This window comes from Thalassophryne amazonica, chromosome 10 (assembly GCF_902500255.1).
Source record: "Thalassophryne amazonica chromosome 10, fThaAma1.1, whole genome shotgun sequence".
Classification (NCBI taxonomy): Eukaryota; Metazoa; Chordata; class Actinopteri; order Batrachoidiformes; family Batrachoididae; genus Thalassophryne; species Thalassophryne amazonica.
In genome coordinates, this window is record NC_047112.1 from 13,378,384 (window position 1) to 13,450,472 (window position 72,089).

At 40.0% G+C, this 72,089-nt stretch overlaps 2 protein-coding genes and 1 long non-coding RNA gene across 6 annotated transcripts; all 3 read left to right on the forward strand.

Annotated features, from left to right (window-relative positions):
• The first annotated feature begins 29,440 nt into the window (after positions 1–29,440).
• On the forward strand, positions 29,441–38,729 carry LOC117518331 (regulator of G-protein signaling 1-like). 3 transcript variants are annotated; one of them, XM_034179435.1, is made up of 5 exons: positions 29,441–29,691; positions 29,894–29,962; positions 30,036–30,091; positions 33,960–34,126; positions 38,063–38,729. In XM_034179435.1, the coding sequence occupies exons 1-5, from the start codon at positions 29,615–29,617 to the stop codon at positions 38,246–38,248; spliced, it is 555 nt and encodes a 184-aa protein (XP_034035326.1). In that variant the 5' UTR covers positions 29,441–29,614; the 3' UTR covers positions 38,249–38,729. The 3 variants fall into 3 exon arrangements, with proteins under 3 accessions (XP_034035326.1, XP_034035327.1, XP_034035325.1); XM_034179436.1 differs by having other exon boundaries at positions 29,453–29,691; positions 29,894–29,924; XM_034179434.1 differs by having other exon boundaries at positions 29,457–29,691; positions 29,873–29,962.
• On the forward strand, positions 30,466–32,084 carry LOC117518334. Its single transcript, XR_004562954.1, has 2 exons — positions 30,466–31,507; positions 31,658–32,084. It is a non-coding gene; the product is annotated as an uncharacterized LOC117518334 (long non-coding RNA).
• An 11,188-nt stretch (positions 38,730–49,917) lies between the features above and the next one.
• Positions 49,918–57,728, forward strand: LOC117518333 (regulator of G-protein signaling 13-like). 2 transcript variants are annotated; one of them, XM_034179438.1, is made up of 5 exons: positions 49,918–50,289; positions 50,471–50,530; positions 50,866–50,927; positions 51,066–51,232; positions 54,104–57,728. In XM_034179438.1, exons 1-5 carry the CDS (start codon positions 50,210–50,212, stop codon positions 54,290–54,292), a joined length of 558 nt encoding a protein of 185 aa, XP_034035329.1. In that variant the 5' UTR covers positions 49,918–50,209; the 3' UTR covers positions 54,293–57,728. The 2 variants fall into 2 exon arrangements, with proteins under 2 accessions (XP_034035329.1, XP_034035328.1); XM_034179437.1 differs by having other exon boundaries at positions 49,921–50,289; positions 50,863–50,927.
• Positions 57,729–72,089: the final 14,361 nt, after the last annotated feature.

A 72,089-nucleotide genomic window follows, 5' to 3' on the forward strand; every position in this document is an offset into this window, starting at 1 on the left:
CTGTTGCTCTGGGGGTTGTAAGGTTAGACCTTACCTGTGTGAAGCGCCTTGAGGCAACTCTGTTGTGATTTGGCGCTATATAAAGGAAAATAAATTGAAATTGAAGAACTACTACAGTAATCTATACTCATCGAGAATACACCTAATCCAGTATATATCCAGTCATTCCTCGACAATCTAAACCTACCTCAGCTATCTAAAGAGCACCATTAGACACGCCTGTAACTATCACAGAACTACATGCAGCTTTGAATACAAGGTCTAATGGCAAGGCTCCGGCTGCCCCCGGATGGCTTTCCTCCTGAATTCCTGAAGCAGTTTTGGCAGATACTGGCTCCACTATTCTTTAGGACTGTCAGAAATTTGGACCAAGGTCAGATCCCCCTTATATGAATACTGCAGCAATAAAACTTCTACTCAAACCAGAAAAGGCCGAATTCTGACCTATAATTTCCGCCTGCTATCATTAATAAATACTGATGTAAAAATCATTGCCAAGGCATTGGCATCCTGTTGGAAAAAATATTGCCACCAGTAATAAGGACAAACTAATTTTATTAAGGGTCGACATTCTTGGTGGTCCCTGCCCGGGCTTTGGGTTCGGTTTGTGCTGGCTCCTTGGCCCCTTGTCCCCGCCGTCACGCACTCCCTCCCTTTGGGGGCCTTGGCCTGGATGGTGTGGTTCTGGGGTACCCTCTTTTGTAGGCCTACGCCGGCGCCCTGTGTGCTTCCCCGTGTGTTGGGTTGCTTCCTGTGCCTCCATGTGGGGTGGGGGGGGGTGCATTCTTGCGTCGCCCTGGGCCATTCCCTTGGTGGTTTGTCGTGCTGCCCCGGTGGCCCTGGTTGGTACCCTTCCTGACCCCTGGGCCCTTTTACTGTCCTCCTTCTCATTGTTTCTCCTGGGGCCCTGCATCCTAGACCCATTTCCATCTGCTGCATGTAATTCCCGTATGGCTCTTGGCATGCCAGAGTCTTCCCACGTCATATGGTAAGGTTCTGTGCTTTTGCCTTGGTCCAACACACCAGCTACAGTAGTGATTGGATATTTAGCTGTGATCTGGGTCTCTGTGTGTGGATGGTTATGTGTTTGTGGCCGTCGCCAGAATTTGGTTTTGGGTGCTGTCAAGCGGATCAAGACTCTGGTGTCCTAGATTAGGGTATGGATGCTCACTAACTAGACAACAGACTGTTGCTGTCACTGCTTGTACATGTGTCGTTGTTTATCCTGGTATGTTTTATTGTTGGGGTTCTGCCTCTGTGGTGTCTCACATTTTTCCATCACTTCACAGTTATTACTGTCACCACTTGTCTTTCGTTCTTGTCTGTCTTCATGTTGTTTTGGTGGTCAGCCCTCTCTGATAGAAGTTATCTCTTAGCTTTAAATAAAATGTTATAGGCTAATCAGGAAGGGCAGGTGAAGGTCTCACACACACACATACACACACACACACACACCACGTTCACTTATGCATTACATTCTATCTGTCTTGCAAACAACACATTGCTTGTATGTGTATATATGTATATAAATGGTTCTGCCAGTTTGGCATTTACCATCGCTATATATGCAGACAGGGTGAGGAAAAAAGGTTTGTTGATGGAGAAATGCTAAAGCATCTTTTAGAAATGATGCAACTCCTCTTTGAATCATATTTCTGAGTAATTCAGGCCCAGACCAACTGTCTGTCTGAGTCCGACTGCTTTTGTTCTGCAACTGGGTATTTTTAATATATTTTATATGGTTTATATCAAACATGTTGGTATTTTGTTTATTAGTATAAATAAATTAGGATGATCTGATTCAATTTATTTAAGTTATATTGAATGAGGGAAATTGTACTGATAATTAGGTATGGCCATCTTATATCATGTACATTAATTTGACATTAATCAACTGAGATTATTTTATTTCTTAAATTTATGTGATGTTATTTTGCACGTTTTCTAAGTTTATATGGCTCTTGTTTTGTTTTTGTTTTTTTTCTTGTAACAGTGACTCAAACTTTCAGTAAATCATTGTGCAAGTCAGCTCATTAGTCAAACAACAAACAGGTGTGGGTGTGAATACTCAGCCATTAAATCTGACTTTTATAAGAGAGTGTGCTTTGTAATGACAGATTTGTGTGTGCACATGCAGCTCGACAGACATGCTTTGGGATGGACCTCTGTGGTGGTTTTCTCTTTCCACGCTGATGTGTGTCAACGTGCCTTCTGACTCAGGTGGTTAAACCTCAATTACGGTGCATCCGGAAAGTATTCACAGCGCTTCACTGTTTCTACATGTTGTTATGTTGCAGCCTTTTTCCAAAATGGATGAAATTCATTGTGTTCCTCAAAATTCTACACACAATACCCCATAATGACAATGTGAAAAAAGGTTTTGGAGATTTTTACAAATTTATTAAAAAAAAAAAAAAAAGAATCACATGTACATAAGTATTTAGTCTTTGCCATGAAGCTCAAAATTGAGCTCCGATACATCCTATTTCCGCTGATCATCCTTGAGATCTTTCTGCAGCTTAATTGGAGTCCACCTGGGGTCAGCTCAGTTGGTGGGACATGATTTGGAAAAGACACACACCTGTCTACATATAAGGTCCCACAGTTGACAGTGTATGTCAGAACACAAACCAAGCATGAAGTCAAAGGAATTGTCTGTAGACCTCTGAGACAGGATTGTCTGGATGCACAAATCTGGGGAAGGGGACAGAAATCGCAGGTACATTAAGTATTCACAGCCTTTGCTCAATACTTGATGCCACAAGCTTGGTACCCCTACCGTATCTTTCGGTGCACAGCCATTTTCAGATCTCTCCAGAGATGTTCAATCAGATTCAGGTCTGGGCTCTGGCTGGACCACTCAAGGACATTCACAGAGTTTCCTGAAGCCACTCCTTTGATATCTTGGCTGTGTGTATAGGGTCATTGTCCTGCTGAAAGATGAACCGTCGCCCCATTCTGAGGTCAAGAGCGCTCTGGAGCAGGTTTTCATCCAGGATTTCTCTGTACATTGCTGCATTCATCTTGCCCTAAATCCTGACTAGTCCCCCAGTTCCTGCCACTGAGACACATCCCCACAATATGTTGCCACCACCATGCTTCACTGCAGAGATGGTGCCTGGTTTCATCCAAACATAATGTTTGGTATTCACGCCAAAGAGGTCAATCTTTTCTGAAAGGCAGCTGAAGGAGTTTCAGACCATGAGAAACAAAATTCTCTGCTCTGAGACAAACTCCCTGTGGGCTGCCATGTGCCTTTTACTAAGAAGTGGCTTCCGTCTGGCCTCTCTACCATACAGACCTGATTGGTGGATTGATGCAGAAATGGCTGCCCTTCTGGAAGGTTCTCCTCTCTCCACAGAGGAATGCTGGAGCTCTGACAGAGTGACCATCGGGTTTTTGGTCACCTTCCTGGCTAAGGCCCTTCCTCCCCAATCGCTCAGTTTAGACGGGTGGCCACCTCTAGGAGTCCTGGCGGATCCAAACTCACTGTGCTCTTTGGGACCTTCAAAGAAGCAGAAATGTTTCTGTTCCCTTCCCCAGATTTGTGCCTTGCGACAATCTTGTCCCAGAGGTCAACAGACGATTCCTTTGACTTCATGCTTGGTTTGTGCTCTGATATGCACTGTCAGCTGTGGGACCTGATATGTAGAAAGTGTGTCTTCCCAAATCATGTCCAATCAATTGAATTTACCCCAGGTGGACTCCAATTAAGCCATGGAAACATGTCAACAATGATCAGTGGAAACAGGAGGCACCTGAGCTCAATTTTGAGCTTCATGGCAAAGGCTGTGAATACTTATGTACATGTGATTTCTTTGTTTTTTTTTTTTTTTCATAAGCTTGCAGAAAATCTCTAAACTTTTTTCACATTGTCATTATGGGGTATTGTGTATGGAATTTTGAGGAAAAAATGGATTCCATCCACTTTGGAATAACAAAATGTGGAAAAAGTGAAGCACTGTGAATACTTTACAGGTGCACTGTAATTTTTTAGTTTCCTACAGAGAAAAAAAATATTATTGATTTGAATAATGAGCCCCTGATTTTTATTTTTTATTTTTGGGGGGGGGTGTGGGGGGGGGATATGTTGTTTGTCATCTGACTTTTTTAGGAGGTCAAATTTTGAAGTTCTCTATTCCCAAGACTATGAGTAATTGGAAACTCATAATTTGCATGGCGGGTAGAAACATGTAGTTCTACAATTCTGAATTTTTTCCAGCCAAATCTGAGGAGCTGACCTCTGACATCTCCACTGCGGAAAGTTTGAAGTCAGCCAAATTCATGTTCCTCCCGACCAGCAAGAGCGATGGAGAACAATGCCTCTCTGTGTCTGATAAAACCTCTGCTACCATTTGATTGTGTCACAGGGTGCAGGATGAAAGCTTTGAGGTGAGAGGGCAGGTATGTGGTTATACACACGTGGTGTGTTCATGTGACACAGGACAGATTATCATTCAGATAATGTCTTGTCAGACTGTACAGGTCACATGACGTGTGGAAACTTCCCCAGTTTAAGAAGAATCTGTGAAACACAGATGGTGCACATGTTGCATTTTCATGCTGTACAGTTGTCATGTCCAGGTTTCATTTATCCAGCTCCTGTTTGGTGTCACTGTAATTATTAAAAAATAAGTACATCATTTAAAGATACAGTTTGCAGAATCTAGTGTCATCTAATGGTGAAAACCAGTTCTGTGTGTATATGAGTTAAGGCTGCAGTGTCAAACCTGTTCCGAAGAAACCTAACTCAGATCTGGGTTCATTAAAAATTACTTGCCAAAATCAAATATATTCTTTTGGTGTAAATTCTTGAAAATGTGTTTTTACAGCAGTTTTGGATCATAATCTCTCTGAGCGCCTGCAGTCAATGTTTAGAATGTGCCACTCCACGGAGGCAGCACTTACTATTACACACCTCTCTGCATGCTCTCTCCCCCTGCCATCCCTCATTACCCTCCCCGTAGAGACGGTGCCTGCTCCCAGACTACCAATAACCAGCAAAAATCTATTTAAGCATAAAATTCAAAAAGAAAAAATATATAGCACCTTCAACTGCACCACAGACTAAACAGTTAAATGTGGTCTATTAAACATTAGGTCTCTCTTCTAAGTCCCTGTTGGTAAATGATATAATAATTGATCAACATATTATTATATTCTGCCTAACAGAAACCTGGTTACAGCAGGATGAATATGTTAGTTTAAATGAGTCAACACCCCCGAGTCACACTAACTGTCAGAATGCTCGTAGCACGGGCCGGGGCGGAGGATTAGCAGCAATCTTCCATTCCAGCTTATTAATTAATCCAAAACCCAGACAGAGCTTTAATTCATTTGAAAGCTTGTCTCTAGTCTTGTCCATCCAAATTGGAAGTCCCAAAACCAGTTTTATTTGTTATTATCTATCGTCCACCTGGTCGTTACTGTGAGTTTCTCTGTGAATTTTCAGACCTTTTGTCTGACTTAGTGCTTAGCTCAGATAAGATAATTATAGTGGGCGATTTTAACATCCACACAGATGCTGAGATGCAGCCTCAACACTGCATTTAATCTATTATTAGACTCTATTGGCTTTGCTCAAAAAGTAAATGAGTCCACCCACCACTTTAATCATATCTTAGATCTTGTTCTGACTTATGGTATGGAAATAGAAGACTTAACAGTATTCCCTGAAAACTCCCTTCTGTCTGATCATTTCTTAATAACATTTACATTTACTCTGATGGACTACCCAGCAGTGGGGAATAAGTTTCATTACACTAGAAGTCTTTCAGAAAGTGCTGTAACTAGGTTTAAGGATATGATTCCTTCTTTAGTTCTCTAATGCCATATACCAACACAGTGCAGAGTAGCTACCTAAACTCTGTAAGGGAGATAGAGTATCTCGTCAATAGTTTTACATCCTCATTGAAGACAACTTTGGATGCTGTAGCTCCTCTGAAAAAGAGAGCTTTAAATCAGAAGTGTCTGACTCCGTGGTATAACTCACAAACTCGTAGCTTAAAGCAGATAACCCGTAAGTTGGAGAGGAAATGGCGTCTCACTAATTTAGAAGATCTTCACTTAGCCTGGAAAAAGAGTCTGTTGCTCTATAAAAAACCCTCCGTAAAGCTAGGACATCTTTCTACTCATCACTAATTGAAGAAAAATAAGAACAACCCCAGGTTTCTTTTCAGCACTGTAGCCAGGCTGACAAAGAGTCAGAGCTCTATTGAGCTTAGTATTCCATTAACTTTAACTAGTAATGACTTCATGACTTTCTTTGCTAACAAAATTTTAACTATTAGAGAAAAAATTACTCATAACCATCCCAAAGACGTATCGTTATCTTTGGCTGCTTTCAGTGATGCCGGTATTTGGTTAGACTCTTTCTCTCCGATTGTTCTGTCTGAGTTATTGTCATTAGTTACTTCATCCAAACCATCAACATGTTTATTAGACCCCATTCCTACCAGGCTGCTCAAGGAAGCCCTACCATTATTTAATGCTTCGATCTTAAATATGATCAATCTATCTTTGTTAGTTGGCTATGTACCACAGGCTTTTAAGGTGGCAGTAATTAAACCATTACTTAAAAAGCCATCACTTGACCCAGCTATCTTAGCTAATTATAGGCCAATCTCCAACCTTCCTTTTCTCTCAAAAATTCTTGAAAGGGTAGTTGTAAAACAGCTAACTGATCATCTGCAGAGGAATGGTCTATTTGAAGAGTTTCAGTCAGGTTTTAGAATTCATCATAGTACAGAAACAGCATTAGTGAAGGTTACAAATTATCTTCTTATGGCCTCGGACAGTGGACTCATCTCTGTGCTTGTTCTGTTAGACCTCAGTGCTGCTTTTGATACTGTGTCCATAAAATTTTATTACAGAGATTAGAGCATGCCATAGGTATTAAAGGCACTGCGCTGCAGTGGTTTGAATCATATTTGTCTAATAGATTACAATTTGTTCATGTAAATGGGGAATCTTCTTCACAGACTAAAGTTAATTATGGAGTTCCACAAGGTTCTGTGCTAGGACCAATTTTATTTACTTTATACATGCTTCCCTTAGGCAGTATTATTAGACGGTATTGCTTAAATTTTCATTGTTACGCAGATGATACCCAGCTTTATCTATCCATGAAGCCAGAGGACACACACCAATTAGCTAAACTGCAGGATTGTCTTACAGACGTAAAGACATGGATGACCTCTAATTTCCTGCTTTTAAACTCAGATAAAACTGAAGTTATTGTACTTGGCCCCACAAATCTTAGAAACATGGTGTCTAACCAGATCCTTACTCTGGATGGCATTACTCTGGATGGCATTACCCTGACCTCTAGTAATACTGTGAGAAATCTTGGAGTCATTTTTGATCAGGATATGTCATTCAAAGCGCATATTAAACAAATATGTAGGACTGCTTTTTTGCATTTACGCAATCTCTAAAATCAGAAAGGTCTTGTCTCAGAGTGATGCTGAAAAACTAATTCATGCATTTATTTCCTCTAGGCTGGACTATTGTAATTCATTATTATCAGGTTGTCCTAAAAGTTCCCTAAAAGCCTTCAGTTAATTCAAAATGCTGCAGCTAGAGTACTGACGGGGACTAGAAGGAGAGAGCATATCTCACCCATATTGGCCTCTCTTCATTGGCTTCCTGTTAATTCTAGAATAGAATTTAAAATTCTTCTTCTTACTTATAAGGTTTTGAATAATCAGGTCCCATCTTATCTTAGGGACCTCGTAGTACCATATCACCCCAATAGAGCGCTTCGCTCTCAGACTGCAGGCTTACTTGTAGTTCCTAGGGTTTGTAAGAGTAGAATGGGAGGCAGAGCCTTCAGCTTTCAGGCTCCTCTCCTGTGGAACCAGCTCCCACTTCAGATCAGGGAGACAGACACCCTCTCTACTTTTAAGATTAGGCTTAAAACTTTCCTTTTTGCTAAAGCTTATAGTTAGGGCTGGATCAGGTGACGCTGAACCATCCCTTAGTTATGCTGCTATAGACGTAGACTGCTGGGGGGTTCCCATGATGCACTGTTTCTTTCTCTTTTTGCTCTGTATGCACCACTCTGCATTTAATCATTAGTGATCGATCTCTGCTCCCCTCCACAGCATGTCTTTTTCTTGGTTCTCTCCCTCAGCCCCAACCAGTCCCAGCAGAAGACTGCCCCTCCCTGAGCCTGGTTCTGCTGGAGGTTTCTTCCTGTTAAAAGGGAGTTTTTCCTTCCCACTGTAGCCAAGTGCTTGCTCACAGGGGGTCGTTTTGACCGTTGGGGTTTTACATAATTATTGTATGGCCTTGCCTTACAATATAAAGCGCCTTGGGGCAACTGTTTGTTGTGATTTGGCGCTATATAAAAAAATTGATTGATTGATTGATTGTTGCTCCCGGGTCATAAGTATTTGGTACCTTCACTCTCCGCGGTTTCTCTGTGTTTTTGTTCATCTGCACTCCTGTTATCCTCTGTATGTTTCACATTGTCTCAGTCTCTTGGTTTCTGTGTCACTCTGGACCATTAAAGCACCTTGTTTTTATATTCCATCTGAGTCCTGGCTGACCTGCTTTTGGGGTTTACTTTGACTTGGTTCCTGGCATTCAATTGTAACACTTACTGCAGTTTATACTTACAGTATTGTAAGTACCTTAATGTAAACTTGTGTTGTCAATCATTTGGGTATATTTTTAAAACTGTTTCCTATTTTGACCCTTACATGTGTAGATCATGTTAAATGTGTCTAGAGCATGCTGGAACCAGGGTATTTGCACTCCAGATATGTGTGAATGTGGCTTAGACTGTGACAGAGTAAAGCCAAGATATCCGGTTAAACAGCCACAGGAAACTGACAGTGATTTTGATCTACATAAAACCTCCCTGAAAGCTCAGGAATTACAATTTCTCTCATTTACTGTTAGTGCAGGAGACTTTTTTGGAATAAAAAGGAATGCTTTGCTGCTTTGTTTTTTATTTAGAATTTCTTACTCCAGGGATATCTGTGATTTATAATGATGCACAACGAAGAATGAAGCTCAGCTGGATCAAGAATTAGTCTTTACATCTTCAAAGAAATGCAAAGATGAGACATTTTGTTGCTTGTATTTGTTTCCATTTACAGTTTTGGTGTTGACCTGATGCGGACTGTGCATGTTACTCATTTGTGCACAATTTTTGATGGACCCAACAGTGACTTGTGTGCATCTGCAGAGTGTTGTCAGTTTGTACAAGGTAGTGTTGCACAAAGCTAACTTTTGCTGAGCTGATTGGAAGTCCGGCATTATCTGATTCTATTTCTGGCCCCTGGAACTCGTGGTGTGCTTCAGGTTAGATACGAGAGAGCAGGCGGTTTGAAAGAGAAGGCCGATAAGCTGCAAAGATACAAAGACTGTGTTGTGTGTGTGGCAGGGAGGAGCAGTAAAGATAGTCGACTTCAGCAAATCAGTCCAGGAAGGAAAAGTCACTTTGTGTCTTCTTTTTGACAATCTGTATTCTGGGGTGGGACGAGAAACTTTGCCCTTTTGGAAAGACTCACAATGTATGAGCAAACTAACTGGCAAGTGTTTGTATTTTTCAGAGCATAAAGTTGCACCTGTTTAAAAAATGTCTTTTGAAGAGGAAAAACTTTTTTTTTTCTCTATCAGTTCTTTAATTTGTGATTTTTGTGCATTGTAAAGTACATTTATGATTATTGGAGATTATTTTTGTTTAATGCTTTGATTCTTCGAAGTCCTACAGAAATAGTAAGTAGTATTAGTAGTACCTGTAGTAATGATTACAGGATTTGTTTTTGGAATCTAAAGTCTGAGTTGCACTGCGACGAATTGGGGAAATGTATGAGTAACCGATAAGAAATGTTGATATCCATTCATGTCCGTTTTTGTCCCATACAACTGTTTTATTCATTCAGAGCGGGAGAGAAAGAGACTGAATAAGCTGGTCGGGAAGTCTAGCTCTGTCCTGGGCTGTCCTCTGGACTTTCTAGAGGAGGTGGCTGAGAGGAGGGTGTTAGCTAAGTTCAAATCCATCATGAACAACTCCTCTCACCCTCTGCACCGGAGTGTAGTGGAGCTGAGCAGCTCGTTCAGTGACAGACTGAGGCACCCCTCAGTGCAAGGAACGATACACGCGGCCTTCCTCCCTGCTGCTGGTCAGACGGTACAATAACACTGTGAAATAACCACATGCAATAACTATGTCCACAAATCACGTGCAATATTAATATGTCACAAATCATGTGCAATACCAACTCGTTTTACATATCCCTCCACTATGTCATCTTATCACATCTAAATTCCACTTCACATATTGTAAATAAGATGCTCCTATTTTTTTCAATTCCAATCAGTTATATATGCATATATATATATATATATAATATATATATATATATATATATATTATATATTATATATATATATTCTATTTCTACCTCATTCTCTTATTTTATTGTATTGTTACAAGTATTATTATTGTTTATCCTTGCACACGCTGTTTTGATGCACATTTTCCTCTATTCGCACCCATCTCGTGTGTTTTTTTAAGAGCTGACGTAACGTGAATTTCTCCACTGTGAGATCAATAAAGTCTTATCTTATCGAATACGTCTGAAAGTTCTGTGTGAGCTCAAATTGTTGAGATGACATCAGACGGAGAGCTTCCCCATGGTTGCAGGTTTGTTTATCGTTTTGTGCTGTACTGGTTCGTTAGCATGCCAGTGGACGTCCAGTAGACATTAGTTTTATCTGTGTATTATTCTCTTCTCATCTGGGAGCATTTGGTGGTTGTCCATTCATTCCATCAGAGCCCCAAATCCACCAGAAAATGACCGATTACGTGATTTTTTGTTTTTTTGGTTTTACCGTCTGTTACTAATCAGTAAATACTGTAAATAATTTCCTCAACCTCATGGTACATTTTTCTTTTTTTTTGCCCTATTTTATGCACTCAGGTCCATTCTTAGTGCCCGATGAATCTCCCTTGGGCCCCACAGAAAAGCACTCATCCAGCAGTCTATCCCCATCTCCCAAAACCAAAAGTAGCCAAAAGCTGTGGTATCTGCAGCAACTAGGTGATACGTAGGCATCGCTTGGTCTTTGCTTGCTGCAGGGTTCATCTGCACCGATGGACCTGTGTACAGGAAACGCACCACATGGCCATACTGTCATACTGAAGTTCCACCACTGTGTAAGTCCTCCATCTTCTCTGGGTCTCCTAAAGTCGCTGAATAGAGTCCAAATTGAATGATCTCATAGTAAAACAAGAAGCACCAGGTCTATGAAAACCATGCATGTAGAAAATAATATTGTAGTGGTTACATACTGTTACTGCGACAGAAACAAAGAGAAACAAACACCCTGGAAATCGTGGACTAATTAACAATTTTTCCTTGTTATGATACATTTTTTCCGATTTTGTCTCCATTTGTGGAAGTGAAGGCTCTCAGTTGTCCAGGTGGTTTCCATAGTAGAGCAAGCTTGAATCTTCGACTGGACTGGGTTACTTGACGCGAGGACATTTCTGCCATTTGAAGCAAAACGTCCTCGCGTCAAGCAACCCAGTCCAGTCGAAGATTCAAGCTTCTCTTCCATTTGTGGAAGAAAGACATACAGGTTAAAAATGAAACAAAAAATATATGCAGTGTAAAAGGCAACCTTCTTGAAACATCATGTCGGAGTTACACATTTTGTCATGTACAGCCCCGCCCCCTTCTCAATGCCAAAAGCAGAGGGTTTAGAAGGGATTTTGGCTCATTTTGATAGACAAGTCTAGTTTTTGTGGCAGAAATGGCCTTCAGAGCAAAGTGAAAGGAAGGAAAGGACAAATCAGTAATGAGGAAAAGGATTTGTGGAGAGGGATAAGATGAAGGGTGATGACAGGAAGGGTTTTTAGGGAAGGAGAGAGGGTTAAAAAGTCAAGCAGGAAATTAAACACTGGAGAAAAGGTTGGAAAGGAGGGAGGGAAACTGTGATTGAAGGAAGAGGTGACAGAAATCTGGCAGGGTGAGTGCAAATTCAGCACGGACCGGCGCGGAAGCAGCCAAAGCCCCAACGGGTTGACGGAATGTGCGCAGCAGAGGTAGAGATAATACCCCAAGACTTTGAGCCCGAGGGGGGAAAAGACGAGTGTTAGAGTTCACAGTGGGTGGGAGATAAGACGGCCGAATCTCTGCCGACTGCCACAAACTGTTCTTTCTGCTCAGCTGGGGAAGAGGAGACTTTACTCTGTCTCAGGGCAGAAACTCCCAGAGATCAACTCCTCCTGTGGAAGCCTTCCACTGTTCTGATACCAGGCTTTACAGATTGTGTTTGTGTTCCTGTCCGCCGTAATCAAGATCGCAGCAGGATTTCTCCCGCCGCCATCATCACCGCTGCTGTGTTTGTAGAGAAAACTTGAGGCTTTGCTGCAGGCTTCTGTAATAAATATTTCACAGTGTCTCATCCTTCAAGTTACAGACTTCCTCTGATAACATCGACCAGCTGGAGGAGCACTCGGAGCGGTAAAGTGTACCAACCATCTACAGGGTGGAGCTTCATGGCGTTACTTCACGAACAAAGATTATGAAGAATTACAATTTTGCAACAATCATCAGTTTCGGTCCACGTCAGTTACAGGAGTGCTTGTGCCAGGTCCAGTTGCCGACAAATGTCTGGTCAGGAATTGATGTATGTTGCAGTGTCTCTGTTCTTCCTCTTGCGTCATTTTCCTTAATGACCCGTTCACACAATGTTGTAAAGTGGCTGAAGTAGCAGATTCACAGAAAGCTCACTCCAGGGGTCCAAATTTCTTGTCTCCAATGCAGGTTGACATAGCTCAGCAGAAGGAGTTCTCAGCTTTGGTTTTAAAACATATGAGTCCCTCACAGTATGGCCGCCAACGTTGCATTCATTAGCCAAAACAGTCAACCCTGGACACGCTGCATTCAGTGCATCCTTAGACCATGAACATCCACTAAAAGACTCAAATCGACAATGTGACACTTCTCAAGCAAAGATTAAAAAAAACAAAAAAACTGTCAGACTTCCCTGAAGGAAATCATTTCAGCAGTTACATTTAGAATTCTAAATGTAAATCTATTTAAACTGCCACAAACTGATGAGGCACCTGTCATGACCCCTGACTAAAAGGGGGTCATGAGATCCTTGGGCATTCTGGGGTCCCATGATATTTATATCTTTTATAATGTAGTGTGCAAAAGCGTCCACTAGATGGAGACAAACGGCATCTTTTATTCAAAGGTACACCTGCACCTAAAGCTGACTGCGGATCAGTTTTGGCAAAGTTTATTTTGTTTGTTAGTTAATGAGCAGATGTTTACATTTTGATCAATTATAACATAAGACTTGATTCTTCTGCATTCTCTCCACCTTTATCCCATATATTTTTGCATGTCAAGTGGCAATAAGCACTAATCCCAAGCTCTTCCAGGCCTTGCTTAAGGGCACTTTGACCCTAGGCTGTACCCAAGGCTCACTGAAATCATTGATTGTTGGTGAACAACTTGGTGCTTATCCTCAGATTCCATAGGGTAAAGGAGATGAACATCTACAGCGCCTCCTAGACGCAACACCAGTTCAATGCAGGTTACTTCCAGAGCACTGGGCTTTTGCCCATTTCCAGCTGGATAGACTGGGAAAATGCAGATAAAGTGTCTTGTCCAAGGAGACCCAGAGGTAGTGTTACTGGGAATCAAACCTATTGGTAGCCCAACTCATTATCCCACTGAACTACCTGCACTATGACTCCCACCACTGGGCAAACAGTTCCCATGAAAATAAATAATATCACCAGCCATAAGCATTATAAAATACAACAATGCATTAATTAGAATACTGTGCAATTTTTGTGTTCTAAATAATGTGAATTTCAGTTCATTTTCAGCGGAAAAATCAGGTGGAAAAATCAGCTTCTCGTATAAGCTTTCAGTAGCTTGACTGCAAACAAAGTTTGACTATACTAAGCTAGTAAAAATAATTAATTTGCCCTTTAAAACTCCCCACCACCACAACCCGTTAATTCCTAATGTGTATCCCCTTTTGTGACCAAATCAGCAGTTTCATATTTGATTTCATCACTTTCTGCAGGGTGAAAAACAGGAAGAAGGGACCATGTTCCTGAGAGAATCCTGCTGACCAAAGTCAAACAAATCAGGACTCAAACTAAGACACTTCTTGAAGCAGAGGCCCGGTGTCTGGGGACAGCGGATGGCACAATCGGGAGGTGTCAGTCTGAGTGTTCCTCCGTCTGCTAGGCCACGAAATGCAGTTTCACTTCCACACAGACTTGTGGAGGAAACCACCACTAGTTCTCCACTCTGTCAGGTTGGTGTGCAAGCACACCAATATACAGAAATATGCCTAGGCTTCCCAAAAGCCTAGGCATGGACCCTGTAAAATGCAATAAGTGGATAGATGGATAAGTCCAGTAATCCGGTTGTTAAGTGTGATGTCAGTTTCAATTTTCAATTTATTTTCATTTATATAGTGCCAAATCAATCAATCAATCAACTTTTTTCTTATATAGCGCCAAATCACAACAAACAGTTGCCCCAAGGCGCTCCATATTGCAAGGCAAGGCCATACAATAACCATGAAAACCCCAACGGTCAAAACGACCCCCTATGAGCAAGCACTTGGCCACAGTGGGAAGGAAAAACTCCCTTTTAACAGGAAGAAACCTCCAGCAGAACCAGGCTCAGGGAGGGGCAGTCTTCTGCTGAGACTGGTTGGGGCTGAGGGAAAGAACCAGGAAAAAGACATGCCGAGAAGGGGGGCAGAGATCGATTACTAATGATTAAATGCAGAGTGATGCATACGGAGCAAAAAAAGAAAGAAACAGTGCATCATGGGAACCCCCCACAGTCTACGTCTAAAGCAACATAACCAAGGGATGGTCCAGGGTCACCCGATCCAGCCCTAACTATAAGCCTTAGCGAAAAGGAAAGTTTTAAGCCTAATCTTAAAAGTAGAGAGGGTATCTGTCTCCCTGATCTGAATTGGGAGCTGGTTCCACAGGAGAGGAGCCTGAAAGCTGAAGGCTCTGCCTCCCATTCTACTCTTACAAACCCTAGGAACCACAAGTAAGCCCGCAGTCTGAGAGCGAAGCGCTCTAATGGGGTAATATGGTACTACGAGGTCCCTAAGATAAGATGGGACCTGATTATTCAAAACCTTATAAGTAAGAAGAAGAATTTTAAATTCTATTCTAGAATTAACAGGAAGCCAATGAAGAGAGGCCAACATGGGTGAGATATGCTCTCTCCTGCTAGTCCCCGTCAGTACTCTTGCTGCAGCATTCTGAACCAACTGAAGGCTTTTTAGGGAACTTTTAGGACAACCTGATAATAATGAATTACAATAGTCCAGCCTAGAGGAAATAAATGCATGAATTAGTTTTTCAGCATCACTCTGAGACAAGACCTTTCTGATTTTAGAGATATTGCGTAAATGCAAAAAGGCAGTCCTACATATTTGTTTAATATGTGCTTTGAATGACATATCCTGATCAAAAATAACTCCAAGATTTCTCACAGTATTACTAGAGATCAGGGAAATGCCATCCAGAGTAACGATCTGGTTAGACACCATGCTTCTAAGATTTGTGGGGCCAAGTACAATAACTTCAGTTTTATCTGAGTTTAAAAGCAGGAAATTAGAGGTCATCTATGTCTTTATGTCTGTAAGACAATCCTGCAGTTTAGCTGATTGGTGTGTATCCTCTGGCTTCATGGATAGATAAAGCTGGGTATCATCTGCGTAACAATGAAAATTTAAGCAATACCGTCTAATAATACTGCCCAAGGGAAGCATGTATAAAGTGAATAAAATTGGTCCTAGCACAGAACCTTGTGGAACTCCATAATTAACTTTAGTCTGTGAAGAAGATTCCCCATTTACATGAACAAACTGTAATCTATTAGACAAATATCAAATCACAACAGAGTTGCCTCAAGGTGCTTCACACAAGTAAGGTCTAACCTTACTAACCCCCAGAGCAACAGTGGTAAGGAAAAACTCCCTCTGAGGAAGAAACCTCAAGCAGAGCAGACTCAAAGGGGTGACCCTCTGCTTGGGCCATGCTACAGACATAAATTACAGAACAATTCACAAACAATTCACAAAACGAATATACAGGAAATGCTGTTGGTGCACAGGACATGAGGGTCTAACGCATCATGTGATTTTCACCTTCTGGGTCCAAACAAAAAAGGTGCGCTGTCATTAACATTGAGAACTGCACTGAGACACTCTGATCAGGCTGCACTTAAACCGTTGCACACGGATAACAGCATTAACATCGCAACATATAACTCTTTGTATATTGTGCCTAAAAATCTCCTGGATATATTAACTGGGTTTTTAGATGTTATTGCATTTGTTTTATGTAAAAATGCCAGAAGCTCAGGTTGTTTCTCTGTTATTTTCACTGGGAGATGCTGTGAGATGTGATCACTTCCTGTTCAAGTTGTTTGGGGGAATATGAAGTTTGCACTTTAACGTCCTGTCTATTGTCCTTTACAACACTGTTTGTCCTCTTTGTTCCAGAGTAATATACGAGTATATAAGATGTCTGAAATTCGGTTTGCGTTTATTAAATTCCACGCAGGTTAAACGTAGCAGACAGGGATCATTGGGAATATTTGTTATAGCAAGTTTTCAGACAAAAATATGTTTCCAAACAAAAATATGGACCAGGTGACGGCTAGTATTTAAAAAAAAACTTGTATGTTGAGGTTCCACTACAGTTGTCGACATTGTTTGTTTGGACCCAGAAACAGATTTATCACGTGATGCGTTATGTGGATAACAGCTCAGGATGTCTAAGGCAATGATCTGGTCTCTGTTTCATGAGGCAGCACTCAGGCAGACAGACTGAGACTAAGGCTTAGACCTGTCTGTCCTTGACTAAAGTTTGAATACTAAGGTGATGAATCCAAAGGTTTACGATTTACATCACCCATTTGAGGTCCATGTCTAAGGCAATCCAATCCCACATCTGAAAAGACAAATCATTTGATACTACTTGGAGCCACGAGGCAACCAGGCAGTTACTTTAAAAGCTACATTTGAACAAATATTAACTAACTTGCTGTACATAAAATAAGAGGAATGACATAAATTTCAGAGAAAAACATGAAATTATGTGAAATACCCCCGAGTCACACTAACTGTCAGAATGCTCGTAGCACGGGCCGGGGCGGAGGATTAGCAGCAATCTTCCATTCCAGCTTATTAATTAATCAAAAACCCAGACAGAGCTTTAATTCATTTGAAAGCTTGACTCTTAGTCTTGTCCATCCAAATTGGAAGTCCCAAAAACCAGTTTATTTGTTATTATCTATCGTCCACCTGGTCGTTACTGTGAGTTTCTCTGTGAATTTTCAGACCTTTTGTCTGACTTAGTGCTTAGCTCAGATAAGATAATTATAGTGGGCGATTTTAACATCCACACAGATGCTGAGAATGACAGCCTCAACACTGCATTTAATCTATTATTAGACTCTATTGGCTTTGCTCAAAATGTAAATGAGTCCACCCACCACTTTAATCATATCTTAGATCTTGTTCTGACTTATGGTATGGAAATAGAAGACTTAACAGTGTTCCCTGAAAACTCCCTTCTGTCTGATCATTTCTTAATAACATTTACATTTAATCTGATGGACTACCCAGCAGTGGGGAATAAGTTTCATTACACTAGAAGTCTTTCAGAAAGCGCTGTAACTAGGTTTAAGGATATGATTCCTTCTTTATGTTCTCTAATGCCATATAACAACACAGTGCACAGTAGCTATCTAAACTCTGTAAGTGAGTATCTCGTCAGTAGTTTTACATCCTCATTGAAGACAACTTTGGATGCTGTAGCTCCTCTGAAAAAGAGAGCTTTAAATCAGAAGTGCCTGACTCCGTGGTATAACTCACAAACTCGTAGCTTAAAGCAGATAACCCGTAAGTTGGAGAGGAAATGGCGTCTCACTAATTTAGAAGATCTTCACTTAGCCTGGAAAAAGAGTCTGTTGCTCTATAAAAAAGCCCTTCGTGAAGCTAGGACATCTTTCTACTCATCACTAATTGAAGAAAATAAGAACAACCCCAGGTTTCTTTTCAGCACTGTAGCCAGGCTGACAAAGAGTCAGAGCTCTATTGAGCTGAGTATTCCATTAACTTTAACTAGTAATGACTTCATGACTTTCTTTGCTAACAAAATTTTAACTATTAGAGAAAAAATTACTCATAACCATCCCAAAGACGTATCGTTATCTTTGGCTGCTTTCAGTGATGCCGGTATTTGGTTAGACTCTTTCTCTCCGATTGTTCTGTCTGAGTTATTGTCATTAGTTACTTCATACAGAACCATCTTCTGTTGTGCCTTTTTGTTGTCAAGTTGTTCAACAACAGCATCTCTCGAGCCACATTTCCTCAATGAGAGTTTACATTTCATCGTTGGAAACATTTTCTGTTCTTTTCCTTGTCACATTATTTCTACTCCCAGAATATGAAAATGAAAACAACATCAAAAAGTAAAATGACTTTTCTGGTTATCATGCATGCAGAAAAGACAAGAAAATTGTGGTCATTTTCAATGAAAACTACTTCATACAAATCTTCAGGATTTTCCATAGTCAGACTCTTTAATAAGGAACCTTAAAACCACAGTTACTTTATTCTTTTATTCTGACACTACATTATAACCATTGATCCAATGAGTCTCAGTTTACGACTTGGCCCAAAACATTTTAGCACTTTTTAGGTATTCGATGTCTTCGGAGGATCCTTGGGTTACCGCTGGAATGACTTTGTTTTTTAACAAAAGTTAACTTGAGGAGACAAAGTGGAGGAGAAATCAGCTGCAATATTCTTGCCGTGTGCCGCAGTTCTCTGGGCATGATCTGGCACGTAGGTGCCTCAACACTGAAGCGCCTACGTGGCAGATCATTAAAGGTTTTTCAGCTTGTTATAACAGCAGACAAAGGAGTAAGTATTAGTTGAATGAATGAATGAATGAAAACTGTTTATTTCGAACATTTGATACAACAACAATTACAAGATAGATCAGTAAAGACAACAACAAAAAAGTTCCTACTGTGTACCCAACATGTCCGAAAAGGGGTAGGGTGAAGCATCAGCTTATTTATCCCTACCCCTTCTTCCCCACAACCAGTAATACCCTTTGCCACATATACACATAAATTCCTACACACCTAAACCGATATTAATATATATATATATATACATATATATACACATACACATACATATACACATCAACATACATACACATATACATATATACACATATATATACACAAACATAAATATACACCTACACATACCTACTTACATACAAAATACTATATATTTACAAGCCGAAGCAAAAAACAAAAACACCCTAACCCTCATTACCCTTCCTCCTCCCTATACCTAGAAAAAACCATATTTTTGTACCGCTGTTTGAACTGGTTCATGCTTGGACATTGCTTGAGCCCCACTCCCAATCTGTTCCACATCCTCACCCCACAGACAGAAATACAGAAACCTTTTAATGTTGTTCGTGCCCACTGATGCTTTAAATTAAATTTCCCCCTCAGACTGTAATCCCCTGATCTGTTAAAAAACATATTTTTAATATTTGCTGGAAGTAAATTGTTTATTGCTTTATACACAATTTGTACTGTTTGAAAATGAACCAAGTCTGTGAATTTTAAGAATTTGGATTGTAAAAATAGTGGATTTGTATGATCTCTATAGCCAGTATTATGAATAATTCTTATAGCTCTTTTCTGCATTACTGATAGTGATTGTGTTGTACCTTTATAAGTATTACCCCATACCTCTGCACAGTACTGTAAATATGGTAAAACCAGTGAGCAGTAAAGAATGCGGAGTGAGTTGTGGTCCAGAATATGTTTCGCTTTGTTTAGAACTGAAATGCTTCTTGACAGTTTACTTTGTATATGTTTTATATGAGTCTTCCAGTTTATCTTATCATCTATTATCACCCCCAGAAACTTATTTTCATGTACCCTTTCAATATCTACCCCCTCGACTTGTAACTGAACCTGTATGTCTGTATTACAATAGCCAAATAACATGTATTTTGTTTTACTTAAATTTAATGATAATTTATTTCTGTCAAACCATATTTTCAATTTTCCCATTTCTATACTGATCCTCCTCAGTAACTCCTGCAAATCCCCCCCTGAACAAAAAATGCTTGTGTCATCTGCAAATAATACTAATTTTAATATTTTGGAAACATTGACAATATCATTTATATAAATTAGAAACAGTTTTGGACCCAATACTGACCCCTGTGGGACGCCACAAGCATTGTCCAAGCATGATGATGTATATTCCCCCAACTTCACAAACTGTTTTCTGTTACTTAAGTAGCTTCTCACCCAGTGCAACACCAACCCCCTAATCCCATACTGTTCAAGTTTACTGATTAATATGTCATGATTGATTGTATCAAAAGCCTTTTTAAGGTCTATAAATATTCCAACTGAATGTAATTTGTGGTCTATGGCGTTTGTAATCTCCTCAACTGATTCTATTAATGCAAGTGATGTTGAACTATGTGCTCTGAATCCATATTGACTATCAGTAAGTAATTTATGTTTATTATGAATTTGTCTAATCTATTATTGAATAACTTTTCTAATAATTTGGAAAATTGTGGAAGCAAAGAAACAGGTCTATAATTTGTGAAGTGGTGTCTATCCCCAGTCTTATACAGCGGCACAACCTTAGCTATTTTCATTTGATTGGGAAATTTACCGGTTTGAAATGATAAGTTACAGATGTATGTTAATGGTTCTACAATCCATTCAATGACCTGTTTTACCACCACCATATCAATTTCATTTAAATCGGTAGATGTTTTATATTTACAATTATTCACAATGTCTATAATTTCATTTCCATCCACTGCTGTGAGGAACATTGAACAGGGATTTCTTTCTATGAGATTATTATCCCAATCCTCAGGTTGGGAATCAGGAATTTTTTCTGCCAAGCTTGGTCCAATATTTACAAAAAAATTATTAAAACCGTTGACTACCTCATCCTTATTTTCCTTCTTGACATTATTATCAATGAAATACTGAGGGTAACTCTGTTTTTTATTACCATTTTTGATAATGCTATTTAATATATCCCATATTCCTTTAATATTGTTTTTGTTATTATATAATATGTTACTATAATATTCCTTCCTACATACCCATATAATATTAGTTAATCTATTTTTGTATTTCTTATATCTATTTTCTGCCTCTTTAGTCTTTAGTTTTATGAATTCTCTATACAGTGTATTTTTCTTATTACATGCATTTCGTAACCCTTTCGTCATCCATGGTCGAGCTTGGATTTTTTGTTTTCTGTAGTCTTGTTTAATTGGACAATTTTTATCATATAATGATGTAAATATTTGTAAAAAAGTTTCATATGCACTATCAACATCACTTTCACTGTATACCTTTTCCCAGTTTTGCTCCTGTAAATCCTTCTTTAGTGTGTTCATGTTTTCCTCTGTCCGCACTCGCCTGTATTTTATTTTCTCCTCTGGCTGATTCCGCCGATGGTTTCTATTATAAACGATGAAAACTGGTAGATGATCACTAATGTCATTGATTAATAATCCACTCACAGTGTTATTCTCAATATCATTGCTGAATATATTATCAATTAAAGTAGCACTATGGGATGTAATTCTGCTTGGCCTGGTGATTTTTGGATATAAACTCATACTGTACATTATACTGATAAATTCATCTGTTATTTTATGCTTATTTGGATTGAGCAGATCAATATTTAATTCACCACAAATGAACACAGTTTTTCGATTTGTTTTTGAGAACATTTTTCCCATACAGTCAGTGAATGTTTCAATACAAGATCCTGGTGCTCTATATATACAGCTGACTAATACATTTTTGCTTTTTTCTTCACATATTTCAATAGTTATACATTCTAATAAGTTATCAATCACAGTTGTCATATTGTCTACTATTTTATAATCCATGTTCTTATCCACATACACAGCCACTCCTCCTCCACTCTTATTCTTTCTGTTTACACAATTAAATTCATATCCATCCAGTTCAAAATCCATTCCTTTATCTTCATTGATCCATGTTTCTGATATAGCAATTATGTTAAATATTTTTTTAAACTGACTTAAATATTCTTTAATGTTGTTAAAGTTTGCATATAGACTTCTGCTGTTGAAATGGATTATTGATAATTTGTTATCCGTTTTAATGATCCGATTAAACTGTTCATCTGTATAATAGCAACAACTGTCATTGATATTTGAGAAGAAATTATTGTCCGGGTCTATATCGTGCTCCAAGTCCAGTACATTGTGGTCTGTGTATTTAAATGTTCTCAGTTCTACTTTTCCATGATCAGCAATCCTTTGAGTTATATCCTTCTTGTCTCCAGATGTAGATGAATAGGTAGTAGATGAATAGGTTCCTCTGGTCTGTGTCATGGTGTTGTGATGTGTTTGTGTCCTCATACTTTATTGGTCATATCTGTCCAGATCCTCACTTTAAGAAACACTATTGTTCATATTTGTCCAGCTCCTCGATGTTCCTTATTGCCATGACTTTTGCTTGTTCAGGTGATCCGTTCAGTTTGATGAATATTTTACAGTTTGAAGTCCATGTGTGCTGGATTTTTCCCTGTTTCTTTAAGAAGCGTGCTTTCCTGGCGATGTCGGCATTCCGTTTGGTGAGATGTTCATTGATGAATACGTTTGTCCCTTTCAGTTTTCTTCCTTGTTTTAACAGTGCTGTTTTGTGTTTTCTGTTGATGAATCTCATGATGACGGTTCGTTTATCACCGTCATTTCTCCGGGGCAGAGGGTGGCACGCTTCAATGTTATTTAAATCCATTTCTATACCTTTAGATAGGAGGAAATCAGCAACCTGTTTTTCCACAGAGCTGACCTCCTGTTCAGATTTAGGTCTGGGCTCTGGCTGGACCACTCAAGGACATTCACAGAGTTGTCCTGAAGCCACTCCTTTGATATCTTGGCTGTGTGTATAGGGTCATTGTCCTGCTGAAAGATGAACCGTCGCCCCATTCTGAGGTCAAGAGCGCTCTGGAGCAGGTTTTCATCCAGGATTTCTCTGTACATTGCTGCATTCATCTTGCCCTAAATCCTGACTAGTCCCCCAGTTCCTGCCACTGAGACTTGTTCATCACTAGTAATTCTATAACTCCCAAAATTAATTCTAAAATTCATTCCATCACTTTCAGCAGTCATGCTCCTGTGTCACTTTCTGTACAAATAGAATCCACTCTTAAACCGTCTCACTCATGGTGCTTTAACACCTCGCTTTCAAAGGACTATGAATTTGATAAAATCATAAGGAGAGAGTGGGCGGACCTTATAGAAAGAAATGACTCTCTGAGTATTTCTCCTTCCTTATTTTGGGAAACAGGAAAAGCAGTAATTAGAGGAAAAATTATTTCATATTCTTCTTATAAAAAAAATGGAACAAAAACTAGAAAATGACCTTGAAGAAAAAATTCAACATTTAAAAAATAATCAAACTTTGACTCAATTAAATAATACTAAATTCCAACTTGACAATATTATATAGAAAAAAATGGAGTTCCTCATTCAACGACCTAGCTATAATAATTTCAAACATAATAATAAATCAGGTAAATTTCTGGCAAATCAATTACAACACAATAACGAAAAATCAAGAATAATATATATCAGGGATCCAGCTGGAAATTCTACACAGTTGTCACACAAAATTAATCAGATATTTAAGAATATTTGAGTTTCTGTAATTTATGTTCATAGCATGGCCCAAGCAGAGGGTCACCCCTTTGAGTCTGGTCTGCTTGAGGTTTCTTCCTCAGAGGGAGTTTTTCCTTACCACTGTTGCTCTGGGGGTTGGTAAGGTTAGACCTTACCTGTGTGAAGCGCCTTGAGGCAACTCTGTTGTGATTTGGCGCTATATAAAGGAAAATAAATTGAAATTGAAGAACTACTACAGTAATCTATACTCATCGGAGAATACACCTAATCCAGTATATATCCAGTCATTCCTCGACAATCTAAACCTACCTCAGCTATCTAAAGAGCACCATTAGACACGCCTGTAACTATCACAGAACTACATGCAGCTTTGAATAAAATGTCTAATGGCAAGGCTCCGGGCCCGGATGGCTTTCCTCCTGAATTCCTGAAGCATTTTTGGCAGATACTGGCTCCACTATTCTTTAGGACTGTCAGAAATTTGGACCAAAGGTCAGATTCCCCCTTATATGAATACTGCAGCAATAAAACTTCTACTGAAACCAGAAAAAGGCCGAATTCTGACCTATAATTTCCGCCTGCTATCATTAATAAATACTGATGTAAAAATCATTGCCAAGGCATTGGCATCCTGTTTGGAAAAAATATCGCCACCAGTAATAAGGACAAACTAATTTTATTAAGGGTCGACATTCTTGGTGGTCCCTGCCCGGGCTTTGGGTTCGGTTGTGCTGGCTCCTTGGCCCCTTGTCCCCGCCGTCACGCACTCCTCCCTTTGGGGGCCTTGGCCTGGATGGTGTGGTTCTGGGGTACCCTCTTTTGTAGGCCTACGCCGGCGCCCTGTGTGCTTCCCCGTGTGTTGGGTTGCTTCCTGTGCCTCCATGTGGGGTGGGGGGGGGTGCATTCTTGCGTCGCCTGGGCCATTCCCTTGGTGGTTTGTCGTGCTGCCCCGGTGGCCCTGGTTGGTACCCTTCCTGACCCCTGGGCCCTTTTACTGTCCTCCTTCTCATTGTTTCTCCTGGGGCCCTGCATCCTAGACCCATTTCCATCTGCTGCATGTAATTCCCGTATGGCTCTTGGCATGCCAGAGTCTTCCACGTCATATGGTAAGGTTCTGTGCTTTTGCCTTGGTCCAACACACCAGCTACAGTAGTGATTGGATATTTAGCTGTGATCTGGGTCTCTGTGTGTGGATGGTTATGTGTTTGTGGCCGTCGCCAGAATTTGGTTTTGGGTGCTGTCAAGCGGATCAAGACTCTGGTGTCCTAGATTAGGGTATGGATGCTCACTAACTAGACAACAGACTGTTGCTGTCACTGCTTGTACATGTGTCGTTGTTTATCCTGGTATGTTTTATTGTTGGGGTTCTGCCTCTGTGGTGTCTCACATTTTTCCATCACTTCACAGTTATTACTGTCACCACTTGTCTTTCGTTCTTGTCTGTCTTCATGTTGTTTTGGTGGTCAGCCCTCTCTGATAGAAGTTATCTCTTAGCTTTAAATAAAATGTTATAGGCTAATCAGGAAGGGCAGGTGAAGGTCTCACACACACACATACACACACACACACACACCACGTTCACTTATGCATTACATTCTATCTGTCTTGCAACAACACATTGCTTGTATGTGTATATATGTATATAAATGGTTCTGCCAGTTTGGCATTTACCATCGCTATATATGCAGACAGGGTGAGGAAAAAAGGTTTGTTGATGGAGAAATGCTAAAGCATCTTTTAGAAATGATGCAACTCCTCTTTGAATCATATTTCTGAGTAATTCAGGCCCAGACCAACTGTCTGTCTGAGTCCGACTGCTTTTGTTCTGCAACTGGGTATTTTTAATATATTTTATATGGTTTATATCAAACATGTTGGTATTTTGTTTATTAGTATAAATAAATTAGGATGATCTGATTCAATTTATTTAAGTTATATTGAATGAGGGAAATTGTACTGATAATTAGGTATGGCCATCTTATATCATGTACATTAATTTGACATTAATCAACTGATTATTTTATTTCTTAAATTTATGTGATGTTATTTTGCACGTTTTCTAAGTTTATATGGCTCTTGTTTTGTTTTTGTTTTTTTTTCTTGTAACAGTGACTCAAACTTTCAGTAAATCATTGTGCAAGTCAGCTCATTAGTCAAACAACAAACAGGTGTGGGTGTGAATACTCAGCCATTAAATCTGACTTTTATAAGAGAGTGTGCTTTGTAATGACAGATTTGTGTGTGCACATGCAGCTCGACAGACATGCTTTGGGATGGACCTCTGTGGTGGTTTTCTCTTTCCACGCTGATGTGTGTCAACGTGCCTTCTGACTCAGGTGGTTAAACCTCAATTACGGTGCATCCGGAAAGTATTCACAGCGCTTCACTGTTTCTACATGTTGTTATGTTGCAGCCTTTTTCCAAAATGGATGAAATTCATTGTGTTCCTCAAAATTCTACACACAATACCCCATAATGACAATGTGAAAAAAGGTTTTGGAGATTTTTACAAATTTATTTAAAAAAAAAAAACAAAGAAATCACATGTACATAAGTATTTAGTCTTTGCCATGAAGCTCAAAATTGAGCTCCGATACATCCTATTTCCGCTGATCATCCTTGAGATCTTTCTGCAGCTTAATTGGAGTCCACCTGGGGTCAGCTCAGTTGGTGGGACATGATTTGGAAAAGACACACACCTGTCTACATATAAGGTCCCACAGTTGACAGTGTATGTCAGAACACAAACCAAGCATGAAGTCAAAGGAATTGTCTGTAGACCTCTGAGACAGGATTGTCTGGATGCACAAATCTGGGGAAGGGGACAGAAATCGCAGGTACATTAAGTATTCACAGCCTTTGCTCAATACTTGATGCCACAAGCTTGGTACCCCTACCGTATCTTTCGGTGCACAGCCATTTTCAGATCTCTCCAGAGATGTTCAATCAGATTCAGGTCTGGGCTCTGGCTGGACCACTCAAGGACATTCACAGAGTTGTCCTGAAGCCACTCCTTTGATATCTTGGCTGTGTGTATAGGGTCATTGTCCTGCTGAAAGATGAACCGTCGCCCCATTCTGAGGTCAAGAGCGCTCTGGAGCAGGTTTTCATCCAGGATTTCTCTGTACATTGCTGCATTCATCTTGCCCTAAATCCTGACTAGTCCCCCAGTTCCTGCCACTGAGACACATCCCCACAATATGATGTTGCCACCACCATGCTTCACTGCAGAGATGGTGCCTGGTTTCATCCAAACATAATGTTTGGTATTCACGCCAAAGAGGTCAATCTTTTCTGAAAGGCAGCTGAAGGAGTTTCAGACCATGAGAAACAAAATTCTCTGCTCTGAGACAAACTCCCTGTGGGCTGCCATGTGCCTTTTACTAAGAAGTGGCTTCCGTCTGGCCTCTCTACCATACAGACCTGATTGGTGGATTGATGCAGAAATGGCTGCCCTTCTGGAAGGTTCTCCTCTCTCCACAGAGGAATGCTGGAGCTCTGACAGAGTGACCATCGGGTTTTTGGTCACCTTCCTGGCTAAGGCCCTTCCTCCCCAATCGCTCAGTTTAGACGGGTGGCCACCTCTAGGAAGAGTCCTGGCGGATCCAAACTCACTGTGCTCTTTGGGACCTTCAAAGAAGCAGAAATGTTTCTGTTCCCTTCCCCAGATTTGTGCCTTGAGACAATCCAGTCTCAGAGGTCTACAGACAATTCCTTTGACTTCATGCTTGGTTTGTGCTCTGATATGCACTGTCAGCTGTGGGACCTGATATGTAGAAAGGTGTGTGTCTTCCCAAATCATGTCCAATCAATTGAATTTACCCCAGGTGGACTCCAATTAAGCCATGGAAACATGTCAACAATGATCAGTGGAAACAGGAGGCACCTGAGCTCAATTTTGAGCTTCATGGCAAAGGCTGTGAATACTTATGTACACGTGATTTTATTTTTTATTTTTTTTCATAAGCTTGCAGAAAATCTCTAAACTTTTTTCACATTGTCATTATGGGGTATTGTGTATGGAATTTTGAGGAAAAAATGGATTCCATCCACTTTGGAATAACAAAATGTGGAAAAAGTGAAGCACTGTGAATACTTTACAGGTGCACTGTAATTTTTTAGTTTCCTACAGAGAAAAAAAATATTATTGATTTGAATAATGAGCCCCTGATTTTTATTTTTTTATTTTTGGGGGGGGGGGGTGTGGGGGGGGGATATGTTGTTTGTCATCTGACTTTTTTAGGAGGTCAAATTTTGAAGTTCTCTATTCCCAAGACTATGAGTAATTGGAAACTCATAATTTGCATGGCGGGTAGAAACATGTAGTTCTACAATTCTGAATTTTTTCCAGCCAAATCTGAGGAGCTGACCTCTGACATCTCCACTGCGGAAAGTTTGAAGTCAGCCAAATTCATGTTCCTCCCGACCAGCAAGAGCGATGGAGAACAATGCCTCTCTGTGTCTGATAAAACCTCTGCTACCATTTGATTGTGTCACAGGGTGCAGGATGAAAGCTTTGAGGTGAGAGGGCAGGTATGTGGTTATACACACGTGGTGTGTTCATGTGACACAGGACAGATTATCATTCAGATAATGTCTTGTCAGACTGTACAGGTCACATGACGTGTGGAAACTTCCCCAGTTTAAGAAGAATCTGTGAAACACAGATGGTGCACATGTTGCATTTTCATGCTGTACAGTTGTCATGTCCAGGTTTCATTTATCCAGCTCCTGTTTGGTGTCACTGTAATTATTAAAAAATAAGTACATCATTTAAAGATACAGTTTGCAGAATCTAGTGTCATCTAATGGTGAAAACCAGTTCTGTGTGTATATGAGTTAAGGCTGCAGTGTCAAACCTGTTCCGAAGAAACCTAACTCAGATCTGGGTTCATTAAAAATTACTTGCCAAAATCAAATATATTCTTTTGGTGTAAATTCTTGAAAATGTGTTTTTACAGCAGTTTCTGGATCATAATCTCTCTGAGCGCCTGCAGTCAATGTTTAGAATGTGCCACTCCACGGAGGCAGCACTTACTAAAGTGGTGAATGATCTTCTGCTGCTGATGGATTAGATCTTATTAGATCTTTGTGCCATGTTTGACAGGGTCAATCAATGTATATTGCTGGATATGCCTGAGAATCATTTTGGCAATACTGAAAATGTTGTCTCATGGCTGACATCTTACTTTTTGTCACTCTCACCATGCTTTGCATAACAATTTTACTTGAAATCTTGTTCCAGTAAAATATGGGGTACCACAGGGGTCTGTGTTAGGCCCACTCCTATTCTCTCTCTACGTGGAAATTCACCACATGGCCAGAATGTTGTAGCTGACATTCCTTTACAATGCAATCAACCACTTCCACTATCCACTCAGGTTGCAGAAATAGTAAAACCCCTCTTTTAGTAATAAAAATGAGGCAACACTTTGGGAACTACTGATCTCAAGGATGCCATAAGGGATCTTGTGGTGCTGTATGTTGGAGGTTAAGACTTTCTTGAGTTGTCAGTGAATGTGCATACAGATGCGACATGATTAATGTGCGTCCATCAACATGTAGCCAAGAAAAAATATTTTCAAGATTTTTTTTTTTACTATATGTTGATTTCTTTACGTTAATTTTAGTGCAGGAACTTTCCAGCTGTGAGTCAGTAACGACAGTCACAGAGTGAAGCAGAATCAGACTGTGTGCTGATCCAAATGGCATTTCTAAACCTGTACCAGCAGGCCCTCAGCGTCACCGCTAACACGCCTTGTTCCGGCAGATTAAAAGAACAAACACAGGAGATTCATATCTGCACACACACCAAGCGTTCTCACAGGATATTATGTTAAAATGCCCAAACTTTTGTTTTCAAAGATTCGCTTCTATCACATTAGACATCTAATGCAAAATGAGAAGCAGCCCAGAAGGTAAGACAGACAATTATTACTGCCGATTAATGTTAAGACTTTCTTTAGTACTCTGGCTCCATTTCTTAAATGTATCTCTACAACTTGTTATTTAATACTTATTTTATTCATCTCAATTCAGAAAATATTAACTTAAAATTCTGTGAGCACATATATAATTTTAATGTCATCAATTTTACAGGACTGATATTGTTTTAAACAGAAAAGGACATAAGGACATCCAGCACATTATGGTCAGTAAAACGTCTGACACATATCCCTCAGAACTCAGGTACTGTACGAGCAAAACGTACCTCGTTGTTCTCATCGTATCATAATAAACCTGTCGGGGTTCTCTTCTGCAGCTGGCATGCAGACCATAAACTCTACACAAGTCTGGAAAAAATGCTGTGGAATGAAAGTAAGAAAGTTATTTACTTTTTCAAAAATTAAGTTGTGTATTTCTTTTAACTACAGAAGTCCACTTAAACAAGTAAAAGCAAACAAAAATCTGCCACTTTTCTTTTTCTCCTCATGTTTTCCTGTCATCGGGATGGAAACATTGCATATTCAACACATCACTATTAATGTCTGATGGATCATAATGTCACATGATCTTATTATTATGATGTAGCATCTTGTAATATACTAATAAAAAGCATCGTCTAACACGCTCTTGAAACCATCTTATCAGTATGATGTGGTCCCTTCGGCTGCTCCCTTGTTTGCACTCGGGGTCGCCACAGCAAATCCAAGGTGGATCTGCATGTTGAATTGGCACAGGTTTTACGCCGGATGTCCTTCCTGACGCAACTCCACATTACATGGAGAAATGTGGCAGGGGTGAGATTTGAACACGGAACCTCCTGCACTGAAACCAAGCGCATTAACCACTTGGCCACCACCCCTGCCTCAGTATGATGTGGTATTTTGGAATAATGATTTTGCATCATCTGATCGTGACTTTGTCTTTCTGTTATGTATCAATACACAACATATACTATTTAAATTTGATTTCTCGTAATATGTCACTTAGCATAATGCAGTGTGTCAACTAGCATCCCATATACAGGATTTGGCTAATTAGAGCCTTCCAGTTTGAATCTTACTGGAGTGACTATGCATTTCAAACCTATGACTCGTAATTACGCATCTCGTCATGTGTGGTCTAGCATCTCGTCATAGGTTCCTTAGTGTCTTGTCATGTGTGGCCTAACATCTCAACTTGACATATGCATTTCAAACCTATGACTCGTAATTACACATCTCGTAATATGTGGCCTAGCATCTCGTCATGTGTGGCCTAACATCTCAACTTGACATATGCATTTCAAACCTATGACTCGTAATTATGCATCTCATCATAGGTGGCTTCACATCTTGTCATGTGTAGCCTAGCATCTCAACTTGACATATGCATTTCAAACCTATGACTCGTAATTACGCATCTCGTCATAGGTGTCTTAGCATCTTGTGGCCTAACATCTCAACTTGACATATGCAGTTCAAACCTATGACTCGTAATTACGCATCTCGTCATGTGTGGTCTAGCATCTCATCATAGGTTCCTTAGTGTCTTGTCATGTGTGGCCTAACATCTCAACTTGACATATGCATTTCAAACCTATGACTCGTAATTACACATCTCGTAATATGTGGCCTAGCATCTCGTCATGTGTGGCCTAACATCTCAACTTGACATATGCATTTCAAACCTATGACTCGTAATTATGCATCTCATCATAGGTGGCTTCACATCTTGTCATGTGTAGCCTAGCATCTCAACTTGACATATGCATTTCAAACCTATGACTCGTAATTACGCATCTCGTCATAGGTGTCTTAGCATCTTGTGGCCTAACATCTCAACTTGACATATGCAGTTCAAACCTATGACTCGTAATTACGCATCTCGTCATGTGTGGCCTAGCATCCAGTCATAGATGGCTTCGCATCTCATCATGTGTGGCCTAGCATCCTGTCATAGGTCGCTTTGCATCTTGTCATGTGTAGCCTAGCATCTCAAATTGACATATGAAGTTCAAACCTATGACTCATAATTACGCATCTCGTCATAGGTGGCTTCGCATCTTGTCATGTGTGGCCTAACATCTCAACTTGACATATGCAGTTCAAACCTATGACTCGTAATTACGCATCTCATCATGTGTGGCCTAGCATCCAGTCATAGATGGCTTCACATCTCATCATGTGTGGCCTAGCATCCCATCATAGGTCGCTTTGCAACTTGTCATGTGTAGCCTAGCATCTCAACTTGACATATGCATTTCAAACGTATGACTCGTAATTACACATCTTGTCATGTGTAGCCTAGCATCTCAACTTGACATATGCATTTCAAACATATGACTTGTAATTACACATCTTGTCATGTGTAGCCTAACATCTCAACTTGACATATGCATTTCAAGCCTATGACTCGTAATTATGCATCTCATCATAGGTGGCTTAGCATCTTGTTATGTGTAGCCTAGCATCTCAACTTGACATATGCAGTTCAAACTTATGACTCGTAATTATGCATGTCATCATGTGTGGCCTAGCATCTCGTCATAGGTGGCTTCACATCTTGTCATGTGTGGCCTAGTATCTCAACTTGAAATATGCAGTTCAAACCTATGACTCGTAATTACACATCTTGTCATGTGTGGCCAACCATCTCGCCACGTGTGGCCTACCACCTCAACTTGACATATGCCATTCAAAAATATCTAATAATGATGCATCGCATCAGATGTGGTGTAGCACCTTGCACTATGTGACCAAGCATCCCATAGGTAGGACTTGGCTCAGCAGCATCTTCTAATATCACTTGGCATCACAACTTGACATATGCATTTCAAAACTATGATTCTGTTATATGGCTGGGGGGGCCTGGCTGCCTTTTTGTTTCTGTCCTTTGTTTCTCCTTCCAGCTGGCTTGCATTTGGGACTGAGTGGCTGTGTTGCTGAGTTTATCAGGACCTCACCCTGATCACCTGAGGCTGATCACCTGCGGCTCATCAGGACTCACAGCTGTGGTGCATCTGCATGGATTGGAACATGGTGGCATTTAAGACTGGAGTGCACAGTGTGTATTTGCCAGAGACTCGACCTTGTGACCAGACGGGTGAGATCGTCGTCTCGGGAGCCATCTCATCATCAGTGGATGCAGAGAACGTCCAGGTTTGATGCACGGTCTGTGAAAGAGGAGGGGGTGAGGTCTCACGCTCGTCAGCACACTTCCTGAGGTACGTTAGATTTTGTGACTAACATTTATACAGTCAGTAAATGTGGTGTCCCTCACACCTTTATTATATTGAGCTGTATGTTAGTCATGTATCGACTTCCACTGCAGTGGAGTTTTGTGAACTGGATGTTCCATGCCTGCAGGTTGGGAAGTTGATTAGTAATCAAGCCAGGAAGTGTTTGCTGTTTGTACACCTTTAAGTGTTCTCTCTGTGTGTAGAGTGTGGACTCACATAATGGTTTCTCCTTTCACAGACTCGGTTTGTTGCGGCCACCTGGGGGGTGTCGGCGGGGTCCTTGGGTCCGAACAGCTTCTGGCTCCGGACCGTTAGCGCTGCTGGGAGCGCACCACGCCAGACCGCACTTTGTTATTTTTGTATCACTGTTATGTATTAAATTCAGTTAGCCTTTGTACCGTGCTCTGCTTATTTCATACTGGGTCCTTCAAACGCTGGTCGGTTCTCCGAGCTGCGTCCGACACATAACAGATTCGTGATTATGCATTGCATAATGTGACCTAGTGTCCCACAGGTAGGGTTTGGCATCTAATAAGCAAGGTTGGGTAGGATTACTTTGAAAGAATACATGTGGATTACATGTATGTATGTACATACATTTGGATTACTTGTAATCTGATTACTTTTGGATTACATTTCAAAGAAATCCTACCCAACCCTGCTAATAAGTAGAATCTTCTATTATAATTAAGAATTTTTGGCACTTTGGAATAATGATCTACTGTTGTGCTCAAAAGTTTACATATACTGGCAGAATTTTTGTCTTTTTTTCTTGGGGGGGGGGTGGGGGCTTTTTTGACCATTTTTCAGAGAATATCAATGATAACACTGTTCTTAATATTGTGTATTGCCCCCTTTAACATCAGTGACGTAACAAATACACTACTTAATGAGGAGGAAAGTAAAATTGCAGATTTTCCTTTCAGCTGCTTTGGCATCTCTTTTATTTGTGTCTACTTAATGTTCTTTTGACTTCTCTGATGACATCCCAGAGTTCAGTCATCATGTGCTTGTGTTTTACAGGGTTCTTGGCAGCGTTCCGTGCCTTTCTGCAGTCTGAGTTTAGCGACGAAAACATTGATTTCTGGTTAGCTTGTGAAAACTTCAGGGCAACCACCTCACAGGAGAAGCTCTGCTGTAAAGCAAAGCAGATCTACCAGGAGTTCATCCATCCTGCAGCTTCCAGAGAGGTCAGTCAGGCTGGATGATGGCTCATGGGGAAAGAAAGAAAGTGGATATTTCTTGTCAAATCTGCTTGTTTTTTTTGTTTGTTTGTTTGTTTGTTTGTTTGTTTGTTTGTTTGTTTGTTTGTTTGGGGGGGGGGGGTGTCAGCTCAGATCCTGCATTAAAATGCTCCCATATTTCAAAGTTGAAGCCTAATTTAAGAGCAAATAACTTTTCTTTATCTTTAACCATCAAGGAACCAAACTCATTGCAGTACAATCTTTTAGCCCCTATTCCAGAAAGTACTGTATGCTGATGGATCTGTTAAGTGTCAGTTCCTCTGTAACTGGAGCAGCCATCCATGACTGGTCCAGCAGACATAAGCATATGTTGTAGATATCATGTGTTTTCATGTGACAATTTGGCCTTGTGGTGCGTTTCTCGGTCTATAATCCAGCATCCAAGATGCCTCCATGTTGAGGCCCCCACCTGCAGCAGAAGGCCAAAGAATCACCCACATTCCACTTGGCGGTGGCAGTTAGATGGTAACTTTCATGAAGTGAGGATGGACCAGTTATCTTCCAGGACCCAAGGATGTTGCGCACAGAATACACCCATTAATAATGAACTCAATGTGCTTGACTGTGCGCTCGGATTATGCACTGTATAAATGAAAGTGAGAAGATGGACATGCTCTCCAAAAACCTTTTTTAATTTCTGCAAAATTACAGTATCAATCTTCATCAGAAAAATCTTGCATATGTATCCTGTGATTTTGTAGTTGTGGGTATACGATCCTGATCTGGTGGACCAAATGTAAGATTGGACTGAGGCATTCTTTCATTTTGGGTCCAGCTCAAAGTGGCAGCAGAACAAGCAGCAAATCCTACACAAAGTGTATTTTAAATTGCTGCAAGTGTATTTTATTGTGTCACTTTTTTTATATATTTTATAAGTACTTATTGGAGTTGCGACCCTAATTTCATTGTTCTGGAATCAGTTCAATGACAATAAATGCTTTTAATTCACTTCACATTCCTCTGCCAAGTCCTGCACTCTTCCCAGGGGATCCCAAGGCATTCCCAAACCAACTAGAAAATATAAACCCCGCAGCATGTCCTGGGTTTTCCCAAGGCCACCTCCCACTCGGATGTGCCTGGAAGACCTCCTTAGGAAGATGACTAGGAGGTCTCCTCACCAGATGCCCAAAGCACTTCAAATGGCTCCTTTCGATGCAAATAAGCAGCAGCTCTGAGTCTGAGTCCCTCCCGGAGACATAACTTTAATAAGCTTCAACAAGCTCACCACAAGAACCAGAATGCAATCTTACCAATAAGACAGTAAGTAGTCAAGGTAAACTTTATTATCCACAAGTAGGAAATTCATGTCTACTGCATAACATTAAAAATATAAATGCAAAACATTAAAACTAAAACAAGATAGACAAAGAATAACAACATTTAAAAACATGACAAACGTGTGTGACTAAATAAAATGGTTGAGTGCTAAGATATAAAGTGTGCTGATAATTTAAAATGCCGTAGAGTTTATATCTGTTGTTGTACAATCTAATTGCTGTAGGCGTGAAAGACTTGTTCTACCTTGTGGAATTAATTTTCTGTTGCAGGAGTCTGACGCGTGACCTGTTAGCAATTGTGATGAAGAGGATGGGTTGAATTATTATCATAGACAATTATCAATAATTGAATCACAGACAATTATTTATCTATAATCATCCGACATCCTTTGCACTCCTTTGATGTCGTCGTGCCACTGTGATTATTAAAATAAAATCTCTCTTAAGATCTGAGCAGCAAAAAAAAAAAAAAAGATATGGGCCCATTTTTTCATATCAAATTGCAGGAGGGAAACGGTGTGTTTCAGTTCAGTTAGTTACGTCTGTCACTAATATATTTACATTTCATTTCATTTTCATTTGGCTGTGTTGCACTGATTAAACGTGGGGTTTTATGATCTGGGTCGACTTTTATATTTAACAATGGAACATTGGCTCTGGAATAATTATTGCTCACTACCACGTCTAACAATGGCAATTTATTCTTAATGATACAGCACACGTAGATGAGATGAGTTATTAAGTTTGTGTGCATATGTGAACATTTTGCAGTCCAATTTGTTTTTATAAATAGATTAGAATAGATTAATCCCTTGGGAAGACTCCCTCAGGGAAATTGAGGTTCCAACAGTATTGTATAGCAGCATACAGAAGTACAAAAAAAATTATAAATATGAATACCAGAAATACTGTTTGCTGCTACTGTTCCTCTCCTTCCCGTCCCCTGTCTTTACTCCTCCTCCCCCCAAGGGAGGAGTTGTACAGTCTGATGGCCTGAGGGACAAAGGAGTTTTTCAGTCTGTTGGTCCTGTACTTGGGAAGGAGCAGTATGTGGCTGAAGAGGCTCATCACACACAATGTATGCATTAAAATGGTCATGGACATTATTTAGCTCCTGTTTTGTGCTTGTGCAATTGTTATAAAGGAGGATTTTGCATGTTCTTCCCGTGTTTGTGTGCGTTCCCTCCTTCTGCTTCCAAAGACATGCAGCTTTGGTGAACTGGTGACATATTGACTGCAGATGTGAGTGCGTGGATTACTTTGAATACTGATATGTGAAGGCCAATCCAGAAAGTAGAGAAGCTTGAATCTTCGACTGGACTGGGTTGCTTGACGCGAGGACGTTTTGCTTCAAATTGCAGAAGCTTCCTCAGCTAAAATTCATTCTTCCCTACTAGAGTCAAGACAGAAGTCAGACTACCAGAGCAAGAATTTTAGCTGAGGAAGCTTCTGCGATTTGAAGCGAAACGTCCTCGCGTCAAGCAACCCAGTCCAGTCGAAGATTCAAGCTTCTCTACTATGGAAACCACCTGGACAACTGAGAGCCTACACAGAAGCCAATCCAGAAACTTAACGTTAGCTTGCTGTATCCAGTTTTGACATGGGATCATGTCCTGTTGGAACATCTAGCTTGTTGACCTGTTGAATTGAGGTAATGTTGAAGAATTTGGAGGTAGTTCTTCTTCTTCTTCTTGATTATTCCATCAACTTTGTGCAGTGCACCAGTACCACCAGCAGCAAAACAGCCCCAGAGTACGATGCTACCACCACCATGCTCCACAGTTGGTACAGTGTTCCTCAAAGCCTCACCTTTACACATCCAAACATACTTCTTCATTGTCATCGTGGCTAGAAAGCTTTTTCTCGTCTGATCATAAAACCTTTCTCCAGAAGGCATCTGGCTTGTCCATGTGGGCAGTTGCAAATTTAAGTCTAACTTCAAGGTGTCAAGTTTGGGACAGGGGCTTCTGTCTTGGTTAGCACCCTGTCAGTCCTAGGAGATGTAAAACTCATTTCACTGTGGACAGTGATGCTGGTGTTCCAGCAGCCTGAGCCTTGGAGGTTCCTTTTGTTGTTCCTGAACACCCTAACCTTTCCTCTCATCTGACGGTGACAGTTTGGGTCTTCTTCCAGACCTTTGTAAACTGGTGACACATCTGACTAACTTGTACTTAACGTACACTTGTTTGAAGTGATGATTTTGAAATCTAGAGTTGGTTAGAAATGGCTTTCCGATATGTGTAAATGAATGTAGAGTTTGAATACGTTTGTCTGTCAATATGTGGCCCAGTGACAGACTGGTGGCCAGTCCAGGAAGTACCCTGCCTCTCGGCTAATGACCGCTTCGATACGCTTACAATTGCTGGGTTCAGAAAAAGGATGGAGGGATAGAAATGGCAAATATATGTGCTCTAACAAGTCTTCCTACAGTTACAGTTGTTATTATGTTCACCTGCACTGACAGAGCCAAGGTGCACTTTGGGAAATGTTCTCAAACTGAAAAGAACGCCTGTCCCTTCTTTTGGATACCAGATTGTCTGGATAATTTTCCCATTGCTAATGTCACCTCATTGCCTCATGTGTGTTGTATCTCTCTGTGCTGTAGATAAACGTGGACCACCACATTAAAGAGGCCATCAAGAAGTCTTTGGACAAACCGACTCCCATGTGTTTTGACGAGGCTCAGCGACAAGTGTACCTGCTGATGGAACGAGACTCGTGCCCCAGATTCCTGAACTCCGATGCCTACATGAGCCTCACACAGAAGAATAGGAGTGTGTGGTACATGTAGCTGTCACACGGGCAATGTTTTTTTTTTTTTTCCTATTTGACTTAAAACTGAATAGACACATTATTTCTGCTAACCAAATGGAAAGGAGCTGATTTTCATAAAAGTTGTGAAAACACTGGAATAGTGTCCTGTAAAACTTGGGCTCCAGACAAAAGGTCAGAATTGAGCGCTCATTTATCACTGCTGTGTATGAAATGTTCCTCAAATGTGCATGATCACTCCACGGAAAAGTGTGCGATTCATCAGTTTGTACTTGAAAATAACGCATGTACACGGACTCACTCCTCTGATCACACACATGCACAGCAGTTTGTGGTTTAAAAAAGCCAAAGTACAATTGAAAGGCATGAGAGGGTGGATGCATACGCCTGCACGCTCGACACACCATAATATAAATGCACAAGTAAATATACATTTCTGTAATGGTGTATTTGACTGTGTGTGACTTTAATACGACATCTTTGACTTCATTTTGAACTCATTAATACCAATCAATCACACACATTTTGCTGATCAATATATGCTTTCTGTCATCTAGCTAGGCTTCTTGGTTGTTGAGATATACAAAAGAGGTGTTTTCAGACTGTTTCTCTTTAAAATTCTGACCACCTCTAGACATCTATCCAAGCAATGTTCCCCCCAAGTTAGAAGGGAATCTGTCCACCCATTTTTGAGTTCCCTTGTCCACACACACTCACACACACTACTGTAAACAATACCTGCTGTCGCTGCTTTGCCAACATGCAAGGGAATAAAATACCATTTGCCAGATGGAGCAAGGTTGGACACACTGGACCAAACCCTGAGGGCCCACTCATGCTACGATGTGGAGCAGCTGATGCTGTCCGACGTGGCAGATTCTCAAAAATCTCTGTGAAAAACCAGAGAAAGTTCTCTCCAGGGGTCCAAATTTCCTGTCTTCATCGCAGGTGGATGCAGCTTGGTTGAAGCCAACATTGTACAGGTGGAGCTTGATGTTTGACTGACTTACTGTAGGAGTGGTTCAACTTTCGCTATCGGAGAGCATGCGCTTTGGTAGCAGACGTCTCGGACACCAGCGTAGCTTGGTGAGCTCGTCGTTGACTCAATGTTTGTGACGTAGCCTCAATAAACTCAACGTAACTCTGCAATTGCATCACTTGCTACTGGTGCGTCATTTGAGACAGGTTTGCACATATGCACATTTCATCTGATTTCTACATATTTCTTCGTGCCCAAGGGATTCAGAGAAACTTACGATATTGGCCAGCGGAGGCAAATGGAGCAGTAACGCCCTATTAGCGGAGGTGATGCAGCGGTAGCAGAGTTCAACTCTTGCTGCTCAAGTCTCTTAGTGTGAATGTCTAAGATTTTAAGCAAGCTGAAATTTTTTTTATGGACCACGACAAACATCAGCGTTGGTCAACCGACTTCGACTTAGTTCCTGCACCGTCTGGCGAACCTCGTCGCTGATCGACGTAAATCAACTTTTCACTCACCGTCAGTAAGTGCTGGGCTAACTGTCAGAATGCGAATGTACCATTAACTATGAAGGGTTAAGATAATCCATTAATAGCTAAGTCATGTATTCCTCTTGTACACATGTGGGCTGCTAATTATCTATTGAGGGTGCGATGGATTTAATAAACGTGAAAGCTTTAAGCTTAATTGCATAATAAAGTCGGAATAGTTGGAAGTCGGTTGGAAGGACAGTGGAATGTAAAGTTAAAGGCACATGAAAGATGATTAATTCCTGATGATTCATCAGATGAGAGATAAAGTACTGCGTAGTTGATACATGAATTCATAATAATTCATGTACCCTAAATGTAAAGTGTTACCAAGACAACTTCAATTCTCCAATCCTGCCGCAAATGCGCTGGTGCATAGCCGACACTTTGGAGTCACTCATGTTGCACTTATATACCACGTTCCTAGAAAGGTAAAACTTCTCTAAATGGTAAATGGACTGGTTTTATATAGCGCTTTTCCATCTGCATCAGACGCTCAAAGCGCTTTACAATTATGCCTCACATTCACCCCGATGTCAGGGTGCTGCCATACAAGGCGCTCACTACACACCGGGAGCAATAGGGGATTAAAGACCTTGCCCAAGGGCCCTTAGTGATTTTCCAGTCAGGCGGGGAACCCAGGATCTTCTGGTCTCAAGCCCAACACCTTAACCACTAGACCATCACCTCCCCTGGGCACAAACATATTTTTACTGTCATTTTTTTGTGGATCTTTGCTGTGTTTTTTTGGAGACAAGTTACCCCCCAATCCAGGGGTACCAAAAAGGGGTGAATAAGGAAAGGATTCTAGAGGCCCATGACTAACAGGGGCCCAAAGAGGCCTCTAATACAATTAGAATACTGACAAAATAATATGGGGGGTGGCCCAGGAAGATTTCTATTCACGGGGACCAAAATCCCTGGTGGCACCCCTGCCCCGTCCCACCCCATTATTCACAAGAAGGTAGTCCATCAAAAAATGGAATCAGGACATTTTAAAGTCCTTCATATGATGTACAATTGGTAGTTTTTTTAAACATGAACTTATTTTTTTCCTGATGTTTGGGGCAGATCCTGAACAATTACATTTGTAATATACAGAAATATTTATTGTATTCCCCCTGGCTTTATAATTACACTCTGCACAATCACAGTTAAATTTAATCTCATCAATATTTTGGTCAGATCCATTGAAAGAAGTCCTTTTCTTTTCACGCTGTGTCAAGTTTGCAAAAATGTAACTTCATCATCCGGTTGTCATGGTAATAAGATGTTGAAATGTTGCTCGGGAAGAAGGCTGAGGATGTGAGAAGAAAACAGAAAGTGATGTTGGGATGTGCACGTGGAAAAACATGTTTTAAGTGAAAGTGTTGAGATAAAGGAAGAATGAAAAATCTATCTGTTTTTATTAAAGTATTTTCTGAATGCAAACAATGTGCTTCTGTTTCTCCCTTAACTTTTAAACGTGCATATTAACATAGTTGAAGCAAGTGCAGATTCTAACATCCATAACCATCTGTTCATTCGTGTAGAATTACCTGTATCAATGATTTGATGGGTTTTCATGAGCTGAGAATGAGACCTTGATATCTACAGCAGGCCCCCCACATGAAGGCCGCCATATTGGTATAGTAGCCCAAAAAAACTCGACCTCTATCTTTCAGATTTACTCTGTCTTTGGATTTTGCAGCATGGCTGGAAGACTGAAGAGAAAAGAAGAGGACTCAGTGGTTGATTACCTGTACACTGCCTACCGACTGCTAGCGGAGGACAAGTGGTAAGTGTCAGCCAACCAAAATGAGGCTCAAGAGAAAGAAGGAAAAAGTTGCAGATCTTTGACTGGCTGCTTGAGGATGCAGCAGGGTCCCATAGAAGCTCATGTTAAAATGTCCAACTTTACAGCAGAAATAAACATGCTTGAAGCGTGGGAAGATAAACTGCTTCGGCCTCAAAAGCTAGTCGCCCCGCCCCACTCCATGACAACTGTACAGCTGATGGATTTTTATCTCAACATAAAGTTATGCATAAATAGGGGTGTGGTTGCTTTATGTGACACACCTTCTAGTTGTCTGAAGGACATTTTTTGTGTTACCTGAGCATTTTCATTACAAATATCTGTAACGTATGGCTTGTTGTGTGGTTATTGGTCCAAATGGATCATGTGGCACTTTTGATAATGGTAGGTCCAGTAAATCTATGAATATTAAGGATATTAGTTGGTCATAATTTTTAATGCTCACACCAGAACCGCATGTTGTGAGAACCACTGTCCAGTCCGCAAAAATATGATTTAATAAACACCCAAACCAAGGTTAGCATGTTACTATAGCTTGTTCAGTAGCTCGAATAAATGGGTGTGTTTGAGTTTCGGTCTCGCTCAGCCATCACCGCTGTATTCATTTCTGAGTTGGCATGACGTAGATGGAATAAGCAATTTTTTGCCCTTCAAAATACGTCTTCTGAGTCTCTACAGAAAAGCTACGGGTGACATCATGGAGGGTTTGTCCAGGATACATGCAGTCTGAGAATCCCCTTTGGAGGCTCATCGTTGCTGCTTTTCATAAGAAAATCAAAAGGAGCACAAATGAAAACATGAAGGGAAACAATTTCATGCCCAGTGTCAGCATAATTTAATCTCCAGGCTCACCACTAGGTGACACTAAATTGCACACACTGTAGCTTTAATAACTCAACATCAACTTGTTCCAACATTGACTACATTTCCACAGAAGAGCGCGTTCATGACCGCGCTATTTATGTTTCCACGGTCAAAATACGAAGGCAAAAGTTTATATTTGTCCTCGTCGTTACTTGGAGATGTGAGGATGGACATGAGTCAAAGAAAAAAAAAGTTTCCACAGCTCAGCCGGCTAAGAGATTCTGTTTTTGGTCACATGTTTTATATACCCTGTAATTAGGTGCAGAGATGACTTTGCACACCAGCGTGGGGGTTTACCCAACTGGAAAAAAGTAACCCTGTGGTCACCTTTGATCCTGTTCTGCGCTCTAAATGGCTTTATTCCTAAAAACTGTGCCTAAAAAGGAGCAGCGAGGCAGCTAATAATAACTCAGGGGTTTAGACGGCAATACTGAAGTCATCAGACAACCTGATGCGTAACAAATCGGCCTGAATGTGCTCCTGTGTTCAGGGAATAATCTCAGTCCGACAGAGCCACACGGCCAAAAAAATAATATAATATAAAGGTCATCTCACAAAATGAACTTGAATACATTTGTTTTATTCAAAGATGTATTCCATTTACTTTTTAGAGTGCATTATAATTTGTTCTAACAGACCACAAATATTAATGATATCAACCTAGTTTTTAAGGGGCACCCCTGCCTCTTTGAAACTTTTTAATAAAACAGGACTCATTCATAAGCATATATTTAAGGATGAACATGAAGAGTGAAACCTGGTTGACTCTATTGAGAAATCAATGGCAGGTTTTTCAAGATTTAAAGGCAAACCCAGACAAGAGCAATTTGAGATGTCTGACATCCGCCAAGGGTTGACGAGGACTCAAAACAACAGATATGTGATTCACATCGTGACCTGGACTTTACCTGAAACCGGATTCCACAACATAGTGCAGTAATTTCATACTGATCCAGAATGGTCTGACTGATCAAGATGTTGCAATATGATATTTAATTCACAAGCTGAAACAAAATAGTGTCTTCCTGATCTTGGTTTTTCATTGTGATATCGTATCCGTGAAGAAGTTTTGACGTAATCCTTAAAACCCTATACATAAAGGGATAACCTCCAAATTTTAATGGAGTCTTCCATGGTCTAATATCTCTATCTGTGGTGAAAATTTTGTCAAAATCTGTACAATAGTTTTGATGTAATCCTGCTAACAGACAGACAGACAGGTCAATAAATAAACACAGATGATTTGATTACGTCCTTGGTGGACATAAAGAAAGGAAGGTATAACAAACAAAATTGCTGTAGTACTCAATGCATATACTTTTTACTCAGTGGACAACCAGTAATTTTTGACATTAACAAAAAAGGGCTGGAATATGCTAACTATATATATATATATATATATATATATATATATATATATATAAACAAAAAAGGGCTGGAATATGCTAACTATATATATATATATATATATATATATATATATATATAAACAAAAAAGGGCTGGAATATGCTAACTATATATATATATATATATATATATATATATATATATATATATATATATATATATATATATATAAACAAAAAAGGGCTGGAATATGCTAACTATATATATATATATATATATATATATATATATATATATATATATATATATATATATATATAATTCATTTTAGCATGATAGGGATCAATATTGTGGACCTTTGTGATTTTAGAGCTTTTAAAACATGCCCACTGCTGAATAAAATTTCAGATTTCCAAAATTGATTTCCACGTGTAAACATATAAATGCCACATACATCTAAAGTGGTATTCAAATCAATCAATCAGTTAATCAATCAATCAACATATATTTATATAGCCCTTCACAGCAGCCAAAAAGTGACTAAAGTGCTTTTCAGTAAACAAGAAAAGAAAAATCACATGAATAAAACCAAACAATCAACAAAATAATTTTCAAAAACACATTATAGCAAAACATGTCACAGCACCACTATGTATTTAAAGCCATTTTAAGTAAATAAGTCTTGAGCTTTCATTTAAAAAGTGCTCGGTCAGAAATGGTGTGTAAATCAGGAGGCAACTTTGTTTTTCCTGTTTCAGAGAGCAGGAACATTAATAAATAGATCGTCTTGCATGGCCCGATTTTCACAGACACACAGTTACACACATGGAGTTTTTTTTTTTTACACATTTGTGGATCTAATTACAGACACACAGATTTTGTGACACATTTGTGGATCGGATTACACATTTGCAAATAGTTTTGCAACAATAATGGCCCCACGTGTTCTACCAGTCAAGAACTAAGAAACACCAGACTTAATATGCAATGCAGGTGATCTCTAGGGGCAGGGTTGGAGCAACAGTAGCTGTGGGCATGAAGATGTGAGGAGCTGTGGCTGATACGTGTGGCCAGCATAGCATCAATATGGATGTAGTCACCTTTATTTAAGATATCATTTCCTGATAAGCAACACAGTTGCACAGTTGGAGGGATTATATTTCCCAGTTGGCTTGGGAACTGAGGATAGGGAAGTATGGGATGAGCTTGTTTATCTATTGACACTGCAACCTGGACTCAGATAAGTGGCAGAAAATGAATGAATGAAAAAAGTTGTAAGAATGTCACATATAATGAAAATCCACTTCAGACAGGACTTTGACCTTGAAATTTTTTTCCAAGGTAAATTTTTGTAGAAATAGAAACTCGTGTTGGAGGAGGTTTGCGCTCTGTGAGTGCGGTGCTCTAGTCTTGGGCTTGTATTCACAGACTTGAGTGATTGCATCTCACAAAATCGGACTACGTGGTGATAATATACGAAAGCTTTTTGATTCAGAGCCCTTTGGGGTGACATCTAGTCCTTGTGCAACCACTTCTACGTATGTAATATTAACGCTGCACTCTGTTTTTGCAGGTAACACAGCTTTTTGAACTTTTATTATGTGGAGTTATTTCAGAGATATTTAACTGAGGGCTTGTGAGGTCTCACATGCAGTATCTCATGGCGCACTGTTCTTCGCACACAATCTGTCACTGTTTTTTTCCAAAGCCCGCCACAGTTGCCGTGGTAACCAAAAGGAAGTGAGTCCTGTCACTGTCACTGGTGTTAGTAAAACAGGCACAATGTGAGGAACTGCTACACGCTGATGGAAGATGTGCGCTTTAACTGGTCTTCCTCTATAATGACAGTGCAGTGGAAGTATAAAAAAGTCACGATGGACTTCTGCCTTCAGTGTTTGGTGACTCTTTGTTACGCCTCGGCACCCATAACCGTGTTTGGTCAAAAGACGGATAGCTGCACGAGTGAAGCCAAAGGCCATAGTCAGGATGGGCTGCAGCGTCAGGTGTTGAACAGAAGGCTGAAAAACATTCCTGTATTCAGGAAAGTAAAAAGTTTTATTTCTCACCACTTCTTTGTTTTTCTTTCAGTTTCTGAACAACTGTGCATTCATATGCAAACAGAGCTCCAGAGCCAGATTAAATACAGAACATCTCCTCTTGTATAAAAAGAGAAAACAAACAAACAAACAAAAAAAACAAGGATATTTCAGCTACAATTTGACAGAAAGTGCCTGGGTGACCTAGCAAGCCTAGACCTGTCTATGTACAGTTTCTACAAGCACACCTACAGAAGTCTGATGCATCCCATTCCTCATCGGTTACAGCCCATTCACACTCTGATGATTAGCCCGGCTGTTAACCATCGCCGAGGTCCGCCAGACTCTTCAGGAGCTAAGTTGGCATCAGTCGGGCAACATTGCTGTTCATCATGGTCCCCGGAATCATTTTTAACACGCTGAAAATGTTTGACATTCATTGTGAAACACCGGTGTCTCCAACCAAACAGTCCCCCCTAAAAATCGGCTCCCCCTGCCTTCCCTGCACATGCATCATTTCAGAGCATCAGCAGCAATTCACCGATTATCGCCTTGTTTCTGCTTAAAACTGCACTCCAGTCATCATCATCAAGCTTTTGTACAACAATCATTTCCACATAAATTCAGCATTATTTCCTAATAAAAGACAGGAAGCGATCAGCGCGCCACAGCAGCATGTCTGAGTCTGACTCTCTACACCCAAAGAGATCAAAGGGAATAATGTGATTATTAACCATCAGATGACAAAGTAAAACCTCTTAAATCATTCTGAAGTCAATTCTAAGCAGGAATTAGGCAGTTTTAAGGAGAAACGAGGTGATAATCTGTGAATCACTGCTGACACTCCGAAATGACGTATGAGCAGCAGCACGTCAGATTCAGACGTCCTGCTGTCGCGCACCCCCTTCTTTTATTATGAAATAATGCTGAATTTAGTACACCATTACCGCTCCATTGCCCTCTGCTGGCCAATGTTGGAGGCTTGAATAGATGCACCACCTCCCCTGGTTCTCTTGGGGATGAAGGAATATGAAGAACTTGTCTCAACGACACACGAGTGGCAAGTGACGTAATCGCAGATTTACGTCAAGTTGATATAGGCAACATCACGTGATGTCTCAAATATTGAAACAAGCTACGCTACTGCTCCAAGGAGTGCATTACAGATGTGCCCGGCCTCTAACAACGGAAGTTAAACTACGTCCTGTGTGAATCAGCGGACCATCACCAAACGTCGAGCTCTGTCAGTACAATGTCGCCCTCTGCTGGTAAGCATCGACAAATTTCATCGACAGGAAATTTGGACTCCTGGAGCCAGCGTTCACTGTGTTTCACAGAGATTTCGGCCAGCATCAACTGTTTCACGTCATAGCACGAATGGGCCCTTAGATTTGGCACATATTCAAAGGAGAATTGGCATTTGACAAGTGAGTAACATTTACTAACTAACTATATTCAGTTAAATTTAGTTTTAATTTCTGCGTGAAAAGGAAAATGTTTTTTGTTTTCTCAAGTAAATTTTACTCCATTTTTTTTTTCAGTGCAATTGTAATTCACTCGGCTCCAACCCTCCGTTAAAAACACAATAAAATCCTTCAAGTTTAAGCCTTAGCAGGCATGCACTGTTGTGGTTTCTCTTTTCATAGAAATGCTTTCAGACTAACAGGAAAAAACAAGACCAGAGAGGAAAAAGTGACCAGCTGTCCACTCAGCCCTAACAAACTCTTAGATCTCAAATACATCTTTTTTTTTTTTTAGTTTTTCCACATGTTCCTGGGGTGATTGGGTGTCCTGTGTCAGCCTCTGAGTTCTGCCAAAACACAAATGCACAGCAACACAGTTGCAAAATCCATGTTTTGAATGCTGACGCCCTGTGTTCAGCATGCGCAAACTGCTGCTGTTGTGTTTGACGCATAAAGGTGAAGGTTAGCCGTGACGGGATGACGGGAGAGTGGAAGTAACTTTGTACAATAAGAGGGAACAGAATCAGTGAGGATCATTGGGCAGAAGCACTTCAAGGTGTCTGAAGTCAATTTGTTGAGCAAAGAGCACTTTTATTAGTTCAAAGCACCATTTTCCACCTTTTGTTCCCATTGAATGCAAGTCCAGCTCTGACCACCTGTGATGGACGTTTATCGGGTGGTAATGACACAATCGAATATGCAACATATGAGATTTTTAATACTGTTGAGAATCACCAAGAATTTCTGCAGAAATCGGTACACAGATGTCACTGATTTGGTCGCTGATTTTAGATTTGTCTTTGTTGTTGTTGTTTATGTCTAATGTTAAACTGTGTTCACATAATCGAAGAATGTAGAACTTGAAGATTTGTCCAAGTATGAATAACATAACTCAGGATTTGATCCAATTTGGATCAAACTTGATTTTTTAACCTGTGGAATCTGCCACAGTGAGGTGAAATGTGAACATCTCCATGGCCTTTTCAGCTGCTGGGGTCTGGGCACCACATAGCCAGACTGTGGTAGCCAGTGTTCCCTCACCATGCAAGTGATCTTCCTCATCCAAGTCTCCCAAAGTCACTGCTCGCTTGACTCAAAGTATTCCAGTGGTACCCACCAAAGGCAACCAGACATGACATCTGGTTAACAACCAAGTCTCACAACCATATGCTAAGGCAAGAAGCACAAGGACCCTAAAGACTTGGAACTTCTTTCTCTTGCAAAAGTATTGACATGGCAAAACATCTACAAGTTCCTCCCAGGTATCTCTCAATCTCAAAGGCCGAGAACTCAGAAACATCAACGTCACTGCTGAGATAATCGAACTTCTCAACATGTTCAACCCTTCCAGATATTAGTCTTGAGGGAGCTTCTCAAGTGCTGCAAGCAGGTCATCCCTTCATAGCATTGTCATTGAAGTCACAGGTTCAGTACACCTTACCTCACCATAGTCAGTCAGAAAGTGAGCACCGCTAATATTCCCTCGAGTTTATTCCCTAATGCTTCAGATGAGAGGCAGAATCTAAACATCTACTTGTTTCATTAAAGCAGATGTGCCAACCAGTGTCCCACGGCTTCCGGCACTCGACAGGGTGTAACAAGTGCTTTGGTTATGGTCATGCTCAAGACCGCTTAGCTTCACTTGTCACGCAGTTGCCCCTTATGTGCTATTAAGATGCCAAGCACATACCATTTATGCAACAGGCGGTAAAGCACCAGATTGTGCAGAAACTCCAAATCCATGATAAGATGTAGAATAAATATATAAAGAGAAAAAAGTTCATAAAACATTGGCCAAGAAGGAACAGATGATGCCCTGGTTACACGCCACGTTAAACACGACTAAACACTGTGCACAAAGAGCGGGCACGTGCCCAGTCATCTGTATTGGCAGCGACTACCAGCGAGTATAGCACACCAATGGTTGCCACTAACACGCAGCCTTTCTGTTTGAGAGGGGCTTAACACCAGATTGGAAGCTCTGTCCACTTAACAGCGGCAGGATTGTCCAAAAACTCACTCAGGGTCTAACTGCATAGGGTATAGGTTTGTTAGAGTGGTTTTTGATCTAATATTAAAAAATGTACAGCACGTATAGAAGGTGATGGTCAAATGGTTAAAGTGGTGGATATTTGGTTCAAATCCCTGTCCGACTGGGAAATCTCCCAAACGGTTGTCCATCCTGGTGGGCAGTTGAGTGGCTTGCATGGCAGAACCCTGACACTGGTGTTGGTAAACATGAGATACAAAACCTTAAACACCTGAAGTCCTAATACACACAAAGCTTTACTTACATAATCCTTCCAACCAGGCTGAAAATTCTGTTGATAAAATAACGATTTTGTGGTTGAAACAAAGCCAGTCATGATACTTAGGTGACCTTTTCAAAGTTCCTCTTGTGTCACTGTTGCAATCATTTTTCTGTTTCCTCTTTCTCGCCTGTCGTTTTAGGCTTTGGTTGAGGACTTTTGCAACAAACCTTGAAAAATTTCCCACAGCGGGATCAGAGATGTTTGTCTAGTTTCACACACAGATGCAACAGAGACGCATTTTACAGTCCTGCTTCAAGGGCTTCCCAAAAAACACAAAAACACGATGTGCTAACGTCATGATTTGCCTACCACGGTCTTAACGGTCATTTGCATCTGTGCTGCCAGATTAAAAATAATGTGAACAGAGCGAGTTACGAGCTCCAGTGCTGTCTGTGAGGCTTTAAAGGAAAAGATGAGGGAGGGAGACGCAGTGCAGTACAGTGTGAGGAAGTGTTATTTCTAAAGCTGAGGTAGGAGGAGGAGGAGGAGGAGGAAAGGGTGCTTCCTCCCAATCTGCTGATGTATCCCAGAAGTCCCGTAGCAACAGGAATCCTTGGTATAAAAAGGCGGGGTGCGGGGGGATCCCTCCTAAGTGTGTTTGTGGCACAGCATGACCAGGACCGAGAGCCTGAGAGTGTGGACTTAACAAAACCATGCCCAGCCTAACCACCGAAGATCTCAACACGGAGCAAGTCATCATGGACCAGGAGGACAGGAGGAGAAACAAGAACATGTGAGTGAAACGTCAGCCGTAAATCCGCCAAGACTGTTTGCAAAAAAAAAAAAATGACAAAAGAAGAAAACACCTTGCAATGTTGTTTTCTCATGATCCCGAATGTCCAAACGGATGTGTGAGCAGTAAATCTCGGAGGGAAATTCTACGTAGACTAACGTGATTTCTGATCTCTGCACAGTGGAAAGAACTTCATGTGCCGACTCCAGTGCATGTTCTCACACTCGTCGAGCTCTGAGAGGTAAGGAGACTTATTGAGTGTTTTGCATACATTTCAGTTTTAAAATAGCCGGCCTGCTCCCATCATGTCCATCTATGGCGCTATGAAAGGATTGAACTGGACGAGGGATGCTGTGTTTGCTTTGGCACGGAAGAGCCAAAGCAAACAGCATATCCAGTGATTTCACCTTTTTTTTTTCCTTATTATTGTTTTTGTAGAAATGTGCACATCTGCCATGCTTTTCTTCCTTGTTTTTTTTTTTTTGGTTTTTTTTTTAAGGTGCTTCTGCATCACACATCTTCATTTTGCCCAAATTTCTCTTTTGAGTAATCCAGCCTGCCTTTTTCTCCCAGCAGGCTAAGTTTAGAAGATACCCAACAATGGTCACAGTCACTGGAAAGGCTCCTCGAGTCTAAATGTAGGTCGCTTCTCCTCCAAGGATCAAAAAAAAAAAGAAACAGAAAGAAACGCAGCCAGAACAGTAAATTCTGTTTGTTACAATAACAGTTTTCTTATCTGTGCTTCATGCTCAGAATATTTTCCCTGCTTTCCTCAGACGGACTGGCTACTTTTCGCACTTTTCTGAAATCCGAATACAGCGACGAGAACATTGAGTTTTGGCTGACGTGTGAGGACTACAAGAAGATCAAGTCGTCATTTCGAATGTCTTCCAGGGCCAAGAAGATTTATGAGCAGTTCATCAAAACAGAGTCTCCTAAAGAGGTAAACCAAACCCTGCAAACATTCACACAGCGTGATAGAAACCTCCATATATACTCACAATTTACAGTCACTTTCATAAGAGGTCTCAAACTGTCGGCCCAGGGGCTGATCGTGGTTCACAAGCAAGACCAAGCAGCTCTTAATGAAGATTAAGTACAACCTTCATGAAAATGTGCCTTCTGTACATCTTGAAGAAGGACACAGCATTACCAATGATTACTACCAGTGATATATTTTCACCTCTGCTAACAAATGGAGGAGCGCAGGAGTCATGTGATCACCCCTCATTCTTGGATTGCATGCATGATGAATCAAAAAGCAATGGTTGGACTTCAAAAGAAAAAAAAATTCATTCAAGATCATGGCATTTTGTTAACTCTCACAAATCTTAGCTGGTCTTTGTTGTGATCTGTTATTAGTTTTTACACCAAGCCAGCATTGTGACCGAATTGTGCGAGTGAAATATTATACAAATAATGAATGTTTATGAGTTCAATGGCCTCATTGAATGGTACGTTCTTTCACCTTATGAAATATTCGTACCATTGAAAGAATGGAAAAACATTCATCATTTGTTTTATATAACGGCTAAAGAAATATTATTAATTAGATATTTTATTAATTTTTATACCGCGGTCAGTGAGAATACCATGTCTAACTGGCGTGCAGTATTTTCGTGTATACGCACACGTAGTTCGGCGAGTTAAGTCATTGTAATATCACTCCACTCTGGTCGTCAACATAGCAACGTGCAAATCAGTTGTGTTTTGACACGTGAATGACAGAAATGTGATAAAACATGGATCTCCAAGTGAATTTTAATATTTTTGGCCAAAATAAAACGTTTGAGGAATGGGAAGAGGAGGAGAGCAGACGAGAAGAACAGCAAAAGCAACGGCGTAAAGATCATCAGACAAACTGGACAAGACTGAAGACGGAAAAGAAGAAGAGAACCTCTCTCAGTGGCCATGGAGCTCTGCGGCTGCGGTATACCGAGACCCTGCGCGCTGTGGAGTTTTCTGCAAGAAGTCTATCCTTGTGGGCTGCTGGAGAGCTCTGCATCAAAACAACGAGCGTAGTCTCTGGACCTGTTGCCAGAGTTAGCCGCAGCTCCAGCCGTGTGAGTGGCCCGCTGTGGCGTTTACCGAGCCCGCAGACACAGTAAGCACATCTAAAGCAAAATATCTTGAGGCTGACATAAAGTAGTCCCAATCAACTGTGTGGGACCATGGTATAAGCTGATTAAACAACGTGAAGCTGTGCATTATACGGTTTGAATGCACTTCGTGGAGTAACACTACTCCGCTTCGCGTTGTGGTGTTTTAGACTCCGTGTCGTGCATTCAAACCGTATAATGCACGGCTTCTTGTTGTTTAATCCTTACATAAACAACAGAAAAGGGACTTACATTTTGGCGTTCATCACTGGTGCTTAACCTACCATATCTCACAGCAAGTCGTGATCCAGCAGCACGAAATATACATTAATCCATTGGTTTGTGATATTGTCACGAAAAGCGCCACATTTTCATAACGGGAGCACAAATTCATTCTAAATCATTCCATGATGGCTGCATGAAATCAAAAGTGAAGCAGGGGGTCAGGGTGGTTATGGTTAGGGTGGGGGAAGGGGTAGGGTTAGGTTATGGTTAAGGTTAGGGTTGGGAGTAGGAGTAGGGTTTGTAATAGTGAGTTAAAAAAACAACCCTGTCACGAAAATTTTAATCATTTCGTGACGGAAGCATGAAAAAAAATGTGAGACTGGGTTGTGCTTAACAGTCCAACACAAACTTTAAATAGGAGTCCAAAATTGTTCTCAGTAGTCCGCGATGCCGTGCACTGACTGTCATCTGCTTTCCTCAGTCCAGCTAAAAATCACATCAGAAATTTGTAAAACTTATCATCCTAACTTCATCCTAACAGCTGCTTTTTTGTGTGTGTTAGAAGAATTAGCAGCGTCAATTAGCTCCTTCAAATCGTCGTCCGCCAGCAAAACAAACTCCGCCATGTTTAGCTAAACGCCACACCCAGTAGTGTGAGCATGCACGGCGGGACGTGCAATAGCACATTTCATACAGCACGGTCAATGAAACACAGCGGCAAATGGTACGAATAATCAATGTCACGTGACATACAACCCACCAATCAAATGACAAGGATCCACGCAGTTACGCAAATGTTCATATCCGCGATCACTGATGCAACCCCATGCAGAGTAGGATCAGGTTGAGCGTAGGCTGGGACCTGTGAGAGTTATTGAGACCGATTATGAGACACATGTATCTTTTAACTGCTGCAACAGTTCAAAAAACTTGCGCACCTGTTAGAAAGTGATGGCGACCAGGAGGGATCGTTGTTGTGACCATGGAGACCCCATTGTGACCAGTCTGCAACCCAGTGAGAGTGATGGCAAGCAGAGGCCATTTTTTGATCGCACATCGGTTGTGGACTCAGTGTATACGGGGTGATAGCAAGGTGCCTTTGAGCAAAACCCTTATAGCAGGGAAGAAGTATGTAAAATATTACTGTGATTGGACATTTTATGGTAGAAGAGCCAAATTTTGTACAGACAATATTTGACATATAATTTTAAAAAATTTTAATTTTAAATATCATGCCACAGTCAATTTTTCCCCTGAGGTTAATAAGTAGCAAAATCCATGATGGCTGCCACAGTTTTCCAGAAGGCTGGAGGTCTGCCTGAGTGGTTACCATTCGGAACCTGGATTGGTTTCTTGGTGAGGTGAATGTATTGACGGCAAATGCTCCAAAACTTGACTTGACAAACGTTTTACACCGCTGGTGTTTACCATTATCAAACTAGTGTTAACTCGTGTCAAACTCATATTTTCCTTTTCCTGTCTCATTTCAGATCAACATTGACTACCACACGCGAGAGCAGATCAAGAGGAATGTAAAAACTGCCACCATACACTGTTTTGATGATGCTCAGAAGATTGTCTACGGCCTGATGGAAAGAGACTCGTACCCGCGGTTCCTCCGGTCGGACATTTATAGAACTCTGCTGGAAAACCTCGCCGGTGACGCTACAAAGGGATGAAAGCATGGACAACGCGAGAGAGACACGAGCTAAAATACACAACTGGAATGTCTGAGCTCCTTCAGGAGGAAGTACTGGAGGCAAAGGAGGAACGAGGACCTCACACCGCGGCATCGACACCAGAAACACACTGTGACAAAGGCCCAAAACGGGAAGAACCCAACATGGAGCACAGTGCACCAGAAGAAAACACGAGCAGCGCTAATGACACTGAACCTGTAGATGTGTTTGCACTGGAGCATAAGTCGACAACCTGAACTTTTTTCCTGAGTAACTCATCATGGTGGTTGACGCCTGTTCTGACTGCACAGTCACAGTAAGCAAAGAGCACAGCGGCACTCCGGGCCTTCTTTGCAAAGGTGTTTCCTGTGCAGATAGATGATGCAAGAAACGGTTGATTTTGTGTGTGTGTGTGTGTGTGTGTGTGTGTGTGTGTGTGTGTGTGTGTGTGTGTGTGTGTGTGTGTGTGTGTGTGTGTGTGTGTGTGTGTGTGTGTGTGTGTGTGTGTGTGTGTGTGTGTAACCACTGACACAGAATAAGCTGTTACAAAATGACTTTGTGTCTCTTCAGTTATCTGATGACCTTTAGCAAAGGCTTACAAAAAGTCCCTTAGTCCTGCAACGGGCCATCTGGGACACATTAATGGAGCACTCCCGCTGTTTGGTCAGTTTTTGAATAATACCAACAATGCACCTGGAGATCAGCTTCTCTGTATGCTTTCTTCACCTGCTCAAGTTACCATACTTTCTGGAGTATAAGCTTTTTTTTAACTAGTTTGGAAGGTTTCTGTGTAGGCTCTCAGTTGTCCAGGTGGTTTCCATCTTCCATCTTCGACTGGACTGGGACTGGACTGGACTCCCAGTCCAGTCGAAGATTCAAGCTTCTCTACTAGTTTGGAAGGTACTCCAGTGTAGCATGTGTACCAAAAAATAGTGTTTGTTATTAATAATTACTATTTATATTAGAGATTAGATAAAAATTTTATTCCCTTGGAAAGACTCCCCTCAGGGAAATTGAAATATAAGGCTTTCCCAGAAAGAATGCACTAAAAGAAACTTCAATAATAAAAGAACACTATGATAATGCACAAAAATCCCAAATTAAATCAAATGGACTCACATTTTTAGTGTTGTGTGTCTAATACTGTGGGGCAGCAATCCATGTTTATCTGCATCAAATACCATCCAGTATGTTGTCCATCACACATTTATTTGTCCATTTTGCTTATTTCTGCCATTTAAAAGTACTTATGTTATTTAACAGCACATGCTGTGGTGTGCACATGTGGGTTCAATTCACCTTCAGGGAAACGCTGCATTAAAAGGTGAGCTCCACGTACAGAAAAAAGGTACAACTTATACTCCAGTGCCACATATACTCTGGAAAATATTGGAAGTAAATCATGTGTGTACAGCCAATCAAGAGTTGGCAGACATCCCCCACTGTGTCTAATCAGGTGCAGGCAGAGCAAGGACAGATGGGAAAACATGCAGGATAGATGATCTCCAGGAGGTCAGCAGGTGAACACTTTACCACAGAAGATACTTTATGTTGGTGTACGATCTTTAAAAAAGGATGCTTCCAAAGCAGAAAAAAGCAGAAATATTCAGAAACCAAAGGAAGTCAGAACAGTTGACATCAATCGACCCTGTCTCTTCTCAAAGCGTCTACATGATCGCGCACTGCATGCAACACGTCTGACAATTTTCACTTCCCGATGCACAATGCACGCGACTTTCACTTCCCATAAGTCTCACCCTCAAACTCACCCAAATGACAAAAATAAAGAAAAATCAAGAAATCAGCCTCTTGACCAGGTGCCGCTATGTACACGCTTTGAGATGACAACATGTTGCATTTGAAGCCACTAAAGGTGTGTTTACCTTATCGCAGGAAAAACATATTTGAAACGTGCCTCCTCTAATTGCATACGGGGTGTGGTGCATAGCTGTACATGGATGTGACATGCACCATGGATTTCTGTGTAATTATCATTCAGGCTTGTTGAACTTGAACATAGCATCACGCTTTTCTGAGCACAGCTTATATCCACTGTGCAGCAATTAACATCAAAGAAGGTGACAAATTAAAATGCAACTGTTGTACAATAAGCAGAGCAGAGTGGTTAAGAATAGGATAACCTGCGTACGTTACCAGGGTTCAATTCCAAGATGAGCTTCATGCTACTTGCAGACCCTCGGAATATAGGAGTGACCTCGTTTCAGGCTTCGCTGTCTGTATTCTTGCAGAAGACACTTTATCTGCATGGTCCCAGGACACCCAGCTGTAAATGGGTACTGTCCTTGTCTGTGTATGTAACCTGTGATGGATGGGCATCCCGTTTAGTGGAAGTTGTAGACTCTTATCCACATCAATCTACTGTATCAGGAGATGAGCTAATACAAATTTGCTGTTGCAGCCTACAGTTCTGGAAATTCCAAAGTAAAAGGCCAGTGTTGGAGGTCTTTATTTATTTTATGCCTTACCCTCACTATGCAATGACTTGCTTGTCTCTGTGTGTGCATCTCTCTGTGTCTTCTGTGTCCACAATATCTTGATGAAGTCTGTGTGTATCAAAGTGAAATTTGTTCCACAAAGTCACCTTACTAACCCTTTGACAGGTTTGATGTTTGGCGTACTTTAATTCTAATTGTGGCCACCAGGGGGTTGAGTATCTAAAGCCTAATGTGAGAACTCTACAAGGTCTCTGTGAATCGTGATCAAACCTGGTACTATAGATTATATCTTGCATGGACCTTGCACAAGTTTGAGGTTGGGTCTCTGTGACTCAGGTTAGGGTCAGTATTGCTGTTGTTTTACTGTAAGACAAAGTTGTGGCGACAATGTGTGTCGCTATTGCCAATCGTTCTTATACAGTGGAAAATACTAACACACATAATCTAATGTACATAATATAGAAGTGTAGTTTTTCCACTTTAACGTAAACACACCAACAGAGCTTCCAGTAAGCACACTGAGTTGTATGTAAATTAACCAATAAGTATGTTAAATTATAATTTATAATGTAGATATCAATGGTACATGACACTGACCACTGGCTTTTTGTTGCAAAAAAGCCAAAAATGTTTAACTTTAAAAGCACTAAAATTATAGGAAGAGTTGTGATTTTGTTTTCTTTTGTGTTGTAAAAAGTGAGTGAAATTATTAAAAGAAATATGATGTTTCACATTGCATGATAGGCTAATAACATTCCTTTATATAGTCCGAGAGTAGAAACAAAAATTTAATTTTCAAAGCACGTGGTTTGAATGTATTAAATGTATTATTATAGGAGCTCATAAATGAATTATTAGGTAGTTTATAAGTTAAACAATGTGTTATTTATTGCTTATCATCACAGTTACAGTATGTATGTTGCATTGTTGAAGTGTTGTTACGTTAGTGACTTAAATGACATTAAATTATTTTAACTGCCTATTTTTTTGTTTTTTCTTTAGAAAAAATACCACATGCACACATACAACCATGCTATTAAACCATATCACCAAATCTTAATATTGCTTGAGCTTGCAATCTATAATTAAGGCAACATGTGCATACGTGTTGTCTTTTCACTGTTTAAAACAATTTTTCAGTGCATGAACATAAAAGGGATTTGCAAATTTCTGGTGTGTTAAAGATATTTTCACTGTTATGCAAATAAATCAGTGAACAGGAGCTCTGCAGTGAATTTTTGCTGCACCTATTTTATTAAGGATGCAATAACATTTTGCATGTTTAATTTTAATGAGGAAACCTCTCAATATCAACATGCATTCATTTCCATACACACAACTGTGTATGATTTCAACATGCCATTATTTTAAATAATGGGGTACACTTTACAATAAGGTACATTAATTAATGCAATAATAAGCATAAACTAAGTACTGATTTGTAAAGTTTTTATTTATAAAGCGATTAAACACACGTTAACTTCTAATATTGAAAAATGTTACCAAAAAAAAAAAAAGAAATGGTGCTGTATGTTGAAAAAAAAATAATGTGGGGTTTGTGGATAACAGTGAAATACATTTGCTCAATACAACTACTACCACTACCGTATTTTCCAGAGTATAAGTTGCAGGTTTTTTAGTCGTTTGGGAGGTCAAGGACATGAATGAGCAATGTTCTTAAACATCTCACCATGTCTTTTGGGTCCTTTAGACTTTTTTCAGTAAATGCTTCTGGGGAGCATTAGCATGGCTAAAACATTCATGCAATTTACACGCTAAATAGTCACTGACTGACTTCATGTGTGAGAGGCAGCGTGGAGGCAGTGCCATTGAATCCACTTTCACGGATTCAATGGCGACTCAACATTTAGCATTTTCTGTTTTAGTGTCGACTGTGCACTGAATTCCCGGGAGATGTCCTCTATTGTTGATACAGGAAGGGTCAGTCCAGGAAGTGTTCAACATTTGACATTTCCTGTTTCACTGTGGACTCAAAATTTGGCACTTCCTGTTTGAGTATCAACTTGCCACTGAATTTCCAAGAGATCCCGCAAGATTTCCTCTATTGTCGATCCAGGAAGCATTGATCCAGTAAGTGTTCAACATTTGACATTTCCTCTTTCACTGTGGACTCAAAATTTGGTACTTCCTGTTTGGGACTCCCTGTATCATGAGCAAGCTTGCCCGCTTGCGCGACACTTCACTCATATAATGAAAAATCAAAGATTCATTATTCATTCAGTCATTCATTTTCTAGACCTGCGTACTCTAGTTAAGGGTCACAGGGGTTGAAGCTTATCCCAGCAGTCACAGGGTGAGAGGTGGAGTACACCCTGGGCAGGATGCCAGTCTGTAGTGTTACACATACATTCATTTTTAATAATAATAAAGAATATGCAAGAATAAAAAATAATTCCATATCATCTTTGATGGCACTGATCAAATGACTTTCCTCCTGCTGCAGCATCTTCTATTGCTGAATGTTATTATTAATAATATGTTAGTAACAATAACAATTATGAATATTTGTACTTTCCCAAGAATCAGAGTATTAAACAAAATAAACTCCAGTTATGAAAGAATAAATGCCAATAATAAAAATATACAACAACAATGAACAAAAATCCTAAATTAAAGAGCTGATAATACAGAAAAAAGGTACGGCTCTGGAAAATATGGTACTACTTACTACAACAACAACAACAACAACGGAGCAGACCAGAAATGGTGATTGGAAATTGTTTCATTTGAAGGGTGAGTGAACCAAGAGAGAGAGAGAAAAGGACTGGTTTTAGAGTAAATTGAGGGTAAGTTTTCTGGAGTGAAAACTTACTTACAGTATTGTATGGGGAAGTACCTTTGCAACTTATATAAACAACATTTTTCTTTAACAGAAAAAAATGGTTCAAATAGCTACTCTTTCGAAACCTTGTGCTCCAAGTGCACCTTTGTTTTTCAAATTGCAGCTCTTAAATATCTTTCATATAAATATCTTCCTGACCTGCACATTTGTTTTCAGAGCTCTTCATGATACTAGTTGGCTTTTTTTTTTTTTTTTTTTTTAAATCAAGCATTATTTGGGGCATAACCATCAAATTCATAATTATCTGACCTCAAATTTGCATTTATTTTTGCATAGAAAGACTCGTTATCAGTGTCACATCAGATGTCATGGTGTTAAATCTTGGAATGATATGGTACATCTTGTAAATCCGTCCATCACTTTATACAGATATAAAAGTGGATTCAAAGTAAAGCTCCTGTATGAGAATTTATAATGTCAATTTAATATTACGTGGATTAATTGATTTAAATATTTTAAAGTTTGTGAATTGATATAATACTTTTGTATATTGTTGTGATTTTTTTTTTTTTTTTTTTTCGGGAGTGGGTCTTTGATAAGCCTCTTTGGCTTCTACCACTCCCTTGCACAATATGCTCATATTGTCTTCTTTATTATTATTGTTTTATGTATAGATTATTTTTGTAAAGTGTGACATTTTTGTTATCAATTTCTATTGTGTTAAATAAATGAAATGAATGTTGCCCATTAACTCCCTGTCAATCAAAGTTGGTAATGAGCTGTCAAATCAAACTACTCTTAAACACCTTGCATGCTGACAATTTTGATTATTTTTTGGGTTCCAGTTATTTTTGTGTGACTACTCCGTCATGTAAAGCCAAATGTGCAATGAATTCAATTCCAGTTGTTTTGCTAAGAAGTTGTCTGTCCACATTTCACCTAAATCTGAACACAAATATTTCTGAACTGTTTTTTAAACCAACCCTTCATGGATAAAATTCTGAATTAGACACTAAATAAAGATATTATTGTATTATTGGATTGATTGTTCAGCTTTGATGTTTATGCCTGTGGTCCTGATGCTGCCATTGATATTTGATGAATGATTCCTTTGAGCTTGCAACCAGGACTGATTGTCTTTGATCCTGTGGCCATAATCAGTGTTCAATGAAGAATGATGAGGATCAAAGATCAAGATCAAATTTCAGCACTCAGGATCAAAAGAGATGCAATCAGAGGAATGTTGGACCTTGGCAATGTTGAGTGCCATTCCAGTTACATTTTAAGCATCTGTACATTTTAAGCTTTGATTTTTCTAAAAACATAAAATAAAAAAAAAAATGATGGGTTCAGGGTGCAAGTGAGCAAGAGCTCCGTGTTTGGAACACATGGTGTTCACATATAGGAGAAACGCCGCAACCGGTGCTGGGAAACGCTGTGTGTGAAAAGTACTTTTGACAGGCCTCGAGCCTCAGTGGAAACTTGGCTCTGCTCTTCGTCCACTTGTAAACGGATGGCTGCTTACACGCAGTCTGCACATCATAATAAACACACAAGCCAAATGCCATATTTCACCGTGCGGACGGAGCCCCGAATTGGCGCTGCAGCTGGACAGTGCCTAGAGATAAACACAACACCCAAGAGGTGACGCAGACGTGTTATATCGCTGATAACAGAGAACAAAACACAATGATTCTGTCTGTCCTTTCACAAATAAAAATGTACTTTTGCTGATTCTGGGATATGATGTTTGCCTGCACTGGGGAATAAATGGAAGGTCTCCAGGTTATTTTGTGATGTTTTCATCAATGAGTGAGTGGAAATTGATTTCAAAACTTTTGCAGGTTCAGTTCACTTTAAGTTACAGAGCCCATAGAAGTGTCATTGCCAAGAATGCGCACATTGAAAATGTGCACTCATTGTGTTCACGTTTCATTAAAATGTGCTCTCGTTTTACTATATTGTGTGCACAATTTACAATATTGTGTTCTTGTTTTACTAAATCATGTGCTTGTTTAACTAAATTGTGCTCCCATTTTACTATATTGTGTCCACAATTGACTATACTGTGTTCTCGTTTTTCTATAGTGTGCGCTCATTGTTGTACAACGAACACACAATTTAGTGAAACAAAGGGAAAATTTATTCAAATGAGGGAATGCTTTAGTATAATGAGAGCAAAATTTAGTAAACACCGTTATAAAACACTGTGTGCACAATCTACTTAAACGTGGCCCAATTTGTAAAACGTGCACTCAATATTGTCTTGACACATGTAAAGATGAGCATGTTATAGTATGTTTGAGACTAAAATGCATGTATGAATGAAGAAATTCAATTGTGTCCACAAAAAACTAAGGCTGTTAATAATAATATGAGCTAAGCGATGCGCAGCGGCCCAAAGCTCACTCATAGTACAGGGAGTCCCAAACAGGAAGTGCCAAATTTTGAGTCCACAGTGAAACAGGAAAGGTCAAACATTTCCTGGATCGACAGACAAGATCTCATGGAATCTTGTGGGAACTCAGTGGTAAGTTCATACTGAAACAGGAAGTGCCAAATTTTGAGTCCACAGTGAAACAGGAAATGTTAAATGTTGAACACTTCCTGGTATGGGTGGAGCTAGAGCGGAAGCCAGGGTTGCATTGTTTTGTTTAAGAATGTATAATTTTCACTGTTGCTGCACTTTGTGTGAAATCATAGTCATATCGTATATCATATAGATATGATAATATTGTGATATGATAATTTGGCCATATTGTACAGCCCCACTGTCAATGAGCTGAAAACCTTGAATATTAATTTACATCTACATAAAAAAATGCTTGAAGTGGCAGGGGTTTAAAAGGGCTGTAATTAGGGGGGTCTGGGGGGCAGAGCTGAAAGATTTTATCCATGATAATGCTCCCCTGAAGCAAAATTAAAAAGTCTGAAGGACCTAAATGACATGGTGAGATGCTGAAGAGCTTCGCTCGTTCATGTCTGCGACATATACGTATTAATAATAATACTGACTTCAATTTATATTATTGCTAAGATACCAAAGCCACTTACAAGTTGCATTATTATTCATTCACTCACACATTGGTGGTGGTAAGCTACTAGTGTAGCCACAGCTGTCATGGGATAGACTGACAGAGGCGTGGCTGCCATTCTGCACCTAGGGCCCCTAGGACCACCACCTCATTCATAAATAAGAATGTTTTTGATTATGTGAGGAAATCGAGTGCCCTGTGTTCTCCCACGCAAACACAGGGAGAACATGAAAACTCCACACAGGAAGGGCGGAAACTGATCCCACAACCTTCTTGCTGCAAGGCAACAGTGCAAACCACTAAGTCACCATGCTAGTCAACCATCACCACTTAATGGTGAAAACTAAAAAGGCTTTAAATAACTGCCTACGGTTATCATCACTTATCAATATCAACTGTAAACTGACAGAGTTAAGTAAAGTTGGAAAGATATTCAAAGATTTGATTTTCCAGAATCAATAACTTCCAATAAATTTGAATGAAATCTCAGTAACTTTTTATTTATAGCTTGTGGTGTGACCAAACTCACATTACACATCAATGAGCTCCCTCTGGTTGTACTATAGCACTCAGTTTGGAAAAATGTCATTGTGAAAAAGTTTGGAGAATTTTGCATTGTTACGTCCACCAAGGATGTAATAAAATCACCTGCGTTTATTTATTTGTCTGACTGTTAGCAGGATTACATCAAAACTATTGCACGGATTGTGATGAAATTTTCATTACAGATAGATATTAGGCCTTGGAAGAACCCCTTAAATTTTGGAGTTGATCCAGATTCTGGAACGTTTCACTTCATACAGGCTTTGAAGGATTACTGTTAACAGGATTACGTCAAAACTACTGCATGGATATTGACTCGTACAGTATTAGGCCATGGAAGACTCCATTACATTTTGGAGGTGATCTGGATTCTGGATTTGAGATCAAGTTTCACTTTATATAGTCTTTGAAGGATTACGTCAATACTACTTCACAGATTCTCACCATGGATATTAGGCCATGGAAGACACCATTAAATTTTGGAAGTGATCAGGATTTGAATCCGGATTCTGGATCAAGATGTGTGTGTGTGTGTGTGTGTGTGTGTGTGTGTGTGTGTGTGGTTTCTAAGATGTACATATTTGTCTTTGAGTCTGTATTTTTTATGTCAGTTATAGAAGCTGAAACCAGTGTTTTGATTCATATGCAACATTTTTTTAAATGTTTCTCATTTTGAAGAGATTCAAGTTAAACAATCAAAATTTATGGAAAAAAAAACATTACAAAGTGGGTAAATAACTAAATATTAGGGTTCTCCTGGTCTTTTGCATGAATTTGGGTTAAATATCTTTTCCTAAATGACCCATATTTTAACAAAGAAAAACTTGTGCAAAAACACATTTTTTTCAAACTCAATGCAGTAGCATAATCAGCAGGAAACCACTGATGGGTGTTGTGAATTTTGCGTCACTACACCTTATAACATTAATGTAATTGAAAATTTAATGAATAACAAATTCTCCAGAATTTTTCACGACATTTTTTCCAAACTGAGTGCTGTAGTAACGGGGGGAGCTTATTGATATGTGATCTGAGTTTGGTTGCACTACAAGCTATAAATAAAAAGTTATTGAGTTCAAATTTATTACAATAAAAATTTCAAAATGATATTATCATACATTTTTTTCCAATCTAAGTGTTGTAGTACAACCAGAGGGAGCTCATTGATGTGTAATATGAGTCTGGTGGCACTACAAAGCATAAATGGGATGTAATTGAGTTTTTAATCAATGCATTTCCTTTCGCTGTGGTCATTTGTTGACAGTCCCTGAGCTCCAGATGTAGCAGCACGTCATGATCAATATAATTCATAAAAACGGAGGATGTCTCATCTTGGGGGGAAAAACAATTTTGGTCGGTTGTAGTTTGTCTGCATTACGTTTGTAAAGAGGTGTTATTCGATTTAAAACAGGGGTTAACTTTAAGTTACTGATTCTGGAAAATCGAATCTTTGAATAACTTTCCAACTCTGTGTTACAGACAGCCTACAAATAGAACAACAGCGAACAGCGAGCATGAAATACGTATTTTGAGAGCTCAATTTCAGCCTATAACGTGCTCACGCTTTATTAATTTGAGGGCTCAATCAAAGGAAAATGTGTTCACAAATTATCACGGCCACAAAAAATATACTTTACATGGCCTTTCCCAGGCTCCAGATTAAGTAGCCAGAAAATTTTTTTTTCCCACAGCTATTTTGCAGTTTCACTTGCAGTTATATTGTTTGTCATTTTTTCCTTCTGTTTTTTTTTTTTTTTTTCTTCATGAGGACTGTGTTGCGATGTCATGCTGACAGAGTGAAAATACATCTTGAATGCAAACACTGACTGAATGGAATCATCACATGCGCTGTGCCGAGTCCAAAATTAGACAATCCAGGTTACTCAACTGTGTGTAACAACAAAAACCAGCTGATCAACAATTTCTCACTGACTGCCCTGCTACATGTGGAAAAAAAACTGGAAGTGACACAGTGAGAGGGAATTGTACGCATCAGGCATGTGCCTGTACGTGATACGTGGCACAACACTCCATCATACGTTTTTATCAGCTGAAAAAGCTGACAACTGAATTTTGACAAATTACTACAGTTTGTTGCTAGTCGAGAATCATTTTAATGCTACTTTAGACCATTAGCATGCAGCTTAATGTGACAAATGACAGTTTTGTCTGACATATCATAATCACCCTCCGTGCTAGCTTTGACCTTGACATAGTTGACCTTGATATATTGCAGTTTTCGTTTGTTGCCCTACCATATTCATATTTCGTGCTAGTCAGCGTGCGGCACAGAGTGTCACATGTAGTTTACTTTGTCAAAGTAAGCTACATGTTACAAAGCCTAGCACTGAGAGACCATGGTGTGGCAACAATATATGAAACTAATTTGTCAAATTATTCTTATGTAGTTTGTTGTCATATCAGTTTTCCTCTCCATGCCAGTATAGCTAGTTAGCACTTTGAAAAAAAACGACAGTTTTAGAGACTGCACTCCATAGTCAACACATATTCACAGTTTTAGAGTATCCCAGAATTCTCTGCACGCTGGGGAGGGAGGCCTGATAATGGCTCAGCTTAATGCTAACTTTAACATTGAAAATGCCATAGATACGCTAACACATTAGCATCGGTCCCATTTTTAAGTTATAAAATACATCTATCAACTGTTTCAGAAGACCATAACAGGTCAGTTTAACATAAAAAGTAAATATTACTCACAGACATATGCTCTTTAGGGTTTTAGCGTGGAAAAATTAAGATAAAGCGAAATAAAACAAAGAATCAACAAAGCAGCAGATCGAAGATCGAAGCACTGCTTCATTGGTTCAAGGTTCAAAGCAAAGCCGCGCAGCAGAAACGGGTGATTATACAGACCCCCTGCATGGTCTGTAATCAATGTAGAGAAATTATCATTTTCCTGACAAACACCCCCCAAAACAACGGCCACTCTGAAGGACCGATGGAATCGTTAAGCAAAAAGGCTACTGATGTCAAAGGATTGAATCATTTCTTAAGGATACCCAAAAAGAACCGGTTCCCGACACACAACCCTAACAGCAACATGCTTTTTTTTTTAATAAAACTCACATTAAAGACTCATGATTATCTTAAACACCTAAATACATATCTTGGTTGAACTCACCTCCATAACGATGCAATGTTGCAAACAAGCTGCTTGTCCACTCCACCAGCCTCAAACGTTTGTTTACACTGACAACGAAATCTCGGCCTCCCTAGCGAGAACGTGATTATGCGCGAGATTTGACACCATAAAGGCGTCTATGGCAAGTTGTCAAATTCAGCTACATGCTAACTAGCCAAACTACAGATTCATAATTTTTTTTGACATAATCACAAATGTGTAGTTGACAAACAATTTACTGTTTTATGTTTGTTTTTTGCCGCACAACCATGTTCCAAACTGGTTTAGCTACTTATCTTGTAGCTGACTTTGATAAATTACATTTTTTAACAGTTTGTTGAAATTCCATAATCACGCTCATCCTAGTTTAGCTAGTTAGTGTGTCGTTGAGTTTGGCAAAATTGGCTATATACAGTTTGTTGCCATGTCATAGTCTCATCCTCGTTTTGCCAGCTAATATGTAGTGAAAGAATTACAGTTTTATGATAGCTGCCACACAATAATCACCTTCCATGCAGGTTTTGCTAGTTAGCGTTTAGCTGGTTGTGACAGCTAGTTTAGCTAGATATGTAGTTGACTTGGAAATGAGGCTGAACCAACAGAAAAAAAAATAATGCCCAGTGAAACCACAGCCTTACTCAAATGAAAATAATCAATATTTTAGAAGCTAAAATAAAGATAAAAAAAAAAAAACTATGATTTTTAGTTTGTGTTCAACTCTACATGAGAAATAACTCAGTTCTTCTAGGGGAGACAGGGGATGGTTGTAACGGCATCACTTTCATCAAATAGGGATTAATCTGAGATTCTTGTATCGCTTACAGCCACTTCCTCCCTGACCTTGTATGTGAATCTGCATGGCTGGGTGAAGAAGTGTGCAAATCTTATCGCAAAAACACAAATTTCAGGTAACAAAGTAACTTTTTTGGTTTGTCTGTATTTTGATCCTTGGGAATGCTGTTAAAATTGGAATTTAGTAACTTGCATTAGATTAGACAGTGGGTTCTAAGGTAAAATGTGAGGTGTTTAATTTATGTTCCAACTTGCCCTGCTACTGGGGTAAACTGTAACAATGGTACTCCATGTATCCGACATAAAATAATGAACTCTGTAATATACACTCAACAAAAATATAAATGCAACACTTTTGGTTTTGCTCCCATTTTGTATGAGATGAACTCAAAGATCTAAAACTTTTTCCACATACACAATATCACCATTTCCCTCAAATATTGTTCACAAACCAGTCTAAATCTGTGATAGTGAGCACTTCTCCTTTGCTGAGATAATCCATCCCACCTCACAGGTGTGCCATATCAAGATGCTGATTAGACACCATGATTAGTGCACAGGTGTGCCTTAGACTGCCCACAATAAAAGGCCACTCTGAAAGGTGCAGTTTTATCACACAGCACAATGCCACAGATGTTGCAAGATTTGAGGGAGTGTGCAATTGGCATGCTGACAGCAGGAATGTCAACCAGAGCTGTTGCTCGTGTATTGAATGTTCATTTCTCTACCATAAGCCGTCTCCAAAGGCGTTTCAGAGAATTTGGCAGTACATCCAACCAGCTTCACAACCGCAGACCACGTGTAACCACACCAGCCCAGGACCTCCACATCCAGCATGTTCACCTCCAAGATCGTCTGAGACCAGCCACTCGGACAGCTGCTGAAACAATCGGTTTGCATAACCAAAGAATTGCTGCACAAACTGTCAGAAACCGTCTCAGGGAAGCTCATCTGCATGCTTGTCGTCCTCATCGGGGTCTCGACCTGACTCCAGTTCATCGTTGTAACCAACTTGAGTGGGCAAATGCTCACATTCGCTGGCGTTTGGCACGTTGGAGAGGTGTTCTCTTCACGGATGAATCCCGGTTCACACTGTTCAGGGCAGATGGCAGACTGCGTGTGTGGCGTCGTGTGGGTGAGCGGTTTTCTGATGTCAATGTTGTGGATCGAGTGGCCCATGGTGGCGGTGGGGTTATGGTATGGGCAGGCGTCTGTTATGGACGAAGAACACAGGTGCATTTTATTGATGGCATTTTGAATGCACAGAGATACCGTGACGAGATCCTGAGGCCCATTGTTGTGCCATCCAAGAACATCACCTCATGTTGCAGCAGGATAATGCACGGCCCCATGTTGCAAGGATCTGTACACAATTCTTGGAAGCTGAAAATGTCCCAGTTCTTGCATGGCCGGCATACTCACCGGACATGTCACCCATTGAGCATGTTTGGGATGCTCTGGACTGGCGTATACGACAGCGTGTACCAGTTCCTGCCAATATCCAGCAACTTCACACAGCCATTGAAGAGGAGTGGACCAACATTCCACAGGCCACAATTGACAACCTGATCAACTCTATGCGAAGGAGATGTGTTGCACTGCATGAAGCAAATGGTGGTCACACCAGATACTGACTGGTATCCCCCCAAATAAAACAAAACTGCACCTTTGAGAGTGGCCTTTTATTGTGGACAGTCTAGTCTCAGCAAAGGAGAAGTGCTCACTATCACAGATTTAAACTGGTTTGTGAACAATATTTGAGGGAAATGGTGATATTGTGTATGTGGAAAAAGTTTTAGATCTTTGAGTTCATCTCATACAAAATGGGAGCAAAACCAAAAGTGTTGCGTTTATATTTTTGTTGAGTGTAGTTGAAGAAGTTGAAAACATTACTATTTGTAGTAGATAAATGAGGAGTGCTCTCTCACAAAAATACTACAAATTGTAAGTGCTGAAACAACAAATAAAAAGTATTATAACTATCCAGCTCTAGCCTACAATATTTGGTGAATATTCTCCTAGAAGACATTAAAAAGGACCGGACATTAAATGCTGGAAAGTAGTAATTTGATGGAATTTTTGCACAGGTTAGTCCCTATGCAGTGTGCACTCGTGTACATGTGTAAGTTCTTCCGTTAGTGATGAATAATGTCTTTGCTGCCCAAGATCATTGACGTTTAATGAATAAATAAAAGAATTTCCAGCTGATATGTGCAGGGGAATGACTCTCACTCACTCATCTTCAACATCTTATTCCAATTAAGGGTCACCGGGGGCTGGAGCCTATCCCAGCAGTCATAGGGCATGAGGTGGAGTACACACTGGACAAGATGCCAGTCTGTCGCAGGGTCACATATAGAAATACACATTCACACCCACACACACCTACGGGCAATTTAAAGGTTTCAGTCCATCTAACCTGCATGTCTTTGGATGAGGGAGGAAGTCGGAGCACCTGGAGGAACCCACACAAACACAGGGAGAACACACAGACTCCAAATAAAAAAATCACAGGTGGGAATTGATCCCATGACCTTCTTGCTGTAAGGCAACAGTGCTAACCACTAAGCCACCATGGTGCCCTATATAACAAGACAGTACACAAAATCCTTGAAATTCAAGAGAGGTTTTCTCTTTTCTTTTAAAGGATTTGCTACAAATTTTTCCATGTTGTCTGACACACCTATCCTTGATGAATGTGATTGTCATATTTATAGTTCATTATTTCGTAATGAATCACATTATATTGACAGGGGTTGAGGTTTGTCATCTTGTGTTACTAAGGGATCCATCAAGTGACATCGAGCTGCACACACAGTCATTTTTATGGCAGCTTTCCAGATGCATTGTGTTTGCAGTCATCTGATTTTTGGTGTGGAACAGATTCTTGGTTTTGTTCCACTGGAGTTTGTCACGGCAACATGACATACGTGCAGTCATATGAGGAACAGGTTTGTTTGTTCAGATATGCCTGCACCATTTTCCATTTGATCTTCTGTTGTTTTGTTATTGTTATATACCATGGTCAGTGAGAATTCCATGTCTAACTGGCGTGCATTATTTTTGTGTATAAAATATGTAAAATATCTTGAGTCTGGCATAAAATAGTCCCAAATACTTGCGCATTTTTATCAAGTTCTGTTAATTTAAATAAATATTTCTGTGTTAGCTCACTGTGTGGGACCATGGTATAAGCAGATTAAACAACTCGAAGCCGTGCATTATACAGTTTGAATCCACTTCGCGGAGTAACACCACGACACGAAGCAGAGTGGTGTTTTAGACTCCGCGTCGTGCATTCAAACCGTATAATGCACAGCTTCTTGTTGTTTAATCCTTACATATACGTATATAAGTCTCACCACACTATCAGTTGCACCTTTTTCTGTGTTAGAAGCACTTTGACATGGGGGGTTTGTGCCTTGTTGTAGTTTTTTTTTTTTTTTTTTTTGCATTTATTCTTTTATTATTGGAGTTTGTTTTGTTTAGTGTTTTGATTCCTGGGAAAATCCTATTATAAATAGTTATTATAATTTCTCTTAGTATTATTAATGACAGACTTATGATTTCTTTTTTTATGTAAGTCGCACTGTAGTATACGTTGCACAGGACTATAAGCATTGTGTTGCCACAGTTACTTTGTGTAAAGTAACTTAAAAAGTAATGAATAAAGTAACTTTTCAGTTACTTCATTAGCAGCTTTATGCAGTTACTTTATTAGGAGCTGCCGACAACTTGTAGCTAATAAGTAATGTAACTAGTAAGGAAACTAGTAATTAGTAAAGTAATTATTAGTTACTTTGCTGATTAGTTACTTTGCTCATTACTCATACTCATTACTAATAATTACTTTGCTGAGCACTCAATCTTAAGCGTAACTGAGTTAGATTACTAGTTTCCTTATTAGTTACATTACTTATGAGTTACAAGTTGTCGGCAGCTCCTAATAAAGTAACTGCATAAAGCTGCTAATGAAGTAACTGAAAAGTTACTTTATTCATTACTTTTTAAGTTACTTTACACAAAGTTACTGTGGCAACACAATGCTTATAGTCCTGTGCAACTTATACTACGGTGCGACCAAGTTAGATTGCAAGTTACTTTATTAGTTACATTCATCCGCTGCCGACAATTTGTCCTCAACTGCTAATGAAGTAAATGTATAAATTTAATGTACAATGTAACTGTGTAAGGTAACTAATAAAGTAACTTTTCAAAGTTACTGTGGCAACACTGTTTATAGTCCTGTGCAACTTAAACTACGGTGCGACCAAGTTAGATTACAAGTTACTTTATTAGTTACATTCAGCCGCTGCCGACAATTTGTCCGCAACTGCTAATGAAGTAAATGTATAAATTTAATATACAATGTAACTGTTTAAGGTAGCTAATAAAGTAACTTTTCAAAGTTACTATGGTAAACACTGATATACGTAAGTCACACCTTTTTCTGTGCAATGAGATCTTTAATTTGGGATTGTTGTCGTGTATTTTTTTTTTTTTTTTTTGCCATTTATTTTGTTCAGTGCTTTGATTCCTATGAAAGTTCTATACAAACAGTTAGTTATTATAATATCTATTATGGCCCTGCAACAGCCTGCCATCCTGTCCAGGGTGTACCCCGCCTCGCCCTGTGACTGCTGGGATTGGCGCCAATGCCCCTGTGACCCTTAAGTGGGTGGAGTAAGTGGATACAGAAATGAATGGATGAACAATTTAAAAATATTTTGCTGCCATCAGCGTGTTTGGCGAGCTGCAGGATCAAATGTTCTAAACTGGCTAGGTTTGGTTAACACGTCTAAGCATTTTTTAACCCTCAGGAATGTAAGACAGTATGTTCAGTGATGAAAAGCCCTGTGGCACATTCAGAGTGTCACATTACCTTCTTTGTCTTGAAGAATCTTATCATGACATACCGACGTAACAAAATGAACGCTTTGCTGACAACACGCCCTGTGTGAGTAATTTATAAAATCCATGCAGGACATCTAACGTCACAATGAATCAGCTGTGTTAAAAAAAAAGT

Coding starts and splice junctions, on each gene's coding strand:
- LOC117518331 (XM_034179434.1), top strand. CDS start 29,615: ATGCCCAAACTTTTGTTTTCAAAGATTCGCTTCTATCACATTAGACAT. Junction 29,963..30,035: donor ACATATCCCTCAGAACTCAG/GTACTGTACGAG, acceptor TCTCTTCTGCAG/CTGGCATGCAGACCATAAAC. Junction 34,127..38,062: donor ATCCTGCAGCTTCCAGAGAG/GTCAGTCAGGCT, acceptor TCTGTGCTGTAG/ATAAACGTGGACCACCACAT.
- LOC117518333 (XM_034179437.1), top strand. CDS start 50,210: ATGCCCAGCCTAACCACCGAAGATCTCAACACGGAGCAAGTCATCATG. Junction 50,290..50,470: donor AGGAGGAGAAACAAGAACAT/GTGAGTGAAACG, acceptor ATCTCTGCACAG/TGGAAAGAACTTCATGTGCC. Junction 51,233..54,103: donor AAACAGAGTCTCCTAAAGAG/GTAAACCAAACC, acceptor GTCTCATTTCAG/ATCAACATTGACTACCACAC.